The 59,260-nt window shown below is 40.0% G+C and overlaps 2 protein-coding genes across 3 annotated transcripts; both read right to left on the bottom strand.

Moving 5' to 3' along the window:
- Positions 1–455: 455 nt before the first annotated feature.
- Positions 456–26,574, bottom strand: CIP2A (cellular inhibitor of PP2A). Of its 2 annotated transcripts, XM_009557150.2 has the most exons (21): positions 26,393–26,574; positions 23,377–23,524; positions 21,913–22,025; positions 20,080–20,174; positions 19,374–19,470; positions 18,794–18,916; positions 18,493–18,638; positions 17,895–17,970; positions 16,627–16,854; positions 16,005–16,164; positions 15,440–15,581; positions 14,563–14,662; positions 14,055–14,173; positions 10,660–10,852; positions 8,367–8,441; positions 8,172–8,282; positions 7,273–7,469; positions 5,522–5,635; positions 3,547–3,629; positions 2,916–3,055; positions 456–1,866 (listed from the first exon to the last, which is right to left on the bottom strand). In XM_009557150.2, the coding sequence occupies exons 1-21, from the start codon at positions 26,492–26,494 to the stop codon at positions 1,696–1,698; spliced, it is 2,733 nt and encodes a 910-aa protein (XP_009555445.1). In that variant the 5' UTR covers positions 26,495–26,574; the 3' UTR covers positions 456–1,695. The 2 variants fall into 2 exon arrangements, with proteins under 2 accessions (XP_009555445.1, XP_053929753.1); XM_054073778.1 differs by lacking the exon at positions 21,913–22,025 and having other exon boundaries at positions 26,323–26,435.
- A 4,071-nt stretch (positions 26,575–30,645) lies between these two features.
- Positions 30,646–38,004, bottom strand: SH2D1B (SH2 domain containing 1B). Its single transcript, XM_009557151.2, has 4 exons — positions 37,871–38,004; positions 34,390–34,453; positions 33,117–33,285; positions 30,646–30,732 (listed from the first exon to the last, which is right to left on the bottom strand). The coding sequence occupies exons 1-4, from the start codon at positions 38,002–38,004 to the stop codon at positions 30,695–30,697; spliced, it is 405 nt and encodes a 134-aa protein (XP_009555446.2). The 3' UTR covers positions 30,646–30,694.
- Positions 38,005–59,260: the final 21,256 nt, after the last annotated feature.

The following is a 59,260-nucleotide window of genomic DNA, read 5'->3' as shown; positions in this document are numbered from 1 at the left end:
GTTTCTGGCAGAAAGGGAGCAAACCACATTTATTTACCCTTTCCCTACAACGAGGAGACTTAAATAGAAATGAACCCACATTCGCAAATTTACTTTGACACTCAAAAGCCTTAACCCATTAGAATGAAGTCAAACTTTATGGTTAGTAAGGTTCTTTCCCAATAGAGTTTGCAAAACTAAGAAAACACATCTTCTCAGCAATTCTGATAACACTTTTTTTGTGACCGCTTAAGCAATAACTACATTTATGCAAAAAAAAAAGCAACAAAACTGCATGTATTTTGCAAAAAGCTGGAAGCAATCTCTATAATTCATCTCACTTATGAGAATACATAAAACACGGAAAATACAGCAATTACTTTTTTTTTTAATTTCCTTGGTCTTCACAGAGACCAGAACAATGTCTACCAGTTTTACGTGTGGGTAAGTTATTAAAAAATGTATTTCAGGAATAGGTTAAAATTCACACAATTCATCTGATGTAGTATAACTGCAATGAAATGTAGAAGGCTGTACGTACATCAACTGAACAGATTCATGAAGACATAGCTATTACACAAATGTAAAAACAAAGAACCTTGGTATTTTAAAATCTAGCCATTACAAATCAGATATAAATAAAGGCAGTAATGCTACAGAAAAAGATATATTAGATCACCCAAAACTTTGGTTGTTCTATGAAAATGCAGATTCTAATGAAATAATTCTGCCAACTGCTAAAAGATACATAATTCACATCACATGTAAACTAAGAACAGCGTTCTGCCACTCAAAAATGTGCACCAAATTCTAATACTAGTCTTTCATATGAAAGCACAGCTTTTTTAAAAAGAAACAAAGTTACCAGAGTAGTTAAACTATGAACAATATATGAAATCCTGTTGGCGTACAGAAGAAAATGAGAATGCTGACAATAGCCCATATACACCAGCTAGGACTCTCCAAAAAGTGCAGATCTTTTTTAAAGAATGAAAGGAAGTGTTGCAAAATTAAGAAAGTATTATCTACTATTTAAGAAATATTTGTACATTTATTTATTTCATTTTAGCATGCTTTCCCTAATTGATGCTATTTTCTGAAAAGACATTCAGATGTGGTATCCTGTCCTATATGCTCAAATTAGTTCTCCTTATAATTAGAAACACCTCCAGGTATTTACTACATGAAGCACTTGCATCAATACACCGATAAACACAGCTATCAATGTAATATGTTCTAATTGATAAAATCCATTTTATTTTCACATTTGTACCTTAGACAGAAGGAAGCAACAATACACAAATAATGGTATTCAGACAGAATTAACAAGGTTAAACTCTAAAAACATCTAACCTACGAAGCACGCTACTTGCCAGACAGCCAACAGAAGAATATACAGACAAAAAAAAGTTGACAGAGACTCCTATTTTGCTTTATGTTCCCCTATCTATATTTAGGAAGATTAGTAACCAACAAGAGTTGCATTCAGTTCCCAATAGAGATGATAAAAGTTCTGCTAAGGCCATCAGAACAGCTATTTGTTATACAGTAGCTCAGCTTTTTTAGATCAAGCTTCCACGATTACTACTTTTTCTTCTCAACTGTTAAACTACTTTAATATTCTTTTTTTAAGCCAGGTGGTGAGCCGGCTTCAAGTTTAAAAATCTTCACATATATTCATACACATGTATGAAATATTAAAACCTTAAGAGAGCCCTATAAAGTGAGGTTCACTGTGTCTGCATTTAACTTGCCACCACTTAAACTGTGAATCATTGCAATCATATTGGAGTGTTTGTTCAGTTCTTCCTTCTGTAGTTTTATAAGTGTTTCTTTTTCTCCCAAGCGTCCTTCCAACTGGGATTTTTGTACTTCCAGGGAAGATGCCTGCAGAAACAAACAAAATGTTATGATTTCTTCCATTGCCAACTGAAAACCATACAGGTTTCAGGGGGAGCTACGTGAATTGGTGGTGAATTTAAGCAAGTAATTAAAAAGCACAGTTTTAAAATTACAAGCCTGTTTCAGAAATATCTTTCTCAGCTGTACATTCAGTGCACATGAATGATTATAGCTACTGCCACACTTCAAAACGTTAGATTCCATGGGAAAGCACCAACCCTCATGTTGTCATTGTCCTCTCTAAGCAGAAATGTTCACAGTTAAGCCATTCACGTTTTGTTTCAAGCTCCACACTGGTAAATATTTACTGAGAACAAGGGAAATATTTGCTATATACTGGATAATAGTGCCTGGAGAGATTAGACTTTGCTTCCAGGAAATGGAAATAGAGCAAATACTTTACCAGACTGCACACTCCAACACTGCGGATTAGTTTGCATGCAAAATGAATCTCTGTCTTCTGACTTTACAAGGAAGGACATACAGACTGCACTGAAGCTTTTGGGATTTTCTTTTGGTTTTTAAACAACTCCCAGTTAACTTGGTATAGCCAAAGTGGCCTCTGTTTTGAAAAAAGACACTACTTTTCTTAGAGATAAAAATAGTTATTTTATTATAATCTCAAAGATCAAAATCGGGTGCATTTTGGTGCCTACGTACGTAGTGTATGTACCTTAATTCATGAGGCAAGAAAGGGGAAAAGAATAAGCCAATCCACATTTTACAGTGGTCAAAACTCCTGAAGAGAAGTGTGTTAAATCCTCTTATTTAATATTGCACTACAGTTGTTTTTTTTTCCCCAAAGTTACGCACTTACACGCCACACCTCATACAGCCTCATTAGAGCCTGACCTCTTTTCTCTCAAATGCAAGTGCTGCTACTCAAAACTGAAAACCCGAATTTGCTTGTCTCCTAGAGAGCATTCTAGTTTCTTTAGCCATCTTAACATTGAAATACTGATTTACCAACTCTGCCATTTATAAAGATATCTAAAATTACAGTCTCTAGAATGCAGTTGTAAATAATTCCTTACCTTGATACTCAGTTCTTTCCTTGCTTGTTCTGTTTTACTTAATTCCTTTCTAAGAATATCAATTGTTTGTTCCATATCTGTTTTTTCTTTCTGCTGACCTTTCAGTTTTTCTTCCAGAACTTTTATTTTCTGTTGCAAAGCTTAAGAAAAGGAACACATCAAGATCAAGATGGGCTGCCAAACTTAGAGAAGAGATACTGCATTGCCTGGGAAACAAGTATTTTTTAAGACTCAACATGGCTACTAATAATTGCATTACTGAGCAGTGCCACCTACTGGTACGTTTTAGTGGTTGCTTCCAATCATTTGCAGAACAGCTAAGTTAAACTTAGTAATTTGCACTTCCTACAGGAAAAAGTCTTAATGGATATGCTGTAAAAAGATCCAGAAGGGACATATGATGCCGTGCAGAGATTCAGTGAAGTCCATACAGTTTTGGAAACCTTGTTTATATATCCTTTAAAAAAAATAAAAATCTATATTTGTTACATTTGACTGTTAAATTACATATCCCTGCTTAACCAAGATTTACAAGTTACTTAGTAAGACATAGCTGCATATCTAGAGCACATAACATTTAGTTAATCCAGTCAGTTCTCTAGGTTCAGTGACCTTTAGGAAAGTGACTTACTTGCTATTTTGCCATCTTTCTCCTGTAGCTGTTGCTGCAATTCTTTTCTCTGATTTTCAGTTTCTATCAACTGTGCTGCAGTCCTAAAATTGCAGAGAAAAAAATTTCAATTATCAAAGTGAAATACACCATACTTTCTTTGTCCCAAGAAGCTAGAATGATCTCTGTATCATTTTCAATTGCTGTCAGGAGCTTCAAATCAACAAACCTATGAATTTGCAGTATGTGAGTACAGTCAGATTTTATTTCTTTCCCACCCCCATGAAACACTCATTTCCCTTCTCTGATCATGCACATATGGCAGAAACTACTACAAAGGTTCATACCTGGAACTTAAACACTAGAAACTGTTGCTTTTTATTATAGCCAGAAAGCATTCAAAATATCATGATAGAACCAAAATTGTCATTCAACTGAAGTTGAATTCACTGCCATTAGTGATGGAGGATGCTGGGGTTTTAGCTCTTAGTATGCTCCTGAATTGACAATGCCATTAGTAAAACCTGTTTTGGGCATTATCCATGCAAACACATCTATGCATAAAGATTTTCCAGTATCATTCTGAATTTCTTTCAGATATTCACACAACACTTGGAGAAAAAAAATATTTTGTAAGTTATCACCCTGGCCCATATATAGGTCTGCTGTAGCCCTCGCCAGTTATGATGGTATTTATTCCACCATCATTTCATATATAGGTACTGTCATTCATTGGTATTATAGCTGTAGCCCGAGCACTTCATACTCCGTGAAGCTAATATTTTTCCATTACTAGCTAGGCTAATTTCTAAGGCATATTCTTTCTGCCTCTTGCTTTGTGCAGATGGCATCTACTGTCACTCTTGTTTACTTGTTTATCCACTTAGTATCTACCAGTTTCTAAGCTGCAGCCTCTAGCAAGATATAGGGGGAGTGTATTTCCATTGTCTCCATTTCATTTGTGGGAGTTGAAGAATATCTATATAACTGCTGCGCCCCTCAGCCTGCGTTTAAAAAGGGGGAGCTTTTTTTAATCAGAATATCTTCCCAATTACACTAAATTGCATATTGCACCAGTGAAATTAAGTCTTCAAATGTATTCAGCAGTTAACTAATGTGTCTGTATGAAAATTTTTCCATTTCAATCAGAACTCAAGGCAGTGATTTGGACTGCTCTGATTACTGACAAGGCAAGAGCCTGGAAGGATAAAGTGAACTTTGCAAGTAAATCCAAGAATAGCATTTTATTTCTAAACCGAATGCAAGGCCTGCCTATGAGCATATTTTAAAGACATCTGCAAAAATAATTCTTCAATAAAGTTTCTCAAAGAGGAACTTTACTCCTGTAGTTACATTGATGAAAGTTTCATCAGACCTCTATTTTAAGTCATCAAAAAGGGCAAAAAAAAATAATTAGTCCTCAAGAAGGCTTCAATAATGTTAGTTTTACGGTTGAGGAATGAAGTTTTATACCACAGACAGAATACCAGTCATCACTATTTCTAATATAATTTTTAAATGTATTAGTTTAGTAGGGTTGGGTTTTTTTCTAATCCGATAACATTACAGAGAAATCTTGCTGTCTAAAAGGGAATGTGTGAAAGCCTTTGGCTGATAACAGCATTTAAAAATTCAACAACAACCAAAAAGAACCCTCCTCTGTCCTCCAAATGCACCCAAGAATTGGGTTGTCTTCATTACTCTTTAATTCCTATGGTCACTGAAGCAGTGGGTATTCCTTCCTGCCCCCAACAAATACATAAGAAAACAAACCACCAATGTCACTACTACGAATATTCAGCTGAAATACACATATAAAGCAACTCTGAAGCATCTTTTGTGAAGCATCTTTGGCTTCCTGTAGCTACACTTCTCAGATGTTACTTAAACACAATTGAAAAACTGAAAAAAAGCACAATTGAAAATTGAGACTTAAGTGCTATTTAGTTTTACTCTTTATCTTTAACTTGCTTTAAAAAGACTGAATTGAATTTACCTGTCATTCTGTTGCTTGAGAGATTCATTTAACTTCTTCATTGTTTCCATCTCCTTATTTAGTGAATTGCATGTAATCTGTAGATCTTGATATTGTCTTTCGGTTGTTTCATACCTACAGATTAATTAAGGGGTTAAAGTTGAAGAGTACAAGTGCTTTAGAAGAGCTTTTATTTTAATAGCTTGTCAAATAAAAATACTTGACATGTGCAATCCCACTCAAGCTAAAATGAGGTGTTTTGCAGGGGTAGGGGGAGACTGAGGGTTCTTTTTTTGTGGTAGTTTGTTGTTTGTTTGGGTGCTTTGTTCTTAATGAACATATTTTGAAGAAGAAAAAAACCCCAAACCAAGCTTCAGTGGACCCCTTACATATCCTTTATTATTAAGGATCAGAAAGCAACCTCCCTCCAGTAGAAAACTCTTGGAAACTAACAAAACATATACATGCCTTTAGAAATCTGACATACACAAACTGTTACAAATTAGCTACTTGCAATCATCTTTTCAGGGACCCTTTGAGTCAGTCCATGACCTCTAGTTGTCAAACATTGAATATACTGAAGACAAAGCAGTGTGCAATTAGTACAAGTTTATGAGGCAGATCTGATGCTCTAAGCAAATGTTTTCCTACTTTCCTACTGAAAATTCTCTCCCCTGATGTCAGTTATCTGATTGATTATAAGGAACAGTATGTTTAAATTGTGCAGACTGTTTAGAAAGCAAGGTTGTGCTTTAAAAACACACTGAAAGGATCAGAAAGCTATTTTGTTCCTACTTTGGACAGTTTACAACTATTATAGACTAGATGGAGGCTATTTTTTATTTCACATGAAATAGTCAAATACATGGTCACAGACTGTATGGCTGCATACAATTCAAGCCAAAAATGAGGCAGTTCCACAGTGACCGTACTAGATACTTATTCAAGAAAACCCATAATGGACAAAAAGTTTTATACCATTTTTCCACACTCAATCATTTCCTTATTGGAAGCAGTATGCCTTCAAAATTGTCTAATATAATGCCTGCTTCCATTATAAAGCAAGAAACTGGTTCTCAGTATTATCAGCTTCCTTGTCTTGCTGACACCTAGTGATGAGATCAACTCATGCAAGTTAAAAAGTCAAAGCTCTTTTAAGCCTTTATTCTTCCAAAGCATTCTCTATTTTCCTAAGTAGTTTCAGTCTTTAAGTGCTTTCTGTGTCTCATGTCCTTTTAAAGCTTAAGCTCCTAAAGAAATAATGCTTATAAGTATTTTGGAGCACACACTATGCCTCCTTTCTCCCTACTTTTACCTAATATCAGTCAAAGTTGCTACAGAAGGGATCAAAGATGCAAGCTCCCACCACATGCATACGTACTGGCTGCTTCTCCAGACTATTTATAGCACAACATCAAAACAGCATATCAGATCAAAGAAAAAAGTTAAGACCTATAATATTAACAGAAACTAAGGATTGTTAGTTCTGTTTCTTAGATAACAAGCTCTCTTTTATACTGAGTCCATGCCACTTACTGAACGGGACCTATAACATCTAAAACTTTAGTTCTTACTCTATCATTTTAACTTCTTGAATGATTTAAGTTAACCTCATCAACAAGCATATAGAAGAAGGGGGGGAGGGAGGAGAATTTTTCCCTTAAAAACATCAGGTAGCATGTAATGTTGCCCTTCTAATGTGCTTAGCCCAGTAAAGGGTTTCATTACTATTTGAACACAAAGTATTTGCTTAGAGATCTTACATGCCTTACCTCTGAAGAAGATCAACAGAGGATTTTTTCAGTATTTCATGTTCTTCAGCAACTGTTTGTAATTTCCTGTTGTGTTGGAAGAGCTGCTCAATATCAGTGTGTGCTCTTTCAGATTCTACCTGCTGAGCTTTCAGCAAATCATTAAGTTCTTCATTTTTTCGTTCCGCTTCCTTCAACATTGCGGCAAGCGTTCGTGCCTGAGAGGAAAGACACCCCCCAACAAAAAAAACCCAAACCCAATCCTACAATTACAAGGAATTCTGTTTCACAAATCATTTTGTAACAGGCATATTTGAAATCATAGATCTCAAATGTCGAAATCAATGCATTCACTCTAAATCCCTTTGGCTCCCTTTATAAACAGTATGCGGGGGAGGGAAGAAAAAAAGTAAATGGTACATCTTAGTTATGGATTTAGTAATCTGCAGCCCAATCTTTATTATAACCTTTAAAAAACAGAAATTATACTGAGTTTTCAATGCACACCTCAAATACATATCCAACAAAAGCAAGCTTTATTTGAAAGTCTGCCTTTGTCAGATCATTAAAAGGAACAGGAAACAGTTCTTTAACTACAAGCAAATTCTATATAGAATTCTAGTAAATTGCTTTATTCATTTTCAAGACTACTACCATTAAACTAACACTACTGGTTAACAAATGATTATCAGTATACAGTAGGTTAATTTTGTTGACTTCCTATAAAGGAAAGGACATAAAAGAAAACTGCAAAGGAAAACAGGATGATTATGATAAAAATCACAACTGCTCCAACTTGCAAGCATAGGTCACAGCTAAGCATTACGAAGTTTCCATACACGCAACCATTGCTAAAGCTACCCAGCCAATTATGCCTTAGACCTATCCCAGATTCCCCGAAGGAAGGTCTTGCTACTTGCCTCGGCCTCAGCCTGGGCTCTCTGACGTCGGTACTGAGCCATCAGCTTATCAGCCTGAGCAAGAGCTACTGCCTTTGCTTCCAAAAGGTCTTGCAGCCTAGTTTCTTTAGACTGTACAAAGGAAGAACATTGTCGTTAACATTTTCTGAATGTCACAGGACAGCAATGTGCCCATACACATTAGGTTGTACTCACTGCTAATGCCGTCAGTTTCTGCTCGTAGACATCCATTATGTCAGATATCCTCATATCAGTGACAGGCTCCTTCATCTGTGGAAATTTTTCCAATTACTGCATTATTACATTATTACTGTAAATCTGCATTTACTTAGACAGGTAAAATATGCCTAAAGAGCTCAATAGTTCTGTGAGCTCTGGATCTGCCCACTATCTTTTTAAGTTCTTATTATTATATGAGAGATTGTCTGCTCAAAGGCATCTGCCTGACTCTTGCAGAAAGTTTGTAAATAATTGAACTATTTAGGCTTAATAGGATTCATCTGGGTAGGACTATCAGTCCAACAGTATGAAAAGATAGCATCACCACTCTAAAGCAGTTCCCCTTGGTCTAATCTTTGCTTGAGAATTAGCAATCACATCACAGGACACCCAAAACAATTTGCCCTAATATTAACAGCACAAAATGCATGTGGTAAAAAATTCTTGTTCATCCACCAAGGCCTTCTCAAACAAATAGATAACCAGAAAAGGCCCAGGAAAGTTGTTCTGAAAGGATGCTATCCAGAATAGAATTTACTGTGTTAATACAGTTAATAAAATTTACTGTGACGTACTAGAGAAAATTTATTTACCAGATATGGCACAAGTTCTAAGTGTTTAGTTGCAGAGACCACCAAGCTGAGTAGCGCAGCTGACTTGCCTGAGGGACGGGCTGCCATCCAGAGGGCCCTGAACAAGCTCGAGAAGTGGGACTGTGTGAATCTCATGAGTTTCAAAAGGCCAAGTGCAAGGTCCCGCACCTGGATGCTGGGGGGTGAAGGGATTGAGAGCAACCCTGCAGAGAGGGACTTGGGGGTGCTGGTGGATGAAAAACTGGGTGAAAGCTGGCAATGTGTGCTCACAGCCCAGGCAGCCTATTGTGTCCTGGGCTGCATCAAAAGGCCTGTGATCAGCAGGTTGAGAGAGATGATTCTCTCCCTCTACTCTGCTCTTGTGAGACGACACCTGAAGTACTGTGTCCAGCTCTGGCGTCCTCAGTACAACGTCCATCTCTCTTCTTTTAGATATTACTACTATAAGAAAAGCTTTGGCAAGTTCCTTTCACTCTCTCTGCACAGTAATACTATTAGAAGTGTTTTCTCACTTAAGATTTTACATAACATATGGAACGCACACAGAGATGAAGTAGTGGATATTTCAAGTGAGTGTGCATATTGATTTTTAAAGGAAAGTTCTGCCAATTAGCAAGTCTAAGAAAAGAGTCACTGAACAATTCATCAACAACATTCTCCCCTCAAAAACTGAGGTAGCTTTACAATCTGTCACATGACTGGAAGCCACAGCATTAGTGCTGTTTGGCACCTATGGCTGCTTTGACTTACCTTAACATATGAACAGCAGCACACCTAGACTCTCATGTGCAGTCCTGAAAAGGATGATCCATGGGAGCATCCAGTGGCAGAATACAAAGTAAGCCAATGAAGACTCACTTGACCTTTTTCACTATTATTGCAGCAACTGACTGGAACTGGTAGCTTGTTGAGTTTCATTCTTATCATTTACAACAAAGAGAGGAGGGTTACAAAGCCAAGGCTGGAGGCAATGCAACTAGTACAGATACCAAGCCATTACTGGGCACTTTCTGTTCATTTTTCCCAGTTTGCATATCATTCTTTTAAGCCAAAAGAAAACAGCAGCAGCAATCCATCACTCAGTCTAAAGCAGCTACAAAGCAACTAACTTGCTTTGAATAGAAAAGAGAAAGAGGAAATACATTCAGTATCAGACAGTATACTGCAAAAACTTCCTTCTAAAGTAATAACAGCACCTTTCCAAGAAGGCCACAAAAACTGAACTGCAAATGCTGGAGTGTCAGCCTCAGGCAAGAAAACGAAACTGTTCATATGCCCATCTAAGCATACAAGAGATGCATAATACTCTTACATAGCAGCATATTCTATTTTATCACAGAATATTTCTTAGAAAGCAGAGGGAGGAGGCTTCTTGTATGCATCCCAGCAAATCTAGGGAGTTGTGACTATATCTGACACTTGCTGCCACATTTGACAGCTAGAAGAGCGTGGGCACTAGAGTAACAGATCTCAGCAAGTAGCCCAGCTTCTGAGGTAGCTTAAAGAATCATCATTGAATTCTGCTCAGGAGCTCAGTAAAGGAGCACATTCTAAACGGGTATTCTAAACTGAACATGTGCTATAGTCTCAAACTTGCATATTAATTTCCACCATGCACCTCCCAGTAAAAAAGTGTCAAATATTATATTTAACAATGGTATATAAATTCCACCAACCTGTAGTCCAGAATGAAGTTTTTGTATTAGTTCCTGAATATTTGAAGTTGTAGATTCACCACTTGAAGGACGTAATGCAGAACACCTCACCGAAGTAACATTGGTCATGGGTGACTGCATTTGGATTCTTTTTGATGCGTGCTTTGTTTCTTGTTGTCTGTAAGCATTATTTGCTGCAATGCTTTCACCAAGCCTGTATAAACATAAAGGCTATTAATGAAATAAACACCTTTGCAAGGATTGAAGATGAGAAAAATTTCATAACCTGTTTAATTTCTCTTTCATTGATAATAAGACTACTGGGAGCAATCATATTTCTGTTATCACACAGCGTTAAGATATAGCATCAGACACACGCCCAAACTGTCCAGATACAGAAAGTGTGAAAAATAGAAAGCCCATCATGCTTAGCCTTTAGACACAAATACAGTATCTCATCAGAAAGGGCATGGTGTTCAGCAGTTCTTAAACAGAACAGATTAGATGATCTCTCTTACTAGCTTCAGAAACAGGTTGTTTCACATGTCATTATTCAGCTTAACTAGGTCATTGTTGATAAGTAGGAAGACTGAGAAGGTATTTAGTAATAATTTTATTAGGTATAAATATAAGACAATTGAATCACGAAAAGGCAGAATGCTACCAATAAAACCCATTTTTTCCTTGTCTGTGATGCTATTTTACAATACTGTGTTGAATAGAGCATATTTCATTTTCTAAGATTTAACCAAAATTTAACTATGCAGTTAAAAGGTCAATTAGTTAAAATTTGTACAAGCATGAGAACAGAAAAGCTCAGACCTAAATAATTACAGTACCTGCATTCCAGCATCAGTTTGTAACTTGTGGTTACTTTCAAGGCAGCTACTAATGACATATTCCAAACCATAGAACGAGAAGTCAAAAGAGCTGATTTTTGACGCAGAAAAAAAATCTTTTCTTCTCAACAAATCTCTCAATTACTACATTATCCCAACCATGTCAAGTGCTGTCTCAATTGCTTCCGAAGTGAGCAGAGCCTATTTTTAAGTTGCATTTATAGATATGTTTGTCAGTGTACAACTGCAGGCATATTGAATTGTACAGATCCTTCATTCTTCCAGCCAGAGCATTTGTTGCCAGCTGTTATAAAAATCTTTCCTATATCCACAAAATCATGCAATTGTAGAATAGTTGAGATTGAAAGTGACCTCTAAAGATAATCTAGTTCAACTATCCTACTGTAAGCAGGTTGCCCATGAGTCCACCCAGTAGTTTTGACTATCTCAAAGGATGAAAACTCCACAACTTCTCTGGACAGCCTTTTCTAGTGTTAGATTCCCCTTACAATAAAAGTTGTTTTCCTTATATTTAAAGAAAATAAAATAGGGATTTTTTTCCTTATATTTCAAGCTTGCGCTTACCTCTTGTTTTGTCATTGGAAACCACTGAGAAGGCCCTGGCTCTATTTTCTTTGTTTCTTTTCATCAGACATTTATACACTTTGATAAGATCTCCCTCAAATCTTCTCAAAACTAAGCAACGCCAGGTCTCTCAGTCTCACTGTGTATGACATGCTCGTGCCTTAAATGTCTTCATGGCCCTCCACTAAATTTAGTCTAATGTGTCTGTCTGCCCAGACCTAGACACACCACTACAGACATGGTCTCACCAGTGCTAGGCAGAGAATGATCACCTCCTTCAGCCTGCCAGCAATATCCTTCCTAATGCAGTCCGGGGTACTACTGATCACCTTCGCCAATCTTGAATACAGAAACTATATTTGCTTTATTCTGGTTCATAGAATTGTAGAATCGTTAGGTTGGAAAAGACCTTAGAGATCATCAATTCCAACCATACCTGTCTACTACTAAATGATGCACCCAAGCGCCTCATCTACCCACCTTTTAAACACCTCCAGGGATGGTGACTCTACCACCTCCCTGGGCAGCCTCTGCCAGTGCTTGATAACCCTTTCTGTGAAGAAATTTTTCCTAATGCCCAATCTAAACTTTCCCTGATGCAGCTTGAGGCCATTCCCTCTTGTCTTGTATCCTCCTTATCTCTAATACTCACTGCCTGTTGAGCTCTCACAGCTCCTTCAGTTGGCACCACAAAGTCACAAAAACTGCACACCTGCAAGCTGGAAGACTAGGTTGGAAGGTAGGCCTAGCCTTACTAAGAGGTCCCAAGCACTCCCTGAAGCCTCAGGCCTCGGAAGCTGCATACCTATTCTGAAACTCTATTTGGGTTTCAAAATTCACTTTGTATCAATTTTGATGTTTTTTTACAGATATTCTTCTACTCAAACAAGATGCCCTATGCTCACTCCCCCCACTCCCACTTCTCTCCTTAAGTCTACAGCTAACAAAATATATTGATATTTTTATATATAGTACTACTTGGGAATCATATAAACAGCAATGATATTTTCAGAATGAACACAGTTGTAGACTCTTGGTACTTTGTTCTTATAATTGGTTTTGGGTTATGTTAGAAAACAAAGTGTAGATCCCCTAGGGTGTGCTAAGAGTTCTTGTTTAGTTTTGTTTGTTTTATAAAATTACACTGCATGCCATTGTCTTCACAAGCTTTCTGAAGAACAACCAGAAAACCCACAATGAGGCAAATTATCATGGTCTGGTTAGGTCATCTTCCTTTACTTTTTCCCCCATATAAGCAGTAATTCAATCATTGTTCCAAGATAAGCTTGTTACGTTAGAAATCTTTCCCTTGAGGAGAGCAGCTCAAATGCCAAAAATGCCAATTCTGGAAGTCCTTTCAAACAATTCCCATTTTTGCTAATAAAAGACTGCCAACAAACAGGGAAGATGTTTCAGAGTGGTTTTCTAGGTTGCAAAGACTGTGATACAATTGAAGATCAGTATTTCCTGGTTTATTACATCTACAGAGGCAAGGATTCCATGAGATAGAGTTTCTCAACATTCCGTCCCCTCCCCCCCTGTTTAGACCACCTTAACCACCACCCGAACTGCCATCTGCCTGTGCCTTATCCTATTCTGTTCTTTCCAGGAAGTTACCGCAAAAGGGTAAGCAAAGCTGTAGGAGCTGAAGAGTGACGTGTGACAAACATTAGGAGAAATCTGACAGAACATTAGACATACGCCAAGTAGAAAGTTTCAAGAACAGACTTCAGACAAACAAACCCTGATGGACAGAAGTCAGTCACTACTATACTCTCTAGGATCTGAGATAAATTGAATACCATCAACACTTGAACTACCTCCTCTGGTTTCTAAGATTACAACTGTCTCTTAACTGCAGATGAAGAAACAAGACAGTTTTTCTAATGTTTCTGTCTCTGATGAACTGAAAGTAATATGCCAAGAAACAGGAATATCACTAAGCCCATAAAAATGTCAAATCCTACCAGACTATCTCAAAAATAAACTTACACTATGGCAGGAAAATCTGGTAAATGTGCAGCCTCAAACAGTATTCCAAGTCCTGCTTGAACTTGCTCTCTACGGTCTGATGTTAAAGCAAATGTCATAGGAGTAATCAAGCGTTGATCCTAAAAAAAGAAATTACTTTGGTCAAAACAAGATATAACAGTCAACTACAAAAAAACCCACACAGACATCATAGTACCAAGGCTACCTTCTTAAAGATTGCCCTTCTGAACCTGAAGCCAGTGGAAGAGAAGCAATTTTAAAAACAGTTAACACTTCAGAGTATCTAGAAACTTGTTTTCTCATTAATGCCAATGCAACAAGTAAAGAGACTACTTGATTCCTTCAAGTTTTTCGCTGTTTGATTTCTACCAAAAAAAGTCACAAGCTTACGTCTTACAAGGATTTCCTGAGGACTAATATAAGCATGGAAAACATCCAGAATCAAAACTACTATAGTACAATGACTTCCATTCACAGATATATTTTATAAGACATTTTAAAATCATACCTGTAAAATTTTGTAGAAGCTGACCTCCATACCAGGCACGTCCTGCTTCAGTCTGCTCATAAGATCAAGTGTTTTCAAAATAATATCAGCAGCAAGTTTGCTTTTAAACACACAAATAGAAAAGCAGAGTGAGAAAAAAATAGGCAGAGCAAGATTTGTCAAATCAGCACTGATACATAAATTTGGTCAATTTAAAGAAGTGAATAAATATCTTCACAAAAGAATTAATACGTCTAGCAAGGCAACAATGCCAACACCAAGAGAGATCACAGAGTTCCTTGGTCATGATGCTGAGCTACTCCAGCATGTCAAGGATGGCAACAGTGAAGACCAAAAAAACAATTTCAAGTTGAAAGTGAGGAGGATTTAATCGTAGGTCCAGTTATATGTCACTGTTTTTTTGGCCATATAATCCTTAGTTACATCTACAGTGAGGTTAATGACACTGAGCTGAAGGAATATATATTCAATTTTCAGTGCAATAATTCCCTGCCCCTCCCATACAGGCACATGATGATTTTGAACTCTGGTTGCATAAAATCAAAATGAAAAACTGGGTGCCATGAGCAGTTCTAGTAAGCTTCACTTGAATAAGTTTGAATTACTGCATGAGGTTTGAGGTCATTGTTCCACATAAGTGCATCTCCAGCTTATGCTGAAAACAATATCTTGATGTTTACACTAATGTTTACTTATTGAACTGACCAGCAACTTTAATTCCTATTGCCAAAAGAATACAAAGTTTGGTTTAAAAACAGTATTGATTTACATGTATTTAAATGGTATTTTTAATTACAATATATTTTCCATTTGAACAACATCACAACTGTCATACAAGTCTTGCTAAGTTAGATTTTAGATAAATTTCTGTGCTCACCACATTTTGGAGTCCACTACTGTTATCCCGAAACCAGTATCAATCCCACTACAGACAAACTGGTGTTCTATTAGAGATGTGCAATGGCTGGCAGTCAGTACCTTCGAGGCATGCATTTTCAGTTTGTCATCTCTACAGAGCAGTAGACCGAGTTAAGAATAAACTTAATATACCTATGCTTAGGTACTGATATAAAAAGGCAACATTTTCTATTCATAAAGGACATAAAAGTCAGTGTATCAAAGCACAAGAGCTTCCAAAAATGCTTTTAAAACCCAACTACATAAACCACTTTAGTCAAGTAAGCACCACATTTCAATTAAAACACAGACTTACTTCCAAAGAGATGTTTAAGGGAAACCACAATAAAACGAGTGGCATAAAGAAAAATTATTAACAAAAGGCAGTGAACAATTGGTCCCCAATACAAGAACTAGTTCTCTAGGAATGAATTAGCAAAGAGACTTCTTCACAGAACTAAGCTTAAATGCAGGACTATGTCCTGCATTCACATCCTGGTTGAGGAGTAATAACTTGATTGCCAATAGGCACATAAAAAGGATATTTGTCAGGACATTAATAGCTTTGACCATTCTTTCACACTTTTTCTTCACTAATAGCTCATCCACAATCTGTTCTGGCATCTGAAGATGATCAAGAAGAACAGGCAGCAAAAGATCCACAAAGTGTTCAGCCGAGGCGCTGTTCCCAGTATTAATAACGTCCTGTGATAAACACACTTCATGTCAATATTTAAAACTACAGAACAAGAAAGCCAAGCCTACTCTAACACTTCCTCCAAAAACCTGTCTTCCAACTTTCCCAGCCTCTGCCATTTGCGGTTTAAGACTGCAGATCAGTATCATACCGGAGGAGGAAGTTTAACAAGACAGACCAGAAACAGAATAAACTTCCTTGTTTCTACAAGTCCTAGAAAGCAATTCTGACAGCTTTTCCTCTACCTCATGACTTCATGAAGTACTGCATCTTCCACCTAAGTGTCAATGCAGAAATATGTATTTAAAATAGAAGTTGGTTTACAAAGTATGGAATTCTAGAAAAGGAAGAATCTTATTTTCAGGTATATTTGTATGTGCTATTTTTCAAGTAAAATGCTAATAGTTGTTTAAAAATCAATTAAAAACACAACTGCTAAGATGATGTTTAAACTCAGTTAAACTCGGTACCTCAAAAATCTCTTTGAATAGTTGCAATGCTAGAACTGAACAGTCTTCAGAGCCTTCCAGGGGTTGGTTTGACAAGTGCACCAATGCAACAGAAGGTTCAAAATTCTTTGAGCAAGTCACAAATCTGGTATTTCCAGAGACTGGCAAGCCAGATGGTTCCAGTATTGCCTGCCGCAGGGTATGACGCAGTTGTATCACAGAACAGAAGGCAAGCAGCAGTTCTAAGATCTGTGTGAAGTGAATGAGAGTTCAAATGCTTTTAAGTCAAGTACTTATACCTAAATTGCAAGTCCCATTACACGAGTCTTAAGAGATACCGAAGTTCTACGCAACTACTTTTAGCACTTCGAAGTCCTCTGAAGAATAGTTTTCCTTCCTTAAAGCCAAGCCAGCAGCAGAAACACAGTTCATCGGACTGGCGAAGGCTTGGTGACAGTACTCAGTGTATTGCTATCCCTTCTTTTTTAAAAAGCAGGACTGCTGGCTAGCGATCTAATAAGCAGTAGAAATGTGTATACACTCAGAATGAAGAAAGCTATGGAAGAGAAAATATTCTGAGACATCAATGGATGCACGAGTGCATAGTCAAAGAGCTCCTTGCCAAAGTCTTTCTAAATAACACCAATAAACAACAACAATAAAATCACAGACAAAAATATTAGCATTTATCATTTGTTACAATGTGAAACGCATTAATAAAAAAAGTTTAAGATTAATTTCACAGATGTATTTAGCCCAAATATTTTCATAACATTTCCTATTTTAGCCTTTAGAAACCAATAGACAATGTTTCATTTACATAAGGTGTTAGGGAGACAGCTAAATGCAAGTTAACTGCTTAGCCAAATGTGGCATTGATTTGTTCAGCTACTATGGAAGAACTTATCCCTAAGTCTTTTGGCTCCTTGATCATCAGTTCGAAGTCTGAGTAGCATTAAATAAAGTTTTAGCCAATGAAATAGGGTACACACCGCATTTCTGGTGGATCCCAAAATTTCTTATAAGCTGAAGGTGATAATGCTGGCTTTTTTCCTTTATGTCTGTTACCTGAAAGCAAACCTACATAACCTCAAAAAAAAAGCCTGCCATTACAAATTCAACCTGATAGCCTTTGAACAACTCAAAAATATAAACTTGGTGATTACCATAGGTCACTTAAGACTCTTGAAGTCAGTGTATTTCATTATCAACCCTTGTACACAACTACGGAATTGGAACTAGATTAGGAGTTGTACGCTCTTAGCCTTAAACTGAAAAGGTATAAATACCTTAGACGATGAATTGGGATCCCGTCCATGAAGAAGATCTAATACTTGACCAAGGCATGAGGTAAAGTGCTGGTATCTACAGCACACGCAGAGGAGAAAGAAAAAAAAAAAATTAGAATTTCAGAGACATTTATACAGAGCGAAGAACACAAGTACCCTATTCTCCTCCTTAACCCCAAACACTTCAAGTGCAGTTTTGATAATGTAATTTTTACTTAACATAGATTAAGCTTTAAAAATTTTCTAAGAATGAAAGCAAACTCCTTAACATAAGCCAAGATGTCTGAGCTACTTTTACTGCTTGACTTAGATCGAAACTCAGCAACTAAATTCTGCTAGCTGAATTTGCAGAACAAACTAGTCAAGCCCTCCACAGACCTACTCTGTGATGCCCTCCAGCAAAATTACTACAACTGCAACCACACTATTCCCCCTCTTGGTAATATAGGCCAGTAAAAGGCAAAATATAATCAACTGGTAATATTCATAAAGCATCTAGGGATTTTTTTTCTGAAGTTTGGTTCAGAATACAAATAGCATTGGAACTGCACGAGAACTTAGGAAAAATATTCTGTAGTTTTAGGAAGTAAAGCCATACCTGGTAAGGTAATCTGCAATTTTGGGATTCTTCAGCAGATCCATGAGTAGATCAACAGAGTATTTTCTTGTTAGAGTACCATCTCCATTTACAACAATATTGAATATTAACTGAAAAGTCTGATGGATATTGCGAGCATGAAAGAGCTGAAAGGAAGAAGAAAGTTATGTATGGGCATATACTTACTTTGCTGGGCATCTTGCTTATTAAAACTCGCTGAAATCAAAATTTTATTTTGTCAGTGTGACTATAAGTTTTATCTACAACTTAAGAATAGAACAGATTTCAAAGTATCACTTACTTTTTCTCCTACTTCTTCATTTAAAGTAAGGCTTGATAATACTGAAAGTGCAAACACAACCATAGTCAAACTACTATGGGCCAGGAAACTTATCAAGGTACGATAGAAACTCTTCACGTTATTCTAAAGCATAAAGGAGAAACACAGGCATTACAAATTTTATTCTGTTCTATAAAATACCAAACTTACAAATCGTACATATTTACAAATAAGCCATACAAATCATGAAGAGTAATACAATAAACATATTAGAACGATAATTGTTCTCTAGGAAATCTATTCCAGTGTTCTACAACATAATGCTGGTGTTGATGTTAATGTTGAACCTGTATAAGGAAAAATAAAAAGCCCCACCACGCACACAATAAGGAATAAATTCCACCATTATTTTAAAGAAAGATGAGAGGTGGTTTTTCTTCAATTCAGGAGAAATAACTACCAACTTCAGAGCATAAACAGGTCAAGGTTACTACTGCTGCACCAAAGTGTGTGTGAAAGACTAACGTAATTCCCCAGACTCAAATAACTCTCTTTCACCCTCCAGCCAGAGAATCATGCCACAAAACCCCAAAACTCTTACCAAAGATTTTATCTGAGCTTGAATAGATAAGTTGTGACGACAGAGGTTTGCCAGGAGTCCTAAACATGGTATTGTTAACTCATCTTCAGTGGATTGACTTCAGTGGAGTCCAGAAATGTAAACAAAGATGTTTTTATTAAAGCATCCAGAATTTAATTACAAGAAATTGTGTGGTTGAAGGCTAATTGTTTTGGGTTTTTTGTTTGATTAGTTTTTTTTAAATAGACACCATTCTGTCAAGCAAAGCAAAATTCAGATTGCAATCCCCATAATGTGGGCAGTTTTTAATGAAGCACATCTGTAAAAATTGTGACAGAGAGAGATCAGTGCTATCAAAGGTCTCCTATTGCAGGTGTTTAATATTCATTAGACCTCTTGCAGGAGCACTTGTACAAAATTCATATTCATCTAACATAAGTCTGCTCCTAATAATAGCCAAGAATTTTCTAATGGCTTTTCTCTTTGCTAGTTCCCTTTTCCTGGGGGTGGCCTAAGAGGTCAATGAATATTCAGTCACCCAAAGTCCCACAATCACTGCTTTTGACAATCTGTAACTACATGATTTTCAAAGAAAAACCTCTGGTAACTCCAGAGCAAAAATGCCACAGTTCACTCTGAAGACCAGGACAGTGCAATATGCCAGTGGCCTTCAGAAACTTAGCTAGATGTTTCCCATAAGAAAAAAAACAACTGAGTACACACTTACACATGGTGCATTAGAAACAAAATCAATTCATCAATATTGGCACCAGCGCAAAAGACTGGAACGTTGTAGGTTAGCCTCTGCAGCAACTGAATACTCTGAGGAAATAAAAAGATATTCACATACATCTTTCCTATTGCATCTCACTGAAGACCATTACAAGCTACAAAAGCTGAAAAACTGAAAGGACAAATAACAAGACACCACAACTCAATTAATTTTGAGACTCTTAATGTTAACATGACAATTACATGAGCTGCTGCAAGCACATTAAGCAATGTCCTGCCACATTGAGGCACTTACTAAAAGCCCAAATACATGAATAAGATTTTATTTTGAAAAGAGGAGTTACCACTTTAGCCCATTCAACTCTCCCTTTTGCCTTGTCAGCATATTCTCCATTCTGCCCTCAAGAAAGCAGCTTCGCCCTATTGAAAGGAGTTTCAACAAAATCCAAAAAGCACTATGCAACCTCTGCAAGTACATTTGTACTTTACGAAGTGCAAGTGCGCACTTTGCAAGTATGTTTACAGGAAAACAAATTTGCTGTAAATACTACCATTAGATCTGTTGGCAGTCAAGCCCTTCATACAGCATGTCCTATGACTTTGGGCTAAGGACATTGGGCTTGTCCAGTTTGGAGAAAAGGAGGCTCAGGGGTGACCTTCATTGGTCTCTGCAGCTTTCTGAGGAGGGGAAGTGAAGAGGGAGGTGCTGATCTCCTCTCCCCAGTGATAGGACACTTGAGAATGGTTCAAAGCTGCGCCATAAGAGGTTTAGATTGGACACTAGGACGTGTTTCTTTACTAAGAGGGTGGTCAAACATTGGAAGAGGCTTCCTGGAGAGGTGGTTGATGCCCCAAGCCTGTCAGTGTTTAAAAGGCATTTGGACAATGCCCTTAACAACACATCTTAACTTGGTCAGCCTTGAAGTGAACAGGCAGTTGGACTAAATGATCATTGTAGGTCACTTCCAAATGAAATAGTCTAGTCTAGTCTAATTGGATCCATTTGGTAACTACAAAAATTTCCCCACTGACTGGCAACTCAGTTGGATCCCTAAGTTTTCTAGGACTCCTAGTGCTTTGAGAAATATGCGAACCAAACAGTTACTGTATGTTTGACTCAATTTTTCACAGATCAAGGGCAACAGAACTGCTAGCAAACTAACTTTCTGCGTGACCACAGGAAGCCAGTGAGTACTTGCTGAAACCTCAGAGCCATATATGAAAAAAACTGTGCATATTTTAAAAGAAACAACGAAAGAAAATTCTGCCCAACAGACTGTGGCACTTGGGTCCAAACAGTAAGCTTCCATTAGCATAGTCCCCTTGCATTCACTAGCAGATAGCAACGACCAGAGGGAAGGAGGCAAACATGCCCTGCAAACCTTCCATAAGAACTGGCAGCCACAGTTTTCCTTTCACTCCTTCACAATTACTTGTCAAAGTATTTTAGACAAAATGATCTCCAGGCTTTTGTTATGAACATTAAGAGAAATAACAAAATATTTCAACTAGAAAATAGCTTTCCAAGCTCTCAAGCAGTGATTTCTTGAAATAATTTCAAAACCAGGTTTTTCTGTTCAGTTGTGTTTTTTTTAATTAACTAGAGCAGATGAGAAGCACAAGAAAGATTAGAGAGAGAATATAAAGAACTCTATGCAGTGTTAAAATCCATACTAGCCTCATACAGCAAATAAAATGAACAGCTTAGATCAACTTTTCTTCAATCCATTATTTCTGATAGAGCTTTTAAAGGGTTATTACATGCATATTGTGTAATGTATATTCTACAACAGAAGCAAAAATGTGATTAAGCATTAGTTATTACTACCTGTAGTAAGACTGGGTCACTAAGGTTGGTAGAATTTCGATGAACCACTCCTGCCAGCACGCTGGTTAGATTGCAGGTATCCTGAAGAGCTTCTCTAGTGTCATTATCTAAAGCTAGAATTTAAGAATTAGTAACAAAATCCCTTATGCAATAGCAAAAGCAGCTGTTGTATTAGCTACCAATCTAAGCAGAAGCCAAAGTCTTTGATCTATTTCTTATGTCTGTTTCCTAAATAACAGCAAACAAATCACAGCTCCTAGCAATTGCATCTCTACCTTACTTTTGAACTTACTGTTAATGGAATTGCTAATCCTTTCCCTAAGATGCTTAGACATTGAAGGAACAGCCTACCTCCCAAGTACAAAGTTTTAGTTCTGTTTCAGATCTTGGATCCTATACTTAACAGGCTTTACAGCTTAAAATCAATGATCTCAGTTTCTTGCTTCACACTATGGGTGGGCAAATGGACTAAAACCGATACCTGGGTAGGGTTACCTAGTAATAATTAAATACAAAATGCCAATTACACTTATGGAGACCTGAAAAAGTTGTAGCAAGCAAGGATGGCAGGTAAGGCAACAGATCAGTCAGAGGAGGACCACAATTCTTAAAGTTTTCCACACCCAATAAGTTGGGAAGAATAGTTAAGAACCCCAGCAACAAACATAATTTTACAGTAATGATTAAAATAAACAACAAACCTAAAAGGAGGCTTGAAGAGGTGCAAAACTCCAAGAGCCAGAGAGGATAAACAAGGGGTCATCATAAAGGACTCAAGTCTCAAATAACCATCTACTCATGCACAATGAAAACCTAAGCAGTGAAGAGATAATTTTATCCTGTATGTGTAACCTACATACATAGGTAATCCCTGTATAATGAAGTCCCACTTTTGTGAAGTGGAAAAAAATAAAGTGGAAGTGGAAATAAATCCATCCCAAGAAACAAATAAAGAGGCAGTAGAACCTATTTCCTAACTGGGAAACTTGAAGCAAGCAGGCCCAGGCCATTGGAGAACCCAAACTACCACCCAGGAAGCACTCCAATGAGAGAACTTAACTGAGGTGACGACAAGTGTTGATGTAAAGTGGCTTCTTCCTACCTTTGTATTCCCTAGACAAGTTTCTTCATTAAAAATTGTAGCCTTTTTAAGCTCTAAAAATCAAGGACCCAAAAAGAGAATAATTTCTCACCCTTCTCAGTGAGGAAAAATTCTGACAAGCATGATCATTGTCATCTCACAATGGTAACTTTGTATCAGTTTCTTATGGAAATTTAACATCTTATCTGGCCTTGTATGTACAATCAGGTAGCTCAGCCAAGCACTCTACTACAACGAAAAACACCTCATCTTTCATACCTTAGCTTTTTTCCAAGAAGTTCATCACCTATGCCACAGAATCAGCACCTGTCTTGTATTCCCTCTTCCAGACCCAAGACAAAAAGCTCAGATGCAAACCTTACCTAGCTTTGATAGAAGAGTAACCACAGACAAGGTTAGAGAACGGTTTGTATTAGCGTCCTCAAGGAGTTCTACTAGGCAACTGAGACATTCACTTGGTAGAATCTGGTTTGAAGCAAATAATCGTGTAAGTTTCAGTCCAGAGATAACCTGAAGATGCAAGGGGAAAACAACCTCAATTACTCAACTGAAACAAAGCGTTTAACACAGAAGTCACAGCACAGAGTTATATTAAATACATTTTGCCCTATTTGACAAACCAAGAGTATACACTCTAACATTACTAACAGGACATTTGTGTTCATGTCAGCTAAAACAAAAAGCTTTGAAAAATATTCTAGTTTACATTTCTGTGTACATGTTCCCTTTACTTTTGGAAATTTTACATTGTGACCTTTTTTAATGCATTGGGGCTTCTTCTGCTTGTTGACAGCATTCATAGTACAAGTGTATTTTTAATCTCATAGCTGTAGCAGAGCAACACTTCATATTTCTTCAGATATTGAGCAGAATTAAATAGACGGTTATTCTTCCTACATATATTTTAGCATCAATAAAGTTAGGACTTGCTTATTTTGAAAGAACAACCAAATGGATTACTCAATGCAAAGATTTAGTAATCAGCCCTCAACTCAGCCCAATAGCCTGTTTTCTAAAGATGTGGACAGGAACCTGAAGGTGCCACTCTGCAGGAAGGATAGTCAGCCAGTAATAGCAGTGCTGCTTTGGGAGGACTCTGTGTTTGAGCTGAAAAAATGGAATCTGAGTACAGAGAAGTCCATATAAGAAGATGCTGAAAACGATACACCTGCACATCAGCAGAGCTAGGCACAAGTTATACTTGTATAGTGCAGCATAATGTTGGTTTTGCATATCCCCTGTATACTTCTTTACTTCTTTTAATGGATACAGAGAAAGTTAAGCTGAATACTAAATCTTAAATTACTGTGTCAGCAAAAAATCCCATAACCTATATTTGAGAAAAATACCCTGAAGAATAAGCAATTCATTCAATGTGCCAATATCCCATCATAATAAACATGCCTGCTGCAAGGGCCTTTCCCAGAAGGTTAGGGAGATGGCAGGCCTACTGTGCTGCAGCAAACACCTCTACTTGGTTGTTGCATCAAACTGGCAAACTCCAGATACAAGACCAGTTCATCATTCACATTTTATTTTTTTTGTTGTGAAAATACCATCCTTTTGGGTGAGGATTTAGGATACAGAACAAAAAAAAAGTCCCTCATAAGGCAGAATACATGCCTACGTGCATCATATAAACATACTGCAGACATCTGTAAAAGTAGACAAACGCCAGGTAACATTTTAATAAAGGACATGATACAGAAAATGCTGGCAAATAAACTCTCTAAGACTTGTTCTGGAGTTCTAGAAAGCAAGCACCCTTTAATCAGGCCTGGGAAACATGAGGGAGCAATCTCATCAATCACATGCAGTGAGACAAGACCTGTTTACAAAATATATATACATGCATACATATAATTTTTCCCAGAAATCTTATGCATATTCTTACTGTCCAAGGACTAATTTTAATGTTATTATGAACTTCACAAGAGTCAAATATCTTGTTAATTTTGAGCTGGCTGCAGCTCTGTCTGACTTTTTTGAGATAGGGAAAGGCTACAGAGCTGATTATAGAAAAAGATACATCTGCTCAGCACAGATCATACTTAACACAAGACATAACAGTGTCTGAAAAGATGCTATTTGAAAACACATGCTATAAAAAAAAAACATGCTATCAGAGGCACATTCTGTCTAACTTTCAAAAAATACAGTTACTTGGATGAACTTGAATGACATTAGACTAAATAAAAATGTTCCATATTTTGTAATAGTAACTACTTTTTGTATCAGACACAGCAAAGATCTGGGAATATTGCTACGAACGGAAATGTATCGCCTGTCCGACAGGCATCCTTGGCCACTGGCTCCCCTAGGAATTGCCCACTGGGTGGGTTTACCCATCCACAGCCTATGAGACACAGGGCAAGATGCAGGTGCCTGTGGGCTGCAGTGATATAACAAGTAGTTACTGCTAGAAAAAGTGGAATATATTTGATTTGAGCTAAAGCAGAGTTAAGTTTCATCTACATAGTTGTATTTTTTGAAAGTGAGACAGAACGTCCCTGTGAAGGCACGTTTCCTCTCAAGCAGTAATTTTTTTCCCAGACATTGTTCATTCTTTGGAGATGATAATGTCTTGTGCTCAGTATGGTCTGTGCTGAACAGGTGTGTCTTATTCTGCAACTGCCTCTGTTTGCAGTCTTCCCCCATCTCAAAGGCAAGGCCAGGCAGAGCTGGCCCCAAAGCTCCAAATTAGCAAGAGTTTTGACTGTTGTGAACTTCATAACAACATTAAAATTTATCTTTGGCAAGTAACAGAATATGTGATACAAGAAGTGGTCACCATTACAAAACGTGGACTATTTTGGTTTAAGCTAAAGTAGAGTTGAGGTTCATCTAAGTAATTGTATTTTTTGAAAGTGAGACAGTGTTTCCCTCTGAGAGCATGTTCCCTTTCAAGCAGCGTTTCTCTAGACAGTGCTCGTTCTTCGGAGATGAGAACATCTTGCATTCAATGTGGTCGTGCTGAACAGATGTCTCTTCTTCTGTGATCACCTCTGTTTGCATTTGAGATAGAGAAACATGGTCAGGTGAGGCACAGCTGGCTGCAAAGATCCAAATTAGCAAGAGATTTAACTGTTGTGAAGTTAATAATAACATTACCATCAGTCCTTGGAAAGTAACAGGATACACGTAAGATTTCTAGGGGAATTGGTCTTTCTGCCTGTGAGCTGGCAGTGCCTCCTGTCCCAGCTTCTGTCTCTGCACACGATGGATGGAGATCGCTCCCTCGCGCTGCCCGGTCCTGATAGAGGCTGCTCGCTGCCTAAACCCCCCCGAACGAGCCCTAGAGAGTTTACCTGCCGGCATTTCGGCCGCAGCGGGCAGAGCCGAGAGGGGCGTGGGGGGAGGCCCCAGCCCCGCTCTCACCTCCAGGCTGCGCTGCAGCAGCTCCGCGTTGGGCGGCGTCCTGGCGGCGCGGTACTGCGTAGCTGCTAGGAGCAGCGACTTCATACATCCCGAAGCGTCCATAGCGTCTCAGCTCGCCTTCCTCAACACGGCTCAGCCGCCCCGCGTCTCACAGCGCACTCGTATCTCCCGCCGCCGCCATCTTAGCGCCTGCGCCCACTCAGGGGCAGCGACGGCGCGGGACATGACGGGAGGCGCCGCTGCCGCCATCTTGGTTCAGGGCGGAACGGAGGGAGAGCGCCTCGGCGACACCGAAAATGCCGGGAAATGAGCTCCCTAAGACTCGTTTTGGAGCTTTAGGAAGCGAGCGGCCTTTATCAGGGATGGGTAGCGCGAGGGAGCGATCGCCATCCATCGTGTGCAGCGAGACAAGAGCTGGGACAGGAGGCACTGCCCGCTCGCAGGCAGATGGATAAAGTTTCGGAAAAAGTTTATGCATATTCTGTTACTTTCCAAGGACTGATTTTAATGTTGTTACGAACTTCACAACAGTCACATCCCTTGCTGATCTGGAGCTTTGGAGCCAGCTCTGCCTGCCCTTGCCTTTGATATGGGGAAAGGCTGTAAACAAGTGATTACAGAAGACGCATCTGCTCAGCACAGACCATGCTGAACACCAGTCGTTCTCGTCTCCAAAGAATGAACGGTGTCTGGAAAAACACTTTTGGAAAGAAAACATGCTGTCAGAGAGACTTGCTGTCTGACTTTAAGAAAAAAACAAATGCAATTACTTAGATGAAACTTAACTCTGATTTAGCTTAAATAAAAAATATTTCACTTATTGTAATAACAACTACTTCTTGTATCACATATTCTGTTAGTTTCCAGGGACTGATTTTAATGTTATCATTAATTTCACAACAGTCAAATCTCTTGCTAATTAGGAGCTTTGGAGCCAGCTCTGTCTGAACTTGCATTTGAGATGGGGAAAGGCTGCAAACAGAAGTGATTACAGGAGACACATCTGTTTGCACAGACCATACTAAACACAAGGTTATCATCTCCAAAGAAGGATCAGTGTCTGGAAAAACACTACTTGAAAGAAAACATGCTATCAGAAGGACATTCTGTCTCACCTTTGAAGGAAGGAATAAATAAGAGAATGAATTTGCTTAAGCAATAATAAGAATAATAAGAATCAAATCTTGGACAGCTTGCAGTAAGAAAGAATGTGATTGTAACAGGAGTTTAGCTTGTTTACTAGTTAAAACAAGGACAGTCCCGCAGCAGGAACAAAGGACAGACCTGAGCTCAACAAGAGGGGACAGTGAGGAAGAAGATCAGATAAGGAGCACCAGAGGTTCAGAAGACACAAAGGAACTGTGATGTGCATAGGAGAGTTGGTGATAAGATATGATAGTTAGTTCTATGTATGTTTAACCAGTATTTCCCTGAATACGTAACCAGTGTTTCCCAGAATCTATAGGAATATGTATATTTAACCAGTATAGAAGTCCTATAAACGGCCTCAATGGACACACACATTAGGTGAAATGATTCCCTGTGTGTCTGACATCGTATTAGGTATATTAAGACTGCAAACAGAGGTGATAACATAAGAAGAGACATCTGTTCAGCACAGATCATACTTCACAGGAGACTTTATCATATCCAAAGAATGAACAGTGTCTGGGAAAATACTGCTTGAACGAAAGCGTGCTATCAGAGGGACATGCTGTCTAACTTTAAAAAAAACCCAACAATTACTTAGATGAAACTTAACTCTAGCTTAAATAAAAAATATTCCAATTTTTGTAATAGTAACTATTTGTTGTATTAGTGGGAGGAGGTGCTGCTACTCCTCTGCTCCCTGAAGGAGAAGTGAGGAAATGCTGGATATGCAGCCACTTGAGTGGTTGCCTCCGACTTCAGAGCTCATAGGCAGCCGTGGCTATGCAGAAAGTTAGGGAACGAGGCTTTTCATGTGTTTGGGGCATTCTGAGTCTTCCAGCCCACTGCGTCTGGAAGGCAGCCTTAGGAAAGGAGGTGGTGTATGACTTGATTATATTTGCTTTAAGCTTGCTTTAAATTTGTGCCACCTTGCAGGATGGTAGCAAGATGTAAGCTCTCATTATTGATTAATTTACATGGCACCAGATAGCTTCAGTAAAAGTCTTGAAACAAAGCAAGTTTGAAATGGAACAGTTCTTGTGAGACATGGAGTCAGCAGAAGCTGGTTGGGTTTGTCAACAGCAGTAGTTAGAGGCCGAAATGACCTGGTTTGCAGGCTGTATGTGGAGATCTCAAAGGAAGGCTAAGTTGGAGGATGGCCATCAAAGGCTGCTGAAGACATATGAGACCCTCAAAGACCACCACCTCAAATAACTGTGCATGTACAAGGAGAAATATAATTACTTCTGGGAAACGTAATTAATACATACGTTTATTCTGGGAATTCTAATGGGTAGACATGTTTTCTTGCAATAAAAAAAGAAACTGTCTGAGGGGTTCAGTATGCACAAATGGCTCGGAATAATCTCTCATGCATCCAGCGCTGTCAGTAAAGGAATGCCTGCTTCTTAATAAAGACATTTGATAGTAAGGAATTTTAATTTTATTCCAAACCTGTGCTGCAGGTTTCTGCCTGCACCCAGAGCCCTGCTTTGCTTGGCTGCTGCCTTTCTTTTCCACATTAGTCTTCCTTTCCGATCCATTAATTTAATGTGGAGCTGAGTCTGGCCACCAGCCAGGCACTCCTATAGCCACGGGCTCCCTGGCCACTGCTATGGAAAGGGGAGGAAGGACCAAGAATGGAGAAAAAAAAGCCTCCTGGATCAGGATGTCTACACGTGAAGCCCATGCTGCTGGTGCAGTGCGAGCCCTGGTGGGGTTAAGGCGATGCTGAACGAGAACAGAAAGTAACACAGGCGCCACTTAACTGGGCTGTCTGCAGGGCAGGATCGTACTGGGCGCCTTTGGGAACAGTGTGTTGGTCTCTCCGCTACCAGACCCTTTACCAGCCAGGGAGGGGACAGGCAGGCAGACAGACAGAGACAAGGACAGAGACGCAGACACTCACAGACACCCAGAGACATATGCACAGAGACACGCACACTGATACGCATACCAACACCCCCCCCCCCGCCTTGCACCCACTGCTGCTTCCCTGACACCCCACTCTCTCCTTCCTCCATGCTTCCCTGCCCGCTCCCTCTCTCCTCACAACCTTTCTGCTGCTGCAGGGATCTGCTGTCTGGGCCTCTGGCTGTCACTAACGTTTCACAGCAGAGAGGCTGGGATGCACAGGATAGTAGGACAGAAGTAATGCTCTCTTCATATGCATGAGGGAGCCCCTTCCCATTGGGGCATCCTGAACGCAGTTAGGCATTCACTTTGTAGACTTTTCAAGCGTTCTGGTACCCTCACTGTCAATCCACACACAGAAATGCACACGCACATACTGCTCTTCATGATGCTGGAATGTAGTTGCTGCTCTGGGAGGCTTTTGATCATGCTTTTTGGAAACTCAGGCGAAGATTTTCTTCCAATGCATGAGGCCTGCAGAGAAGTGTGGGAATGTGTCTATTGACCTTTTATCCTTCTGTTAATAGCATATAGTCCTGTAAAGCACAGCTGGATATTGGAATGAGTTTCTCTTCATTCTAGGTCCTGGCTGCCTCTCTGAAATCCTCAGTTCAGTGCATGCCTCTCTGCTTCACCTGGCTCCCTCAGAGGGAAGGCCTTAGAAGTCATAGGAACGTGGGCATGGGTGCACCCTCAAATCTAGATGCAGCATCGGGGGCTGCAGCCATAGCAGTGTTGTAAATCTGAATCCAAAGCATGCTGCTTGCAGGTCAGCATGTTAGCCAGAGTGACTGCCAGCTCTTGGCCTCTCATCTACCAGATTTCCACCACTGTAAGGATGCACAGCAATCCTGGTAGCCCTCCTACCACCAGGTAGTCCTCCTGCTGCAGGTGGCACAAGCTTTTCATTTCAGCAGTAGGCATCTTGGATGGTTTGCTGACTAAAGAAATGAAATACAGGTACATGCAGACAGATTACACTCCCTCCATATGCATGAATATTTATGCATGTATCTATCATGAAAATTAATTCTTTTATTGCTGAACAAAAATATATATTAGCTGTACTTGATCTACTGGGGGAAAATACAGCTGCTCTGACAGTCTGTGAAAGGAGGAGACTCATTCCAGAGGTACATATCCGCAGAAAAGAATGCCAAGCTGGCAGTTCTCTCCCGCTGATCCATTTAGCTGTGATACAGCCTGAAGTGGCAGCTTCCCAGATGGTTAAGGTGCAGATCATGGTAAGACATCAACGTAATCGCTGTCATCAATTTCTGTAAAGAAATCAATGAAAACAATAATAATATTGTCATTAAAAATGGTTCCTCTGAAATCCCATGGTAAGCAAGATGGCCTGCGCCCATATTGCTGGGCAGGTATCAATAACTCAGTTTGGTTTCTGGGTATTTTCTCTGCTATTACAGGGACAGCATTTAGGCCCTGTGTCCTAAGGATTGAGACCCCCAGGGGCCTGTATGAAGGCAAAGCCTGCACTGTCTTTTATGGGCCAGCAAACTCGGTTATTAAACAGTTGCATCCGTATGAGACCCCTTCTTCGTGAGGAACGGTCCAATATCAGAAATCATCTATACTTAGTAAATCAGATCTAAAGCTGAGATAGCCGTGACTATAGCGTAACATACCCTTTCTTCTCTAAATAAATGTGCAATGGAAATTCTCTCCTCCCAGCTAAAGAAGGAGAGCCTGAACAAAACCTTTCTCTCTTAGACGTTGTGAGATTTACTGTGTTTTTTGAGAAGATAGGAGAAAGACAGAAACTGAATGCTTAGAACTCCATCTCCACTGTGGAAATCTACTGTCTATTAAAGCAGCAGCCCTCAGATAAACTGCTCCTGGGCTACAAAAAGATGTTCAGAACTGTCCAGCAACCAGTATTGTGACCCCAGTCCCGAGAGGCATTCCTCTGGTTGCATTGGAGCACTTAGTCCTGCATGTGCCACAAAGTCAGCTGCTGGTGCAATACAAGGGACCAGACCATAAAAATACAGTGGTTGCTGTAGGAAGCCCTGTGGTCTTTTAAGTGATGTCTGCATTTCAGAGAACTATGCATCCTGACATTACCCTAAACTCCCTTTGTGGGCACGGAACAATGCAGTCTGAGGCGTAAGTTTGTACTGCTGTGTAAGTGAAATTTAAGTTAAAATTGAATGGCAACAATTCCAAACTGATTTCATTATTTCTAAAAGCCTTCATTTTTATGACAACCACCAACATTTTGACAGTGAAATGAAAGGGTTTATTTTCCTCATGGTGAGTCCAGATCAGGACGTTGTGCATCTTCTAGACAAGATTATGTTGCAGAACCAGATAATAAAATATGCACTACACCTGATTTTTCCTAAAATTATATACCTGATACTGTAGCATTTTCCATCTCCCTGGGGCAGTAATGAAAAGATACCACAAAAAAAAAAAAAAGCATTCTTAGAGCAAACATGACCTATCTGCATTAGTGATACAAGTGATAATGTAATACTGGAAATGTCATTTCCAGACACTGGAAATGTCTCTCTGTTAATGTTTCGTCTCAGAAAGGTTGTTGCTGAATTGGCCCTTAAAAATGCAATTTAGCACATGAACTGATGGGGAGAATTCACCCCTTCCTGTCCTGTCTGCTTGAAACAGGGAGTGCCAGAGCTGTTGCACTGTTGTTGCGTTCAAAAAACCCAGCGTCTCTTTTACGGACGGGAGGTATAACTGCAATACGAGGGCTGGCCCGAATGACCTCATATAAATCATACAGAAGACTGGATACTCCAAGATTTCTTTCATTTACGGTAACTGTACTTAATGAAAGGCTTTTCCTTGCTTGTTACCCTTAGTCTTCTATTCAGAGGACCAGGAAGAGTTTCAAGGTTATTTTAGAACCTATGAGCTGATGGATACTGCAGCTAATCATTGTACAACTGTAATATGAAAAATGGCTTTTAAAAGTGTGTGAGGGATGCTGGCAAGTTGCCAATATTGTCTCTTATTCATCTTCCCTGAACTAAGGACATAGGTACAGTACTATAGTCTACCGATTTGTGAAAATTTCCATCTTTATTGTATCAATTTGCATAATATTTATGTCAGGTAGGAATGATGTATCCTTATATTATACCTAGGACCGCTGAACAGAAATTAGCAGAAAGTCAGCCAGAGACTAACTCTGTTTGCAAAGCTGTGACCCTGAGCACAAGGCTGTATACGTCTTATTTTCAATGGACTAGCTAAAAAAATTAGTCATATTTAGGTATAAAAATAGCTTTCAGCCTGGACAGTGGAGGTAAAGGATAGCCTCAACTCCCATTGAAGTATAGCAGCCTTGCAGCTTGGCAGAACTACTTTGGGTTAAAGTGGTCCTCAGCCTTCCCTAACCTAGAAGCATCAAAACCTGTGAAGGAGTGAGCTGTGGGAAATATTAGGCTTTGCCTTCTGAACCTCTTTTGGTGTTAACTTGTTAATTTGTAATGGATGAGGTTTTATAACCTGTGAGCTGCAAATAACCATTTACCAGTGAACCTAAGAGAGAAGGCAGGATGTTGAATTCTGGTCCATACAAGCTGGTCTCAGAGAACATGTAGCAGCTCTATGCCACAAGCTTATCAGTGCCACTGTGTTAAAAACCGCACAAAGATAGGGCTGAATTTCTCACCATCATAAATACCATCCTTTCCTGACTTGAACCTTTGGCTGCTTTGCGAGGCCTTTGGTTTCTTTACTGGATAGCGAAGGTTTGTTATTAGTCCTTGATTTGGCTTTTCATAGTTGTATATCAGGTCCTTTAATGTTCTGAAGATCTTCTGTGGAACACCTTCAGAAGTCTGCAAGGAAAGGAAAGCAATGTTTTTGAGCAATTGCCTTTCGCATAGAGTTGCCTAAGTGAACAGAAGGATACCTAGTTTCTTGTTTACGAAGGAGCTGTTTTGTAAACAGATTTGGTCACAGAATATTGTAACACTGCGGACATCTTTTTGGTGGCATGGTTAAGGCACTAAGTGTAACCTCCCTCACCACCTTTTTTTTTTTTGAAAAAAGGACACAAGTTTAGGGACAATATATTTAGTTCTGACCTCAAATGTTGGATTTAAATTACTGTCTGACAAGGTGAAGCCAATCATTTTATGAAGTATCAGTATTGTCAAGCAAAGGACACCTGCAGCAAAGGTGTCTGAGGCTCAATGTGAAAGCCCCCAGTGCCAGCTTTTCCTTTTAGGCAGGGTTTTCTGATTTATCTTGAGATTTGTAACTTTCATTGGAGACTCCTGAGGCCAAATACAGACGATGGCACTCCTAAGCGGTGGAACAGCATTCTCACAAACTGCTTTTTAATGTGTGAGCTGGATTGAACTGCTTCTGCAGCACAGCGCTACAGTGACCTGTACTGAGACCTTGCAATGCTGGTGACTTCTGGACAGACAGACTGTAAGCACATTAATCATCTCTAATCACAGCGAGGGTCCCACTCCTACTACTAGACATTAAAAATTAATGGGGCTTTGGTTTTGCTTCATTCACTGTCTAGCAAAAAACCCATTTATTTTCTCTGCTTTTCTACATCATTTATCTTCCCTCAGCCCTGCATGGACTGGATGCCACCTGCTTTGTGTGCTGGGCCTGGCTGGGATAGAGATAACTTTCTTTGTAGCAGTAGCCCCTATAGTGCTTTATTTTGAATTTGTGACCAAAACTGTGTTGATAACACACCTGTGTTTTGACTGTTGCTGAACAGTGCTTGCACAACCTTGAGGTTGTCTCTTTTTCCTACTCTACTCATATGCAATAGTAAGTGTAACATTAAAAGTCAAGAACTGAGTAGAGAAGAAACCAGAGTTGGAAATATTTTCTAAGATAATGTGTAATCATTTTTTTTTTAGTTAGGGCTGTGGTCTTCAGTGTGATCTTCACAGATGAAATGAGGTACTTACCTGTATTCTAAAATATCCTTGGTGTTCCCTGAAGATACGGTAAGTGTAGACAAGTTCTTCAAAGCTGTGAAAAACATTGCTGTATACATTATGCCTTCCATCAACTGTCAGGCTATAGATCTTGATAAAGCACGCACATCAGCTAACTGCCTGAGCTTTCTTCTGTCTTCTTCACTGCATTGCTTGTGTTGAGTTTTGTACTACTACAGCTCCAATAAAATAGGTCTGGTATGTCAAAGCAATGAGAATGCTTCAAGTTTATATATCCGGGAAGGGCTGGCACTAGAATCCACATTTTGCATGTGTCAACATGGGAATAAACTGCGGACTAAGGGCTGGTATATGTGTCATTGAGAACTGCAGTGTCTCCATCAGCAGTGAGGAGAAGGGGACCTGTGGCCTGGTCAACTCTCAGACTTTACACTGGGTTGGACTAATGATCAGACAATCTTTTCACAACAAAAAGATAGTGCTAACATGTATGTCTCATTAAAAAATGGAGCTATAAGGAAGACATAAATAGCTACAAATACAGAAGTGAGTTCCCCATCTTTCCCTCAAGTCATACTTGAGGGGAAAATGGGCTGGCTTCCAACTGATTGCCACATCCACAAGAGAAGCAGTCACCTTGCGAAGGACTGATCTGTAGTTGAGAACAAAGATGAGAGATTCACATGGGATATGAGACAAGACTGCAATGCTACATGGAAACAAGCACATTGGCATGGAGTTATGCTCTGACTGTCTTTGCAAATGTCTTCTAACATATTGGTAGAAGTTGGGATGAATGTAAGAGACAAAGAAAACCGCGTTAATCTAAGTATTGACAAGGAATGATTCTGTAGAAAACTTGCAGTTCACCTTTCACATGAGATCTACTGGCATTCCTCCGAAGAAGAGGAAAGGTAAGGAGGTTGCCATGGCATACACAGGAGTGTGAAGGCACAGAATGTTTTTTATGTAGTCTGCTTTCCTGGTGGGAATATTCAGCCTAGAATATGCTTGATTTCACTGGAGTAAAGATAGAGATGTATACGATAATGGGGATACACTCAAGAGCATGTGTGGTATTATGGACTTAACAATGGGCTGAGCCTCTGACCCCCACTGATGAAAACAGACACTGTGATGGAAGAAAAAGAAACCATATTTTTAATAGTGAGCCTGGAAGTGCTTGCAGACTACAGGTAGTGTTAAAAGCATGAGAGGTTATGCAGTAAAACTGAATGAGATAGAGATAGAAAAGCAAAACAGAAGGGAGCCTAGAGCTTGTGAAATGAAAGAATGCTTCATATCTTGAAAGTATTCTAATGAGGGGTTTCCAACCACAAATAATGGGGGACAGAGGTGGGGAGAAGTGTTTGAAAACAAAAGTCTTTTAACTGGAACGCTTGTTCATCAGAAGGATTTAAGCTGTAGCTACATGAATTGAGTTGTCATAAGAGGGAGAACCTGAGGCTGAAAACTTAGCTTAGGGAACTTACTTTGGATGGAAGGGGCAGTATGCTGTGGAGACAGATGTATCAGCAGAGCTGTGCACCATGCCTGATCAGAGGAGAGATGGTTTTGAACTGGTACCATCATTCTGACTCTCAGATCCTCTACAAGAGTGCTCTCCCGCCGTGCCCCAATCAGCAGAGAATGAAAAAAAGTTGTTTTCTCTAGCAAATGGATCAGTATCTTTGCCCATGGATCAGCTAAATTGAGAAGGGTGCGCCAGTTTGTGCATCAAACTTGTTAGGTGCTGAGGAATGCTTTAAGATGCATTTCTAATCCAAAAGTTGTCTTAAAACAGCACTGAGAATTTCTCATTTTAGGACAGATTTCCTTTACCTAGCCAACCACTGACAGGCAGTCTGGCTTCAGAGGCAATTCTGAACCAATACACTATCCCATTTGCTGTCTGAAGACAACCCTTGCTTTCACTTTTCCAACACAGGATCTGTTATGCCATTGCTGCCACCTCAGTAGTTTTGCTGCTACATTTGTAAATGCATGAGTTAAACTCAAATACACTAGATACCAAAATTTTTAGTGCTAAAAACCTGGAGGCTATCTGAAAGTCACGGTTTTTCATATGCCTGCCCAGTTCACTGTTGACAGACAAAAGCATGTCTACAAACTATCACAAGATAGATCTCTTTGCTCTTTAACAAAAAAAAAAACCCCAAAAAACAAAGAGAAAGCAAGTGTGTTGGTGCGGCACCAAGCTTAACCTTTATGTCAGTTTGCATCTGCCCGCAATGTACTCTGTAGACCTGCCCTCTCTTGCATCGGTAGTTCAAACTCAGTGCACATGCTTAAGCAGCCCTTCACTTGCTCATCTACCTCTACTGCTCAACAGCCATCTTCCCATGTCAGGAATTAGTATTGTTATTCTTCCTCTGTGCCAGGATTCCCCTTTATCCCTTGTGACGGGGTATGCATGCCCTTTCCTTCCCATGTGCCCTGCCCTTCCCGCACCCACTACATTGTCTTCTTTCACACCATACTGAAGGCAGGTTCCCACAGCTCCTTCTCTGAGGGCTCTGTTTGTCCCCCACTCACCATTTCTCTTCTTCTTACTCTATCATTTCATGGACCTCCTTTTTTCTACCCACCAGTCCTTTAGTACTCCATTTTCCTCTCCCTATTCCTCCCTTCTCCTTTGAATTGTTTCAAAAGAAATGCAGTTTGGATTATTGATAAAAATATTTTCTGATATTTTTTAATTAATTAGGTATACCATTAAAAATTTTTCATGTCACACTCAAAAACGTATATTCATGGATAGTGTAAAACCACATGGGGACAAACAAAGAAAAGAGTCAGAGTTACTAATGCATAAACTTTGAACACACAGATCATTTATATCTGAAAAGTAAGTGTAAAACAGGCTTCTTTAAAGGGAAAGAAAAGTGCTATTCCCTACAGGAAAATAAAATAATAAAAGTTTAATTGTAGTAATTAAGGAAGGACTAGAAGTAGCAATTTTCTATGCTTGTTTTGTTCATGGACCTGTCATATGAATTTGAACAGGACATTATAGCTTTCTGTCTCAGGTTATGTTCTTAAATCATATAGAAAGCCTATGAAGAGTGAACTGTTTTGTAATCTACCATGAGACTTTTCCGTGTCTCAACAGTGCTAACCTGCTATTTACCCTTCTTTACAGAGGCAATAGCTTTGAGGAAGGTACTTGCCGTGTTTTTTTGCAGGCTAAGCTATTTTTTCTAGGCTCCCCTTATTGTCTGCAGAGAGAGACCAGCATCAGCAGATTACAGTTAATCTATTCTCTGTTGTATAAAATGTCTTTTGCAAATGCACTGTCTCATCACTCACTGTGACGGAAGCCTAAGGCAACCATCATTACTTGAATACATATACACATCCCCTTGGAGTCTGTTAATATTAGGGAAGAACTATTAATATTAGAGAAGATGAACGATTTTCTTTAGATCTATTTGAAAACTCATAAAAAATTTAGTATTACTGTACTTACAAAACACAGAGACACAAGGCTCCTTCCACGCTTTCACTCTCTCGTATTAAATAGCTACCATTCATTCTGTTCTTGCTCAGCATTTCTTCACAGGTTCTTTTTGTTATCTTTCCATGAGAAAACGGAAGCTCCATGGATAAAAGAAAACAAGGTCTCTTGCCTTTCAAACCAATTCCAGAAAATCTCAGAAGCCTGGCATTAAAATCAGACTTATTCCAAATGCAGTTGTCGCAGAGAACTGAAGCTGGAGGTGCCAAGTATGCACCATTTCATCTGTGCTGTTATCGTGGTGGTGAGGTCGGCTACCAGCTCATGAGTACAGTGAAGACGGGAAATGGGAAGTGGTTTGTCTACACTGGTCACAGTCCACCTCTAAAAGGAAGAGTATTTTGTCACATTGTGTCAGCAGACATTTGAGTTGTGTATCACACTTCTAAGCTGAGCAATAGCTAAGTTGATACCCAAGTACAGTTACATTTTCAAGTTAACTTTTATGTTTAAAGTTGCTCAAGGCTCTGCAAATAGGTTTCTTGCTCATAAAATCCTGCTTAGTTGGATTCCTTTCCTTGCCAGACTTGCCTTCTAACACAGTTTTTTGGGTTTGGGGTTTTTTTTCTATAGTGGTTTCTTTTTTTTTTTCTTATTTTTTTTTCTCTCTTTCTTTTTTTTTTCTTTTATTGTTTTTTTTCTTCTTCTTTTTCTTTTCACTGAAAGTTGGTCAGCAATATTTGACAGTAAGATTTTTCCAAACAGAGCTTTCTTCCCCACTCTCCCCCACGAATTTTTAAAATATAGCTGTTTTATCAAGAAGACCTGCTGGTCTCTGCTATGATTTAGGAAATATGGCAGGAAGGAAAAGGGGATCAGGCAGTGCCTTTCCCAACCCCTGGGAAGCTATGATCAATTAAACAAGGACAGGATACTGCCATATGTAGAACCTTGTGATAGGCCATGGTTTCCCTGTTGCCAAGCCATGCCAGTGAGTCCCTCACACTACAATGATGCCCTGCAATTTCCATTCAAGACAGTAACATCCAACACCACTTCTGCTACTTACCCCATTGTTACCACTGACACTGAACCTGTGTGATGCAATTCCAGGATCCACCTTGCTGATGACACACACAGAAGACAATGGAATGCCAAAAGATGACATTTGGATATTTCCTCTTTCAGAAACTCTCTCTCATTTCACAAAACTGTAAGAAACTTGTGATGGCAAGAACTCAGCAGCTGGGACATGCCAGGGTTACAGCATGCTGCTGGCAATATCTTGGTTCTCCTCCATTTGTGCAAATGAACTATGATAAAGAATCAGGTGTGATGGTGGGGATGGTCAATAATATGACCATGTTATCTTTCTGTGTGTCATCTACCTCACTAAAGCCAATGACTACATGTTCTCTACAATTTTCCCTAAAGACCTTCTTGGCTATGTGCAGAGACATATGTGCAGACTAATTTCAGGAGAACTTGCAGATCTGAATCTAGAAGTTGCTTAAAGGGAAGTGGCAGCCACATGTTACCCGCTGACAGCTTAGTAGAGTGCTTCTCTGATGACAAAATAAACATGAGAATAGGAAATTGCTTGAGGACAAGTCAGGGCTGGGGGCTCCTGTCAGCACCAGTCACCATCCACAGCATCCATCACCTTCCTTCTCAGGCAACACCAGGAGCAGTATGTTTGTTCTTGGGCAGTCTTTACCTTTTTCTCCAGGTGCAGTGTTTGTGCTGGTCCCTAAGCCTGCTCACTTCTGTTTCAGAAGCTTTGAACTGACTCTGGAAAAGATAGGCCCAGGCAAAAACATTTAGGCAAGGGGAAGCAGAGAGCGGGATTTGGGCATAGAGAACACACCAGCGGTGTGAAGACAAAGCATAGAGAAGGGATTCTATGTGGAGCAGCAGCAGCAGCAACTGGGGGAACTAGAGGAAAAGGGACAAGGAACAAGACCACGGAGTGACAGGGAGAATACTGAAAAAACATTGAAACGGAAGAAGCAATGGATATCAAAGTGAAAAAAATGTTAAGTAGATTTGGTATATAAGGAGAGTTTAAATCAAGGAACTTAAATGATAGTGAATTTATCAGAAAGATCTTGCAACAATTTAATAAGGTCAATAGGATCAGAGATTTTGGAATAGGAATCAGGAGCTACAGTTGAGGGAAGGGCTAGTATTGTTGTGGTATAACAGCTAAGGATCATCAGAAAATGAGTGAAAAAAATTTCATTTGTTTAGTATTTGTAGGACTGAGAAAAAGAAGGGGACAAGTGGACAGGACCTTGAAAATACTAAAAAGATTTAAAAAAAAAAAACCAGGTTAAAGGGAGAAAGGAGTTAGCCCATTGTAAAATAATTCAGCACTCCTAATAGAAAAAACTTTTGAAGAAAATGAAACAAGGACAGCAAAAGGGTTAGATCTTGGAGAAAGCCTTAGCATGAGTGAAAGGGGCTAGAATAGATTAGTTGATTTGGTAATAAATAACTGAATGCAGTGAATTAGCCACGATCATTGATAAGTGTAACCTCCTTCCTTATTTAAGGCTGGAGCAGTTACTGAGCTCAGAAAGTGTCAGAACAATGGTGCTTACACTGGTGAAAATGACAAATTTTGAGGTTGGTACTCAACTCTGGGTATTACCATTGATGATACTCTGCCCAGTCTTTTGTTTTGAAGTGTGAAAACCACTGAACTGAACCACTGCTAAAATTCTCTGAGTGTGGATTCGGGTATCTAAAGGAGTGCCAAGTGCCATAATAGACATCCTAGGACATCTCAGATGATAACCACACAGGGCTGGCAAGTGTGACACTGGACTGGTGTGACCTTTTGGACTACCAGGTGGAGGTTGGCAAGAATAACTAGAGCATCTCAGGCAGCACTAGGTGGTGATGAATTTTTCCTGCTGTGCCTAAGGAAGCCAACACTTTTCCTTCTTTCTTAGATAATTAGTTTCTGCTACGGACAAAGAAAAATAAAGGTGAAATCACCAACTTTTTTTCAAGAGAAAGTGTGATGGGGTCAATGGCTTTCTCCTCTTAGGAAAATTTGCTTTTCTTACTGTAATTGCATACCTATCCCGCAATTCCCTACTGCAAAAACAGGTATTGGCTCCATTCCTCGCTAGAAACATTTCCATTGTGTTTTCTATGAGAAAAAGAAACTCAAGCTGCTTCTGCTTCTGTCCCATGAACCACAGCACTGAGTCAGAACCTAGGACCACAAATTTACTTAATGTCATGCAACTGCATAGCTAGCTTTTTTAAACTTCAGCAACAGTTCAAATTTTCCAACCATCACGGTATGTTCCTATTGGCAAGGGAAGAAATTTCTTGTGTCACTGTTTAGGTCGTCTACTTTGTTCACAACTGTGGTCCCACATACAATGTATTTCTGTTGGCTGGAAGCAGCGGTAATGACGTCTTTGATGTGGCAAGATTAGACCTTTGTTCTGGTACATTTAAGATCACTGTTTTAAAAATCTCCCTCCTTGGGTAGCAGCATGGGATGAAGAGGGACAGGTTGTGGATTTTTAGTTCTTTTTAAGATTTCTGATTCTTTGTTCAAACAAACAAGTGATACTCAGAGGGAAAAGTTCTAACTGTAGAACAGAAACTTCATACAGAAAACTTTCCTGTGGTCCACTGCACTGTGCATGATGCAAGCACAGCTCTAGCAGAGTTGAGAATTTAAAGGATGTGTCAATGCAATACAATTTCCACAGCTCCCTGACTGTGTTTGATAGAAGAGGACACCCAGGAATTAATATGATCCTTTTACCTTGCCTTGCCTTGCCTTACCTCTCTGTATTCAAGTGGAGCTGAGAACAGGAGCTCGTTTTAAAAGCAGAAATTGTAGGAATATACCAGAGAAAGAGGCCTGGGAGAGAGAAAGAAGAAAGAGTCTATAAATATGGTCTGGTCTGTCACTAAATCACAAAAGTGTTTCAATGACACAGGAACTCCGCATTGTTTCTTGTATGCATACGTGTACATATATACTTCCCTCTCCCCAGCTGGCCACACCAGTCCCTCCTCCCAGTATGACCCTTCCCTCCCACAGAGCGTGGAGAAGATGCCCTTGGGGGCTCTGTTCCTGAGGACAGGGAGCAAGGATGCAGCTCCAGGCTGTGCGCTCAAGGCTGGAACAGGGCGCTTGGGGCATTCCTGCGTAGCAGCTCTCTCTTGGCTGGGGGTGGTGGGGTCTGGAAGGGATGCTTGGGGCTCTCTGCAGACACGGGGCTTCACCTCAGCTCTGTTTTTCTCCATCGCTGCCCTTGAGCCCCTCAGAGAACATAGCATGGAGACAATCCACACCTTGGCAGCTCAAACCATTTTCATCCTAAGCCCTTAAAGTGTGAAACCAAGGAGATGAGGCATTCTGCGATCACTGTTCTGGTGGTGGCACTGAGCCAGGCAGAGGGGCAGCGTTCATTGGGAACATGGCTCTGTTTCAAGAAAGCTAGAGGAAGAATCATAGAATCATGGAATGGCTGGGGTTGGAAGGGTTCTTAAAGGCCATCCAGTTCCAATCCTATGCCATGGACAGGGACATCTCCCACTGGACCAGGTTGCTTCCAGCCCCATCCAACACTGTGTAGAACACCTCAAGTTATGGGGCAGCCATGATTTCTCTGGACAACCTGGGCCAGGGCCTCACCACCCCCCAGGAATACATCTCTTCCTATTTTCTCATCTTAGTCTCCCCTCTTTCTGCTTAAACCTGTTCCCCCTCTCCTATCCTTGCATTCCCTCATAAAGAACCCCTCCCCAGCTTTCCTGGAGCCCATTTCCTTACATGAAGGCTGCTCAGAGGTCTCCCCAGAGCCTTGTCTTCTCCAGGCTGGACATGTCCAACTCTCAGCCTTTCCTTGCATGGGAGGTCCTCCAGCCCTCAGGTCATCCTTGTGGCCTTCCCTAACTCACAATAGCAGCTCCATGCCCTTCCTGTGCTGAGGCCTCCAGAACTGGACACAGGGCTCCCAGTAAGGGGAAGAGATCATGGAATCCTAGAATAGTTAGAGTTGGAAGGGACCTTAAAGATCATCCACTTCCAACCCCCTGCCATGGGCAGGGACATCCCACTAAATCAGGCTGCCCAAAGCCCCATCCAACCTGGCCGTGAACACCTCCAGGGATGGGGCAGCCACAACTTCCCTTGGCAACCTGTTCCAGTGTCTCACCACTCTCCTAGTGAAGAAATTCTTCCCAATGTCTAGTCTAAATATGCCCTTCTCCACTTTGTACCCATTCCCCCCTCATCCTGTCACCACAAGCCTTTGTGAATAGTCCCTCCCCAGCTTTTCTGTAGTCCCTTCAAGTACTGGAAGGTTGCTGTAAGATCTCCTCGGAGCCTTCTCTTCTCCAGGCTGAACAACCCCAACTCTCTCAGCCTGTCCTCATAGGGGAGGTGCTCCAGCCCTCTGATCATTTTTGTAGCCCTCCTCTGGACCCGTTCCAACAGCTCTGTATGCTTCTTACATTGAGGATTCCAGAACTGGACACAGTATTCCAGATGAGGTCTGACAAAAGAGGAATAGAGGGGCAGAATCACCTCCCTCGGTCTGCTGGCCATGCTTCTGTTGATCCAGCCCAGGATACGTTTGGCCTTCTGGGCTGCGAGCACCCATCGCCGGCTGATGTCGAGCTTCTCATCAACCAGCACTCCAAAGTCCTTCTCTGCAGGGCTGCTCTCAATCAAATCACATCATCCCCCATCATGTACTGAAAACAGGGATTGCCTCAACCTGGGTGCAGGACCTTACACTTGGCCTTGTTGAACCTCATGAGGTTCTCAGAAGCCCACTTATGCAGTCTCTCCAGGTCCCTCTGGATGACATCCCATCCTTCTGGTGTGGCAATTACACCACTCAACTTGGTGTCATCTGCAAACTTGCTGAGGGTGCACTCGATCTTGCTGTCAATATCATTGATAATGATATTGAACAGCACTGATCCCAGTACAGACCCCTGAGGGACACCACTCATCATCGATCTCCATCTGCACATTGAGCCACTGACCACTACTCTTTGAATACGATTGTCCAACCAGTTTTTTATCCACCGTACTATCCACCTATTGAATCCATATCTCTCCAGTTTAGAGAGAAGGATGTTGCGGGGGACTGTGTCAAAGGCTTTATAGAAGTCCAGATAGATCACATCTGTTGGTTTACCTGTGTCCGCTGCTGCGGTTACTCCATCATAGAAAGCCACCAAGTTGGTCAGACAGGATTTGCCCCTAGTGAAGCCATGCTGGCTGCCATTAATCACCTCCCTGTCCTCCATGTGCTGATGGAGGAGATGAGATGGAAATGAGGACATTCCTTTATGGAAAGGGCTTTTGGGCACTGGAAGTGGCTGCCCAGGGGAGTGGTTGAGTTCTCACCCCTGGAGGGCTCTAAAAGCCATTGAGATGTGGCACTCAGGGACAGGGTTTAGCAGTGAGCTTGGTAGTGTGAGGTTTACAGTTGGACTCAGTGATCTCCAAGGTCCTTTCCAGCCTCAACAGTTCTGTAATTTGGGGCAGGATTTGGGCTCCCCTGCTTGTGGGGTGCAGGCAGAGGGGCTGGATGGTCCCCCTCCCCACATTGAGGGTTAAGCATTCAGTTAATAATTGGTGAGGATGTTGGAGATCAGATTTATATTGAAAGCTGTGGGCAAAAGTGGGCAAAAGCAAAGCCTGTGTGCTTGACAACTGGTGTGAATAAAGCAGGAAGTTGTAAAGGTCATTTATTGTTTGACCAGATAGCAAAAAACACAAGATAAAAAAAAAAAGAAAGAAAGATGAGTTCTGGCTAAGCCTCCTGAAGAACTAAGTTCTCAATAACCTATGTTGCTAGGTAATCAGGATACTGCGGCTTACTGAACAAACTGGCCAATAAAGGTTTTTGCAAGAAGTACCATTGTAGTAACAAAACTCACAGCTGTAACATCACATCTACACCAGTTTGTACTTTAGCAATGTATTGTGCCTGGGTACAAAGTTTTTTTGTGATATTAGTTGATGGCAAGATTTACTTTAGACCAAAAGAAAAGTCATTATAATGTTATAAATTCAAGAAGAAAATTTGACTACTGTGACTATAACTTATAGATAGTTGTAGAGACGTCTGTGCGGTGCCAGAAAATTTCCCCAAGACTCCAGAACTTTGCCATTAGTTTTCTAATCAAATGTAAACCTAGGAAGAAAAAGTCTGATTTATAACCCTCTTAACATATTGCGTGTTTTTAAAAATGCAAGTAAATTGAAAATGATCCTTCAAAATGCAAACTTCTCTGTGCTAAAATTAGAATTAAAAAGTCATAGAACCAAACAATTAAAAAAGACTGTGTATCTATGAAATATGTCACTATGTGTAAATAGTGTAGTTTGGTCTTGAAATTATCTAGAATTTTGCTTAAAAATTTACTTGCGAGATAGAGTAATGAAATGACATTTTCCTTCTCATTGGCAACCCTTTTGTCAGGGTTCTCAGTGACCCATATTCAATTACTCCCCAAGCTTATAAATTTTCCAATTTTTTTAGTTAATATACTTCGTGCAAAAAAAAAAAAAATCCAAAAATCTGAGATTAAAAAAAAGTTTCCAGTGACATAAGACTTTTCAGTGTCTTTAAACTGAAGAAACTGATGGCATGGAGTGGTCTCTCACCTTGGTGCCTCCTGAAGGACTTTGGCCAGCCAGGGAGGGAACAGATGCTTAAGGGATGTGGAATCCCACTGGCACTGAAGTTCTTCAGCTGCTGTGCAAGTGCAGAGAAAAAAACCTGCCTGACTGGAAACATTCCAGCTGCTAGATGCCACCAAATTCCCCTGTAGACTTCAGTGAAGCGCTAGTTCCACCAAGAAAATTATTTACTTCAAATTCATTCAGTACATCTGAAATGGCCCAGATTTTTGTAAGAAGCACACCTTGATTTTATTGTAACACATCTACACTACTACAATAACAGTCTTCAAGACCCAGAAAGCACATTCTTCAGTTTTGTTTTGACAGAAGTGGCTCCCTCCCCTAGTCTGACAGCCCTGATTCATGTTAATATTATACATATATAGCTGTATAAATACACTGAATATATATATGACTGTATATATCTTGAAAATTCAGCTCATAAGACATCATTTGTCTCAAATCTCAGATGAAACAATTCATGAAACGCAGTAAGAAGTCAGTTCACATCACAATGTCCCCGAAGTACTGCCTTCCTGTCAAGAAATGAACAAAACGCTGAGGGAGATAACAAAACCCACTTACACTCTATCGCACCTCTATACTTTTGCTGCATACTCTATCCAATATAACTTCAATATAAAACTCTCGTTTTAGATTTTGCCTTAATATTTGATGACAATTCTCTGACTAGGGTGTTCATCTGTCCTTACCATCTAAAGGAATATTAACAGTGACATCTTTTTTACCTTTTCCCTTCTATTTACTCTTACTAATAATTTTTTAATCCTAGCAAATATTTTCCAAGTCATTAAGTTGTCACTGCCCTGTCCAGAACACCATGTACCTGGCAACTACAGCTTGCCACTTTAGAAGAGGGACTTGTCTGTGTGCTGCTGGTTTCTCATCTTTGCCTAACCTTGAAAAGAACAATTTTTTTTTTTTCTGTAGTAAATAGGCAAAGAACATTTTCTGTAGTAAATAGTAAAGAAAACCAAACAAGCTGACAACATGCAAACTTCAGAGGTCTCTTGCATAATTTTCTGAATGACTTTGATGCCAGCATTTAGTTATTATCCTTCAACTACCAAACTTATTTCACATATTCCTATTCCTTTACTGATTAACTGGGTAACACTACAGGGAGTTAATCAGAGAACTCGGCTCTCCAAGTACACAGTGCAGTGCATGCACAGGACAAAATGATGGTCCAAACTCTCAAGAGTTTACAAGACAAGTTCACAGAGCCTGGGCTCAAATCCATGTCTTCAAGCAAGGCAGACAGCTATGAATCCCCACACAGAGGCTGATATTTAAGAGTATCAACTAGGCTAAAAGTCAAATGGCAGTTTAAGTCATAGACATAGAAATAATGGGGTCAAAATAATACGCTTGGAACACTGTTTAAAGCTGAATTTTCTAGACCATATCGAAAGCAAAGAAAGGATCAAAGCTATCCACTTTATTTGAACCAAAAGCCATTTTTACATCCCACCTTTAACAATGGCCACCAACAGATGTGTAGAAAAAGAAAGTGTATGAAATACATCTTTTTTGTACAATGGTGAATACAGTGTGTGTACAAGAAAGTGTAAAACTGTGGAAAGACATCTTCACTTATCTGTGAAGAGGGGTAGGAAAGGACATGCTCTGAGGATGGTAGACAGAATCTGCAAAGTTTAGCTGAAGACTGAATATGGGAACCGAGAAATGCCTCATCGAATGTAGCATTCAGCTGTGTCCATTTTATTGTGCTCTGTGCTGGAGACATGGGGAGGAGCAGTTGTAACGAAGGCTGGCTTGTTAGCCAGAAATACCAGAGAATGCACCAGTTAACTTAGTCTTAGTTATTTTAACCTATGACAGTCCACCAGCGGGTTCTTAACAACTTGTGGAAAGGAGGGGAACTAGAGAAAAAAAGTGGATGAGTGAGACAAAGTCCATTTTTCCTTAAAAAAATCAAAGGCTGAAGTGAAGAATAGAAAGGGGGAAATATCTAAAGACCATTTAACCTCATTCTGTTTAAAGGGATATAAGCAAACATTGATGATACAAGTGATTCATTAGAGCAATATGAAGTGTCAGAACTATGACTTTCATGTTAACATAACCCCTGAATTGCACTGCAATATGGTTTTCTTGAACTGTTACAGCTTCTCTGGTCAAATTTACATGGCTACTGTTGGTCTTCTCCAACACAGCTGTATTTGAGCAAGGCAACTTTTTTTCTTTTTCAAGGAGATTTTCTAAAAGTGACCTGAGTGGAAGCCAGGATTTCGGAGTCTAAGAGCGTCATGTTGGCAGGTTACTATTTACCTGCAAAAGCACTTCCCTTTCTCAGGGAGAAACAGTCTCCCTATCCCCTACTTCTTCTACTAGATTTCATTATTTTGCAAAGAATTAGATTAAGATTTAGGAAACTAGATTATAGTTCAACTCTTCAGCTAAAATTAGCTCTTCTACATCCCCAGGCTAGTCAGCAAGCCTCTGTTCTTTTTGAAGCAAATTATCAGAGGCAAACATTTATCAAGGATGCCTTTACAGCATGCTTGTTTTTTTAACTGCTGAGCCAGGTAGGTATGCTTTTTTTGTCACTTGATTAAGTGGGCAAAAAGAAAGGACTTGAACTATGGCAGCACAGCTATAAATCACTAAGTCTTGCTGATGGAGCTCCAAGTTCTGTTTTTGACTCCCTCTGGCAGATAAAGCTTCCCACTGCTACTGTTACTACTATCAAATTCATACTCAAACTCAAATGCTTCATCTCACAGCATGAAAGCTGCGTGAAATGATTCTCTGACTTGCTGTCTCTGAAAATAACTTGACTGCACCAGTTCAATTAATCATGAAGAGAGAAGCAGGAATGAAAATTAGGGTCATCAACACTTTCATTTTTCTTTGGAAGTCTGTGAGTTTATGAACAAAGCTCACTTGTTTCCTCTAGAGGAGAAAAGGATAAAATCAAATAAAGACTGTTAAAATCTATGTATATAAATATGCTTCATTTAAAAGCATCAAAATAAATCTTACTACACAGTTTTCCCAGTGTGTTAGCTCTTAGCTCTGCAACCTGACATACTGGTACTAGAGGTGTGGCAAACGATCGCTGTCTTGTTGAGTCCATCCTACTTGCAGCTCAATGCCGTGCCTCTGTGATCTAGAGAAGACACGTTTGGATATGAATTCACAAGGGCCTTATTTTTCATTTGTGAAGTAAAAGCTTGCTCTAGGACACCACGTAAAATATATGCAAAACACCCCAAATGCTCTGTCACCATAATTAGGACAAAGAGAAAGAAAATGCAATACAGAAACTCTTGGGTTACAAGCTGCAAGGGCTGTGAATGCTATGCTCATAGGAGCAGTGGGGTCCCTGGTACCCCCAGAGGAGCACGACCTGGACCCAGGAGTTGCTTTCAGTCAAAGCTCAGCAGGAAACCCTGGTCACAGCAGGACCTGTCTGGTCCCAGCTGGAGATCCCAGGCCATCCCTGTCTGCATGGAGAAAGCCCTGAACGTGACTGTAAAACTATACACGTGGAGCACATGGATTTACAGCAAAACTAGGTTTTAACCGCAGGCTTCCTTGCAAATCAGAAGGCTATTAATCTCAAACCTAAAAGCAATTTTTAACAGAGCTATCAGCAAACAATCAAGTAGTTTCAGTTTCTTGTACACCTTCTGAGAGAGCCCAGTTAGACCCTGCTGCTTCGCAGCCCTTGCTCTTTACTACCTGCTGGGCATTTGATTTTAGCTTGGAGTTATTTTTTGACTGCTGAAAAAGGTCTGTCATGCTGATTTGTCACATTGAAGTGATTCAACAAATTGCCCTGTAAAACAGAAAGCATCTCTGTAGGTTTCTTCAAAAACTTCAATAAAATAACATCTCCGCTTGTTACAGACAAACATGTAATGGTTACGTTTAATATTGGGCAAACAGCACGTAGACTTTGGCTGTAGAGGTTGGCTTTAAAAAGCTACTCAAACTTTAGACCCCTAAAACATGCGAGAAATTCCTTTCACGGTAGGAAAGAAAACGTATTTCTGGGTAATGTTACAGAATTTGTCCAGTTCTTCATTATAAATTTGAACTACATTATGTATAGAAAGTAAGAAGGAACCAACAAGATGACTGGTATAAAACAGCAAAACAAAGAGATGTCCTGCCTGTATTACTGTATTATAATTTAGCAATACACATCTGTTCAAATATCTATCTAAAGAAGTGCAGAAGGGTTTTTTCTGCCGTTCTAAGACTAGTCCTGTGAAGGGGTATGAGGGTACAGGATCTATAATCTAGACTGAGATCAAAGAACTCAGGGCTCCTCTGCCTAGATATTTTTAATTGGCACATACTGTCATTTTCTTTCCCTCTCTTACATTTCACTGAGATGAGTTAAAAAAAAGAAGGCTCTTTTTCCTCATCTTGGGAAAGAGTCAGCTGATAGATACGTGCACCAAGTGTCTGGGGTGACTAATATCCCAATACACTGCATCCCGTTTGCTTTGACTTTACTCCCCCAACTTAGGACTGCAGCAGGATGCTGATGCCAGCCCTCAAATTTTAATATGTTCCATTTTCATGCCCATTCCACTCTTATAGAAGGTGAAAAGAATAAAATTCTGATGTGTTAGCAAACAGGGACAGAAGGCATCAAGGCAGAGTTTTGCACACCCACCTCACCGTGGGGCTACCCTAGTTTAAACTTGCATGGTATGTAAAGAAGACGTGTATTCAAGTTTCTAGTGTAAAGTACAATTGGAAGGGGTAGGAGGTAGCCATTGTCTCAGCTTGCTTCACAGACGTTGAGAAGGGCTGAGCGTGGAATTGCCAGTACTGTGGAGTTGCTGGGCTTCCCAAAATAATCTATAGACCCAAACAGACCTCCAAACCTTCCTCTCCCTTCTTCTTCAAAGCACTACGAATATTCAGTGTAAGCACAAATGACAGCAACTCTGTGGTTCCTGAATACTCTTCTGGGGTTTCGCGTTTTCTCCACAGAGGCAAGAGACGTAACCCAACTGTGTTTGGCTGCCTGCCTGAATTACACAAGCTATATGCATGGAAGGTCTACAGAACCACATTGCCCAGCTCCTGACGTAGGCCTTTCTTTGTGGGGCCACATGAATCCCAAAGTTTTCATCACAGCTGCAGGTGATTATATTCAGGAGCAGATCTCAGCTCTGCCATTACAGGACATTAATTAAATCTCTTGGGTTTAATTTAAAAAAAAAAATAAATGTGTTACTTCTCTTCATTGCTCATCTCTGTTTACCTTCGTCCTTCTGGTAATCAGCTTTTGCCAAATGTTTGTTCCCATGGGTTATGGAGTGAAGCAGAAGTAGTGCTACCCAGACACTCACTCCGCTGTGTCTGCAGGATTTCCTCCCTTGTAATAACTGTGAAGCTGCTTTCTTGGAACAGCATCTTAGCCAGTGCCAAGCAGACAGGCTTCCCAACGCAACCTTCACCAGGAAAGCTGAAAATACAAAGTACTTCCTACCTGAGCCTTAGCCCCACATCCTGATAAATACAGCAAGGGAAAGCACATGCCACTCGCATTAGCTTGGAAGTTCACAAGGGTTATCATGTGAGTGCATAGTGCCTTCCAGTGTGTGTTTGCTCAGCTGCAGTTCAGGTTGTGAAGACTTCAGAGGTCAGGTTTGATTGTTGCATTAGTTTTGTTTAAGCCTGCTTTCACCAGTCCGCAGCCTTCTTTGCATTTCCATATTTAAGATGAGGTTTCAAGAAAACCCACAGAAGTGATAGGCCCATGTTCAAAACTGAATAATAATAAACACAAAGCAAACCATTGTTTCAGTGAAAAGCACTGTTCTCAAGGAGTAATGTATTAAAAGCAAGGAGGATAACAAAGACTGCTCTGTTCCTCTAAAATCAGATCTGAAAGCTGTCTGAAATCTGTATGTGGTCTCTAGATGGCACTGTGACTCTATATAAAGATTATTCTAAAATGAACAACTATTAAAAAAATGTTTGCATTGCCAATTGGGTAAGAATTCACAGCTGCCAAGTGACTAGATTCCAGCTCTTTATATATCAAACGTGTAATAATAGCTGTATTTATAGTGCTTGATTACTTCTTGGGTCACAACACAGGCTTGTGCTTCACAAGGTACCCTCTTCAGTTTGTTCACAGTTAATACTACAAATACAGCCAGCAGGATACTGTTATACTCACATATTTTTCCCAAATAAAGTGAATTAGCTAATTTGGGACTCAGTTCGCTACCATTCAGTCCTTGTAGTCTCAGGATGTGGTATCTATAGCCAGGCCGTTATGTCTGATTAGAAACATTAAACTGAAGGGTTAATTGGCTGTTCACAATTGTAGGGTATCTGTGGGATCAGCCAGTGTTAATGAATTCACTGCTAGCCATCATCTTACTAAAGGCATGGAGAGATATACTATCCAATGTTTTAAATCAGTAGAGATAATAATTTTTCTGTTTCCAGAGTGAAAATGAACATCTTTTTGAAGTGTTATAATATAAATCAGCTTTGCAATTTACATTACTATTTAGAATTACTACTTGCAGAAACTCTAATATGGGTGGTGGGTGATGCACAAAACAAAAGCAGGTTCAAGGTTGCAAGGATCTTCTATATAATCAGAGAGACTGGTATTTAGTCACCTCCTGATTTGTACTGATAAAAGCCTCTAACAGTATTTCCTTAATGGAAAGCAGCATGACAGCTGTCATGGTGAAAGATCAGGCTTATCATTTTGGATAATTATTCTGTGTGTTGGGCTGCGGCTGGATATCAGCTCTAGGAATTTTACAGAATTAGGATGAGAGAAGAACACAGTTTTCTACGAAGAAGGCTAATCTGTTCCAACACACCGAGAAGACCAGTGAATTCCATAATACTCTCTGACTTGCAATACTTTTAAACAGTGGTATGTGTTATCTGTACGTGAGCACACTATTCCATCTCAGCTGACATCTACATTCAGATACATTCCATCAGCAAAGGAACAGCCCAGCAAAGTTATCAGGTATTTCTCCTGATATTCCTTGAAAATCTTCCTCCAAGATTAAACTCCTAGTTTGGACTCCTATAATGATAATCATCATAGCAACAAGGAGCATTAGCGGACATCTCCACACTGACAAAACCCAATCAATGCCCTGTCCTCACAAGTGGGCTTGAATATTCTCTGATGCAAACTTGTGTTGCAGCTAGCTGGTACCAGTGCGAGGTGGGAGAAGGACGATGGCCATTTACTGTCCCATGTTGTCAGATGAAAATGATCAGGTTCTAGTTGATGCTGGTGCAGCATGTACTTCTGGCTAGTATGAGATCTGGCCCCAGACAGCCTAGGGAGGACTGTTTTAGGTCAACAAGACTATTTTGTTGTTGCTGTGTAAATCTGCTGCTATACAAGCAGTAATGTGGTGAAAGCATTCATTACAACTGATTGAGTTTTGAAGATCAAAAATTGTCTCAACGACTTTCAACTAGGCAGTATGCACACTTCAGCTGCCATATGACTTATGGAAGCGGATGGATCAAGACATACATGGAGTTACAGGAATCAATCAGTTTATAGCTGGTGCTTGCCTCAGTGTAGAAGAGACTGTGTTCTGATCTACACCTAGCTAGAAATTTGAATGAAATAGGAAACTAATCTGAAGTAATCTGGTTAATATTTTGCAAAACTAATACCACCTTTTCACTGTCCATGTCCAGAGAAAAACAAAAGTTACATAACTTTTTGTTTATGGAATAGCAGTTGCAGCTTTTTTGTTCCGGCTCCCCTTCCCCACATTTTCATTCAAAGACAAGAATAAAGAAATTGATGGTGAACATGTAAACTAAAAATTGGCACTTCAGTAGTTCTGCCTCCAATTTATCAACTTACACTGTGGTCCTCAGAAATTTCCCTGATTATAATGATCTATATCATACGAAAAAGCTACGACTTGCCAGTAAGGTCTACCTGCTCCTTGTTCTGAAATGCCATTTACTTACAGTTTTAATTTTGGTTTTATGGCTGAAATTTAACACTCTGGGTTCCAGAACAAAAATTCACATTTGGCTTGTTGCTACAGTACAGAAAATAAAACCTGAAGTTGTTCTCTGCCAAGATAGGAAGTACATTTTATGCAGAGAAGAGAAGCAACATTCAAAGACAACCCACAGTCTTACAGCTCAGTGGAAAATGTAAAAGGTCATTATGAAGGATAGGAGTGGTGTTGAGCAAGACCTGGGGAGGGGGAAAGCCTTATTTCTAATGTATCTGTGCCATGAAGTTCAGATTTTTGATCCAAACCCACCTATTTAGAGGGGTCCAGATTTTTATCCAAACTCCTTTATTCAAAAGGCTCCAGATTTTGTTTCATGTTGATGATTCTAACTGAAAAAAAATCAACATAAGCTACCTTGTTTCATTTTGAAGATATCAGAAGACTATTCCGATATCCGGAATTTGAATATTTCAGAACTTTCTTCTGAGATGCAGTAATGCTTTAACCAGTACCCTGCTTCACAGTAAAATAGATGATTAGCCTTTTCCTGTTGGAAATTCCATTTTGCAAATGTCCAGTTTTGTACTGGGATTTTCTTCCATTTAGTTAAACAAATTTTGCTTGAATTTGTTATTAAACAATTATTGAAAACCATTCTCCAGTTAAGTAAAGAGAAACTGAGGTGAGTACTCTTCAGTTAAGTAGATGATAGAATAAAAGGTCCAGGTTAAACAGAGACCTTAGTTATGGTTACACTCTAACTTTCCTAGGGAAATAACTGCCGGAATAGTTAGAATATCTGGGCAGGGTTTTAATGGGAACTTGGATCGCAGAAGTTATGCCATGGTTTTGAGCTTGCACTGGCTACAGTCAGCTTTTTTTCCCCAGGATCCTCAGGATTAATTCTGGATCAGTTGTTTGAACTATGGTACTTCTTGCTAGCTGACAATTTGGGGTAAGCACGCTGCTAAGCAGAACTGCTTCTGGTTGCACCAGCTGTACCAACTGGTATGCTGCCATCTTCTGTGAAGCATAGCAAACTGTGTTCCGTTCCTGTAGGCTGAGGACGAGCGTGCAACAGCCCATAGAAGCAGTGAGCAGCTGCCAAGTTCTTACATCATCGATATAAGGTTTTTTGGCAAATATTACAGGCTTGAGGTATCTTGGCACTCTGCTCCCAGAGCACCTGCCCCATCACACATCCCAGGCTCAAAGATGAGGAAACAGTCAAATACCTTCTTTGGGAAGGTTCCCTGATATCTACCTGATATAATAAATTGTGCCTATTTGCACGCTGACTGTCCTCTCAGCTTTCTATGTGCAAATTGAGACTGTGGGTATGGAGAGCAGCCCTTGTGTATCAGGTGTGATCATTTGGATGGCAGTACTGTAATCCCTTCTAGCTGACAGTGGAGAATTGGTGATGTTTGTTCCAGCCATCTGATTAAGCACTTCTGTGCTTCTATACACAGGGTCTGACTATTTTCCTCTCTTTTCTGATAATTCAGATTCAAGTTATTGAGATTTGTTACAACTGAACATTCATTTGCTATAGACTAATTCAATTTACTAATTTTATTTTCCTATAAAGATGGAAGCCCCTCCACTTTATTGTATTTTGTCAAGACACTCTTCGCAAGTTCAGGCTTTGCTGTAGCTGTGTAAAACATCTAAAATCAAAGGGCTCATTACAAGCTTTCAGCATTTTAACTTGGAACTTTCCCTGGGGCCTTCCCTGGCTTTTACTTGAATTTCATTTTTCATGTCTTTGCTTATAATGTCATGGGGGTTAGTTGAGTGCAAGTAATTACTGAAAGGCAACAGCTTCTTGGAGTCAAGGCTGTTTACCATGCCCTGAGAGTCTCAGCTATCATTCTTGGGTTTTTATCTGTCCATGTTTTTCCTTGTTTAATTGTAAGAGGTACTTAGTACAAATTTACGGACTATTCATTTTCATGAGTGTTATCGAATCACAAATGTCTTTTGCTGCACCTCCTTCAGCTGCTGCTTCAGTTTCCTTGATGTTATTCATGTGCTTCTATGTTTTGTGCTTTATTTTACAGCATTCTTTATTTTTGTCTCTTCTGCACGTGTTCGCAGAAGAAACAATACTCACCTTTGCTTGTTTTCATTCTTAATATAGATTTTAGATTTAATCATTTGAAAAAAAAAACCAAACAAAACACCCAAGCTATAATCATGTAATGTTTCTCACATCACAGCATAAAAAGGGATCAGGATGTACTCGTGTAAACTGGAGCTCTGCTCTCTAGAACCATTTTAAATAGTTGTGATGATGTCTTTTCTATTAGCTGATTGCTGTTAGCTGTCTCAGTACTGTGAAGCATTTTGTTCTTTATGTGTACTTCTCAGTCTTACTGTACAGTAAGCATGGTTGCATTTGATGTCAGTTCCTTTGTACTCTAGTATTAAAAGTGTGAACTTGGTCTGCCAAAGGCCAAATCCAGATCACGTGTGACTTACCAAAATTCGATTTGGCTCTTCCTTCCAGCTTCGAATATGCGTGCCTCTGACTGGTTACAGGAGTCCTGTCTGCTTCCTGATACAGGTTAATGCTAGCAGATGCACTAAGCACATCCCAACTGTAATTCCCAGGTAGGATACAGGAATAATCCTTTCACCTTTAAGAGGGACTACACTGCAGTTTGTTTTGTCATGGCAGAGGCTTAATAAAGAGTACTTAAGTGGGATCTCAGTAATCAACTTCCTAAGCAAGAAGCAGTCCCTCAGATTAGATGATATCTCCCTCATTGATTGATTAGAGCTCCTAAGAAGATTTTCTTACAGTTCAGTCTTACTGTGGCTCAGGAGAATCCATAGATGTTCACTTGCCTCTCTAAAAAGTTAAAAAAAAAAAAAATTATAACCTTCATTGCGCAGTTGGATGCATGCACAAATTCCCATCAGCTAGCTTGTCATTCGTTTGTATAGTTATCAAAACTGACCTTAAGGCATACATTGTGGGATCTAAAGACTAAATGCCCAAACCCATAAAAGACAAATACTGTTCCACTCCAGACTGGTGGACAACATAGAATCATAGAATCATAGAATCACCAGGTTGGAAAGGATCCACTGGATCATCGAGTCCAACCATTCCTAACACTCCCTTAAACCATGTCCCTGAGCATTTCATCAATCCATTCCTTAAACACCTCCAGGGATGGTGACTCGACCACCTCCCTGGGCAGCCTCTGCCAGTGCCCGATGACTCTTTCTGTGAAGAATTTTTTTCTGATATCCAGCCTGAACCTCCCCTGGCGAAGCTTGAGTCCATTCCCCCTTGTCCTGTCCTCAGTCACTTGGGAGAAGAGGCCAGCTCCCTCCTCTCCACAACCTCCTTTCAGGTAGTTGTAGAAAGTAATAAGGTCGTCCCTCAGCCTCCTCTTCTCCAGGCTAAAACAGCAACATCTACAGCATTTCCCCACTTGCATGCGTGTGATTTCTCCACAAGCTATTTCAGCCTTGGAGATTCAATGGTAAACTGTAAACTACAGCAATGAGAATCCAGCTGGAGCCTCCTTAGGGCAGGCTCTGGAGAACTGGGCTCCCAGCCCAGCCCAAACATGAACCTTCACCTTTGTCCCCCAGGCACACTGTGTGAGACTGGCAGCACAGAGGGCTTGAGGAGCAGGGTTACAGGGATGAGGAGAGCTGGCTGCGCAGCTCTGTGTGACTGGGAGCGTGTGGCCCCAGGTCACCAGGAGCCTGCAGTCAAAGGAGGAAAACACTCCAACTGAGGGAGCAATGAGAGATGCTGTCCCAAACCTGACTTGGGAAGGTGCAAGAGGAGATAAGTGATGGGGAAACAACACTTTGGTGGCCTGCTGGAAGGCAGAACTGGGTCAAATAGGAAGGGAGTTGCAGTACCTTGCCCCTGTAGAAGAATGGATTGGGAGGAGGCACAATGCTCTGATGCACAGCCAGAGAGGGTCCCAGAACAAAAGCTGCATTTCCTCCTTCCTGAAGGCAGGCTAGCATCTGAGGTACTGCTCTGGGACAACAGAAGGCATGACTGGAAAAGCAGGGAGACTAACAGCTGTCACTCATCTGCAGGGAACAGTGGTCTGCATACAATGTTCCCTGCCTGCTTGCTTCTCTCTCACTCTTCCTTGCTCCCCAGACTCAGTCAGTATCTGGGCAGGCACAAAGGCCACAGTCCCCTAAAAGACCTGCCCTAGGAAGTGCTTAGATGGTAGTTTGGTTTTTGGCATTGCAGGGAGCCTGAGGTAAGCCTGACGTTCTGTGGGGCAATGCTGCATCACCGAATTGGAGCCTAAAAACACGCGATTGCCAAGCTTCCTTTCCAATGTATTCTGAAACTCATGCCACAGTAAGCCATTGCTTTCTTCATTGAGGTTATACCATCCTCAAGCCAGACCTTTAAGGTTTCCATAATGTCAGGATGGGATGCTTCCAAACTGTGGGCAATTATAAATTTTTATTTTAACCTTCTGTTGTGGCTGATCTGCCATCCGCATGTAAGATTTTTCTTTCTGTTTTCAAAACTTAGCTCAGAGCAACTATTTTGTGCTCTGATGTAGAAATACAAAGATGTTGTCGGACACAGCTAAACACATGGTACCAAATACCTGATTGTTTTCCTCTTAAAAGGGCTTTTATAAATTCCTGGACTTCAAGACTTTTGAGAATTGCAGAAACACATGGGAATCCTATCTGATCAAACTTTATTATCTCCTGCTCATAAAGGGGAAGCAGACAGAGAAAGTTTCTTCTGATTGTGTGCTGTTATGTGGAACACAGCTAAAGTAGTAGCCAAGTACCGCTTGCTTTCTCACCTGTTACTTCAATCACTTGCAGAGGAAATGCAGTGTTAACTTCAGTCATATCAGTAAAGATAGGAAAGGTCTTGTGATTGCTAAAGTTAGCAATCTGTAATTTAGGCATTAGATCTCTGCCAATACAGAAATTCAGTCATAATGTTAGTCACAACTAAATGGAGAGAGAGATTCAATTTTCCTTTTAATCCACTACTAGTGAAGAGGTGATTTGTGGGATTTAAATAACGGTGCAAAACTGACATAAATGAAGGGGTTCAGGCTCCAAAACATTTGATCTTGGTGATTTTCTGCAATAACGAGGTAATTATTATTTTACATTTAACATTTTATACTTCTAAGCCAAATATAGACAGCTACAATTGAGTGCCACCTATATGGTATTCAATCCCATATATTTTATAGTATTTAGTTATAATTCTTTATTTCTGGAGAACACTGAAAACTGGAGAACAGTTTTGTTCCTAATTGCAGCAAGGAGGAAAATCAAAGGCTCCATTGAAATGGGGTGTTCAGTTTGCAGCGTATCTGGGTGTGTTAAATATGGTATTCAGGGAACAAAACCGTAGCTTTTTTGTGTACAGAGAGAACTTCTGTATCAGGTGTCAAATCAAGCTCCGTTTCATAAGTAGAAGGACCTCTTTCAAGCAATTTCCTTGGAGAAGTGCAAACTCATGCATCAAGCCAAGGACGCTGCCTAAAAAGCTGCAGTTATTCTTAAACCACTTTGAGAAAAATATTTAGTACTCATTTTGTTTTGAAAGCATGGGATTCAAGAGTACATGACTGAAAATTAGGAAGTGAAACTGGGTCTCTTCTCCAATTTCTCAGGATAAGCATATTTCACATTTTAAAGTGGTACCATCAGTGAGTCCATTCATAATGCCTTTGATCTCTATACCCTTAC

The sequence above is a fragment of the Cuculus canorus genome, chromosome 1 (assembly GCF_017976375.1).
Source record: "Cuculus canorus isolate bCucCan1 chromosome 1, bCucCan1.pri, whole genome shotgun sequence".
Classification (NCBI taxonomy): Eukaryota; Metazoa; Chordata; class Aves; order Cuculiformes; family Cuculidae; genus Cuculus; species Cuculus canorus.
The sequence above is the reverse complement of the archived record's forward strand: the minus strand, read 5'-3'. Positions and strand labels throughout refer to the sequence as shown.

What these genes read in the sequence shown, in the direction of transcription:
- SH2D1B (XM_009557151.2), bottom strand. Translation starts at nt 38,004, where the DNA reads ATGGAGCTTCCGTTTTCTCATGGAAAGATAACAAAAAGAACCTGTGAA. An exon ending in GCCTTGTGTCTCTGTGTTTT is followed by an intron (nt 34,454 to 37,870) that starts GTAAGTACAGTA and finishes TGTTTTTCACAG; the next exon opens with CTTTGAAGAACTTGTCTACA. An exon ending in AAGGATATTTTAGAATACAG is followed by an intron (nt 33,286 to 34,389) that starts GTAAGTACCTCA and finishes CTTTCCTTGCAG; the next exon opens with ACTTCTGAAGGTGTTCCACA.
- CIP2A (XM_009557150.2), bottom strand. Translation starts at nt 26,494, where the DNA reads ATGGACGCTTCGGGATGTATGAAGTCGCTGCTCCTAGCAGCTACGCAG. An exon ending in ATTGCAGATTACCTTACCAG is followed by an intron (nt 17,971 to 18,492) that starts GTATGGCTTTAC and finishes CGTGTGCTGTAG; the next exon opens with ATACCAGCACTTTACCTCAT. An exon ending in CCAGATTTTCCTGCCATAGT is followed by an intron (nt 10,853 to 14,054) that starts GTAAGTTTATTT and finishes ATGTTTATACAG; the next exon opens with GCTTGGTGAAAGCATTGCAG.